General features: G+C 42.7%; 3 protein-coding genes across 8 annotated transcripts; 1 reads left to right on the top strand and 2 right to left on the bottom strand.

Moving 5' to 3' along the window:
- Positions 1-24,522: 24,522 nt before the first annotated feature.
- LOC112264747 (GA-binding protein subunit beta-2) lies at positions 24,523-37,070 on the bottom strand. 5 transcript variants are annotated; one of them, XM_024441540.2, is made up of 8 exons: positions 36,957-37,070; positions 34,554-34,661; positions 34,193-34,360; positions 33,734-33,928; positions 33,396-33,540; positions 28,974-29,147; positions 28,046-28,164; positions 24,523-27,761 (listed from the first exon to the last, which is right to left on the bottom strand). In XM_024441540.2, the coding sequence occupies exons 2-8, from the start codon at positions 34,659-34,661 to the stop codon at positions 27,459-27,461; spliced, it is 1,212 nt and encodes a 403-aa protein (XP_024297308.1). In that variant the 5' UTR covers positions 36,957-37,070; the 3' UTR covers positions 24,523-27,458. The 5 variants fall into 5 exon arrangements, with proteins under 5 accessions (XP_024297308.1, XP_024297307.1, XP_024297311.1 ...); XM_024441539.2 differs by having other exon boundaries at positions 36,873-37,057; XM_024441543.2 differs by having other exon boundaries at positions 28,974-29,144; positions 36,873-37,057.
- Positions 37,071-42,272: 5,202 nt separating this feature from the next.
- Positions 42,273-45,454, bottom strand: LOC112264746 (protein AF1q). Of its 2 annotated transcripts, none has more exons than XM_024441537.2 (2): positions 45,323-45,454; positions 42,273-43,668 (listed from the first exon to the last, which is right to left on the bottom strand). In XM_024441537.2, exon 2 carries the CDS (start codon positions 43,660-43,662, stop codon positions 43,396-43,398), a length of 267 nt encoding a protein of 88 aa, XP_024297305.1. In that variant the 5' UTR covers positions 43,663-43,668; positions 45,323-45,454; the 3' UTR covers positions 42,273-43,395. The 2 variants fall into 2 exon arrangements, with proteins under 2 accessions (XP_024297305.1, XP_024297306.1); XM_024441538.2 differs by lacking the exon at positions 45,323-45,454 and adding an exon at positions 44,563-44,657.
- A 6,830-nt stretch (positions 45,455-52,284) lies between these two features.
- Positions 52,285-70,499, top strand: LOC112232384 (CDC42 small effector protein 1). The gene is made up of 5 exons (XM_024399382.2): positions 52,285-52,455; positions 61,403-61,714; positions 66,508-66,612; positions 68,044-68,115; positions 68,468-70,499. Exons 2-4 carry the CDS (start codon positions 61,532-61,534, stop codon positions 68,110-68,112), a joined length of 357 nt encoding a protein of 118 aa, XP_024255150.1. The 5' UTR covers positions 52,285-52,455; positions 61,403-61,531; the 3' UTR covers positions 68,113-68,115; positions 68,468-70,499.
- Positions 70,500-72,089: the final 1,590 nt, after the last annotated feature.

Below are 72,089 nucleotides of genomic sequence, written 5' to 3'. Positions count from 1 at the left end.
TAATGTAACAGGTTATCCTAGGTTATCCTATTAGTAGACATAGCTGTGAAAAATAAATCAATGCTGTCCTCTAATGGGCTAGAGGTCTTATTGCACCTGGAGGAGGGTTACTTACTGACTCTTGGAAATTCATGTTGCTTCTTTCAAATCTGATGAATATACAATCAGTATCATTACATAGACAACTGTATTAATATTATAGAAGGCTACAATAAAAGTCCTAAAATAATCTACTTCTTGTGTGGTGGGACCCCTACTCATCTTGTACCAGGTAGGACAGAATTATTCTTTCAACATCCATTTGATAGGATGATCATTTAATCCCTCTTGTTTGAATCAAAGCAGAGGCTTATATCTAAACTCAGATGGCCAATGATGATTTGAACCCCATATTTATTCAAAATCTGCATAAGTGAGAGTGGGGTAATTTTAGCCAAAGGGGTAAGTTGAGCCACCTTTATTTTGAGGAAACCATGCACAAAATGAATCATTTGACAAATAATTAGGAAGCGGTCATCCTTTCATGGAGTCTATGAAGAAAGAAACCACATGGAAAAAGAGTTAAGCAAATAAGGTCCAACAACAGATTTTCACCAAGTCAAATTAATTTAATGTGTTAGAGGTTTCATTATGCTTGTCTCTAAACCAAAGAAGATCACTTTAAGATTGTTCTATACATCAGTTGGGATCTCTAGAAACTTTAATATGAGGTCCTAAACCTGTCATGAAAGTGCATCATTGTAGCTGTGTCAGCAAATAAAGTCTAAATGTTTTCCTTGGGGGAAGTTGAACCAATGGCTATGAGACAAGTTGAGCCAATGACTGAGCCAATGGAAAGTTGAGCAAACTGAATAATTTTCTTCTCAGGCGTAATGCAAGGCATTATTGCTTGGGTATGAGGTAACTACAAGGACTGAACTATGTAAAAAGTGCAAAGTGGCCTCCCGAGAGGTGTAGTGGTCTAAGGTTCTAATCACTGCTAAAGGCGTCACTTCAGATCTGGGCTGTGTCGCAGACGGCCTTGACCGGGAGGTCCATGAGGTGGCTCACAATTGGCCCAGTGTCGTCTTGGTTAGGGGAGAGTTTGGCCGGCTGGGATGTCCTTGTCCCATCGCGCTCTAGCGACTCCTTGTGGTGGCCGGGTGCATGCACGCTGGCTTCAGTCGCCAGCTGTACGGTGTTTCCTCCAACATATTGGTGCTGCTGGCTTCCGGTGAAGCGAGCAGTGTGTCAAGAAGCTAGGCGGGTTCGTGTTCAGAGGATGCATGGCTCTCGACCTTCACCTCTCCCGAGTCCGTAGGGGAGTAGCAGCGATGGGACAAGACTGGATATTGGATATCATGAAATTGGGGAGTAAAAGGGGTCACTTCATCTGACCTGACCTCTACCCCATAGTGCTTACTCCTCCCCAACTCAAGGGTGTCATGGTGATTGATACCAGACTGTGTCTTCTCCTCCCAGAGGATCCCTCCCATAAGATCCCTGATGGCTAACAGTAACATATCCTGACATAATGTAATACATTATACATTACCCTCTCTCTGTCAGTGACATTGTTAGGTTCTAAGATCTCCACCCATCTCCCCTACACATTCCAAAGCCATCTGGCTCCTACAGATAACCATTAACAGCTGATTATAACAATGTTCCAAGTTTAACCCAGAATCTAACAGGTTGAGTGTTTGGGTTGAGTTGTTTGGGAAATAAATGTCGACATGGTTTTAAAAAAGTAGTGGTAATACAGTATTTCATTCAGTACAGAAATGTGTAGGTGGCTTAACCCCATGTCAGGTGTAAGTGCCATGATACCTACTTTTTGGGTTTACATGAATTCCGAATTCTGAATTACTACTGCCAATGTCCAGTCTCTTGACAACGAGGTAGACAAAATTCAAGCAAGGGATGCCTTCCCGAGAGACATCTTAGATGGTAACATTCTCTGTTTCACAGAAATATGGCTCACTCGGGGTAGTAATCAGAGTCGGTACAGTCACCCGGTTTCTTCAAACATTGCACCGACAGAAACAAACATCTCTCTGCTAAGAAGAAGGGCGGAGGTGTATGCCTTATGATTAACGAGTTGTGGTGTGTTCATAACAACATACAGGAACTCAAGTCCTTTTGTTCACCTGACCTATAATTCCTTACAATCAAATGCCGATCGCATTATCAACTAAGAGAATTCTCTTTGATAATAATCACAGCATTGTCTATCCCCCCCATGCAGACACCTCGATGACCCTGAAAGAACTTGGAATCTATGTACACTGGAAACCACATATCCTGAGGCTGTATTTATTGCAGCTGGGGATTTTAACAAAGCTAATCTGAAAACAATGCTCCATAAATGTTATCATCGTATCGAATGCGTGACCCGTGACCCCCTATAGGGGAGGAGGGCGTTTGTCCGCGGTGGCGGCTCTGGCGCGGGACGTCGATTAAGGCAGCAGCGGAATGGCGGGAGACTCCGGCAGCGCCGTAGTGAAGGGAGACTCTGACAGCGCCGGAGTGATGGGCGATTCCGGCAGCTCCTGACTGACGGGCGGCTCTGGCAGCTCCTGACTGACGGGCGGCTCTGACAGCTCCTGACTGACGGGCGGCTCTGGCAGATCCTGACTGACGGGCGGCTCTGGCAGCTCAGGACAGACGGGCGGACCTGGAGGGAGGAGACGGAGAGACAGCCTAGTGCGTGGGGCTGCCACAGGACCCACCAGGCTGGGGAGACCTACAGGAGGCCTGGTGCTTGGAGGAGGCACCGGATGGACTAGGCTGTGGAGGAGCACTGGAGCCCTGGTGCGCAGCCTTGGCACCACTCCTCCTGGCTGGATCACCATTTTAGCCCAGACCATCCAGAGTGCAGGCACAGGTTGGACCAGGCTGTGGGTGAGCACTGGAGATCTGGTGCATACCACTCGCACCTCTCCCTTAGGCTCAATAACCACATTCGCCCGGCATGGGCTGAGCGCAGGCATAGGACGCACTGCACCCTCCCAGCGCCTCGGAGACACAGCACGCAGAGCCGGCGCAGGATACCCTGGGCCGAAACGGCGTACTGGAGACCAAACACACTGGGCTGGCACAACACGCCCTGACTGGATGCCCACTCTCGCTTGGCACTTGCGGGGGGCTGGCCTATAGCCCACCGGGCTATGAGCGCATACTGGCGACACCGTGCGCTTGACTGCATAACACGGTGCCTGACCAGTACTGCGCTTCTTACGGTAAGCACGAGGAGTGGGCTCAGGTCTCCAACCTGACTCTGCCACACTCCCCGTGTGCCACCCCGTGTGCCATTTTTGGGGCTGCCTCCCGTGCTTGTCGCGCTGCCGTGCTAACTCCTCATATCGCCGCCACTCAGCTTTCGCTGCCTCCAGCTCTGCCTTGGGGTGGCGATATTCCCCAGCCTGTTTCCAGGGTCCTTTTCCGTCCAAAATCTCCTCCCATGTAAATGAGTCCGGAGATCGCTGCTGCCAGATACCACGCTGCTTGGTCCTTGGTTGGTGGGTGATTCTGTAACGATTGGCCTCGTCATCTGAGGAAGAGTAGTCAATATCGGACCAATGCGCAGCGTGCTATGTGTCCATGTTAACATTTAAAAATCAACTGAACACTGAATAACAAAACAACAAAGTGAATGTACGAAACGACAACGAAACAGTCCTGTCTAGTGAAGACACAAAACAGAAAACAATCACCCACAAAACACAGGTGGGAAAAGGCTACCTAAGTATGATTCTCAATCAGAGACAGCGAACGACACCTGCCTCTGATTGAGAACCATACTAGGCCAAACACATAGAAAAAAGAACATAGACTACCCACCCCAACTCACGCCCTGACCAACCTAAAACAAAGACATAACAAAGGAACTAAGGTCAGAACGTGACACGCCCTCCTTTCAGCAAATCTGTCCACGACTCCATTTTGTTGCTCCCAGCCTATAGACAGAAACTAAAACAGGAAACAGCTGTGCTCAGGTCTGTTCAACGCTGGTCCGACCAATCTGATTCCACGCTTCAAGATTGCTTCAATCACGTGGACTGGGATATGTTCCGGATAGACTCAGTCAACAGCGTTGATGTATACGCTGATTCGGTGAGCGAGTTTAATAGCAAGTGCATCAGTGATGTTGTACCCACGGTGACTATTAAAACCTTCCCCAACCAGAAACCATGGATTGATGGCAGCATTCACGCAAAACTGAATGCGCGAACCATTGCATTTAATCATGGCAAGGCGACCAGAAACATATATGAACAGTGTAGCTATTCCCTCCGTAAGGAAATTAAACAAGCTAAGCTTCAGTATAGAGACAATGTAGAGTTGCAATTCAACGGCTCAGACACAAGTTGTATGTGGCAGGGTCTACAGACAATCACGGATTACAAAAAGAAAACCATCCCCGTCGAGGACACCGATGTATTGCTTGCTCCCAGACAAACGAAAAAACTTCTTTCCTCACTTTGAGGACAATACAATGCCAAAACCTGTGTGCTTTGCTTCACCGCAGCCAACATGAGTAAAACATTTAAATGTGTTAACCCTCGCAAGGCTGCCAGCCCAGACGGCATCCCTAGCCGCATCCTCAGAGCATTCGCAGACCAGCTGGCTGGTGTGTTTACGGACATATTCAATCAATCCCTATCCCAGTCTGCTGTTCCCACATGCTTCAAGAGGGCCACCATTTTTCCTCTTCCCAAGAAAGCTAAGGTAACTGAGCTAATCGACTATCCCCCCGTAGCACTCACTTCCGTCATCATGAAGTGCTTCGAGAAACTAGACAAGGATCATATCACCTCCACCCTACCTGACACCCTCGACCCACTCCAATTTGATTACCGCCCCAGTAGGTCCACAGACGACGCAATCGCAATCACACCCATCTGGACAAGAGGAATACCTATGTAAGAACGCTGTTCATCAATGACAGCTCAGCATTTAACACCATAGTACCCCCTAAACTCGTAATTAAGCTCGAGACCCCGCCCTGTGCAACTGGGTCCTGGACTTTCTGGCGGGCCACCCCCTGGTGGTGACGGTAGGAAACAACATCTCCACCCCGCTGATCCTCAACACTGGGGCCCCAAAAGGGTGCGTTCTCAGACCTCTCCTGTACTCCCTGTTCACCCCTGACTGCGTGGCCATGCACACCTCCAACTCAATCATCAAGTTTGCAGATGACACTACAGTGGAAGGCTTGATTACCAACGAGATGGCCTACAGGGAGGAGGTGAGGGCCCTCGAAGAGTGGTGTCAGGACAATAACCTCACACTCAACTTCAACAAAACAAAGGAGATGATCGTGGACTTCAGAAAACAGCAGAGGGAGCATCCCCCTATCCACATCGACGGGACAGTAGTGGAGAAGGTGGAAAGTTTTATGTTCCTTGGGGTACACATCACTGACAAACTGAAATGATCCACCCACATAGACAGCGTGGTGAAGAAGGCGCAACAGCGCCTCTTCAACCTCAGGAGGTTGAAAACACTCAAAAACCTTTACAGACTCACAATCGAGAGCATCCTGTTGGGCTGTTTCACTGCCTGGTACGTTAACTGCTCCGCATACAACCGTCTGCTCAACGCATCACCGGGGGCAAACTACCTGCCCTCCAGGACACCTACACCACCCGATGTCACAGGAAGGTCAAGAAAATCATCAAGGACAACAACCACCCGAGCCACTGCCTGTTCACCTCGCTGTCATCCAGAAGGCAAGGTCAGTACAGGTGTATCAAAGCTGGGACCGAGAGTCTGAAAAACAGCTTCTGTCTCAAGGCCATCAGACTGTTAAGTAGGTCAGAGACTGTATGTGGGAAATCACTCTGGAAACTCGCATTCGTATTCCTTCAAGTTTGCATATCTGATGGTTACACTTCTGTTTCTGCTTTGCATGGGAAAGGTTACAGACACAGCATCGATTTATTTGCTCCTCTTCTGATTTGAATAGACCCTGATAAAATAAGTAATGTGGATCTCAGGTGTGAGGCTTTGTCTAGTTCAGACACATCCCCAAAGCCAACACCTCATTTGGCCGCCTTTCTTTCCAGTTCTCTGCTGCCAGTGACTGGAACGAATTGCAAAAATTGCTGAAGCTGGAGACTTTTATTTCCCTCACCAACTTTAAACATCAGCTATCTGAGCAGCTAACCGAACGCTGCAGCTGTACATAGTCCATCTGTAAATAGCCCACCCAATCTACCTACCTCATCCCCATACTGTTTTTATTTACTTTTCTGCTCTTTTGCACACCAGTATCTCTACTTGCACAGAGTCTTACTTCCTGTGTGAAACAGCCATAAAAAGGAGACATTATTCAAATGAAATAGAAGAATTTGGCTACCAGTGCTCTGTATGCTGTAACTGTCTTCCCATGGCTCAAAATGGCTTGGCCTCAAACATTCAGATGACACACTCCTTCAAACAGTGAAGGTCAAACTTCCTGGTGGGTCAATGTAAGCTAAAGCTGACAGAGCTAATAGTTAGCTGTCCGAGAAGCTCAAACACGAATTAATTTTGCAACATGACCTTGTGTTGGCATCCTTCTGGAGAAACTTGTTTCAAAGTGTTTGAAGTAGGAATCAAATCTTACATAAAATATATTTGACAATTAAATGTGAAGTAATGCCAAAAACAACAAGCAGTCAATTATTCTTGGACTGTGCTAGAGATGGACATGGGAGATGGTTGGCTGCCTTGATTGGCTGACGCTTAATGATTTTCAACAAGTGACTGGATGAGGCATAGGTTTAGCCAATAGCACATGGGTAGACCATACTTCAGGTCTCAAGAAGGAAACATATTATGCTACACAAACTGTATCTATTACCTTGGGTGAGATCATGCATATGGACACCCAGTTGCATTGTCAATGTTTGGATAAGCCCCAAATGTGTAAACTTGGCTTTTACACAATGACTCAGCCTCTAAATGTAGTTTTTTGCACCTAATTTGTTCTTGGACAGTTCCACAAGTCCATATTTTCGGCTCATCCCCTTTCAACTATCTCTTCTTCATATTCAGATCTACAAAGGCTGATTACCTGTGATATCTGCCACAATCCCCCACCCCTCTACACAGGATGTTTTGATACAGATTTAGGATCTTAATTTTAATTATGTTTTAGTCCCACGCGTGGAAATTGAATGCTTTGACACATCGAATGTGAAAGTGAGAGTGGTTCAGTGAGTGGGCTCGAACTTGAACATGGAGATGATGAATGCAGGAAAGAACAGGAAAAAATTACAAACAGTGAAGGTCAAATTTCCAGGTGGGTCAATGTAAGTTAAAGCTGACAGAGCTAATAGTTAGCTCTCCGAGAAGCTCAAACGCGAAGGCTGACAATTTCAATTTGCAACGTGACCTTCTGTGTTGGCATCTTTCCGGAGAAACGTGTTTCCAAGTGTTCAAAGTAGAAATCAAATCTTAAACAAAATATATTGGACAATTAAATGTGAAGTAATGCCAAAAACAACAAGCAGTCAATTAGTCTTGGACTGTGCTAGACATGGACATGGGAGATGTTTGGCTGCTTGGATTGGCTGATGCTTAATGATTTTCAACATCAAGTGACTGGTTTAGGCATAGGGGTAGACCACACTTCAAGTCTCAAGAAGGCAGTAGCAATGCTAACTTATTCTTTCACTATGCATACTGTATCTATTACCTTGGGTGAGATCATGCCTATGGACACCCAGTTGCATTGTCAATGTTTGGATGAACTTCAAATGAGTAAACTTGGCTTTTACACAATGACTCAGCCTCTAAATGTAGTTTTTGCACCTCATTTTTTCATGGACAGTTCCACAAGTCCATATTTTCGGGTCATCCCCTTTGAACTATCTCTTCTTCATATTCAGACCTACAAAGGCTGATTACCTGTGAAATCTGCCACAATCCCCCTCCCCTCTACACATGATGTTTAGATACAGATTTAGGATCTTAATTTGAATTTGAATTATGTTTTAGTCCCACACGTGGAAGTTGAATGCTTTGACACATTGAATGTGAAAGTGAGAGTGGTTCAGTGAGTGGGCTCGACCTTGAACAGGGAGATGATGAATGCAGGAAAGAACGTTCCTTTTCAGAACCATGGAGAGCGCATTATGTATTGTGGCGCAGCCCCTTTTTCTACTCCGTGTTAGAGACATATGTATTTGTTAAACTGCTCTAATCCCACTGCTCTCTAAACCATGGTTCACAATTTTATAAACTCCCAAATCATCCTCAAAATGCAATTTAATTGATGTAACTGTTGAGTGTTTTTTAATCAGTTTGGTAAACATGTTCCTCCCATTGTGACATTGCCAACCATTCCGAATGGAATAATCTGACGTATTAATAGTTCTCTATAAATCCCTTTAATTCTAAGAAAGTGTCATATGGTCTTGAACTCGGTCAAAACACTGCAGTATGAAGGGCGATAATGAGTAGGCCTACGTTCAGTAGCTTTTTGAAAGCGACCACGCTGAGATTGCTCCGCGAGCGGCCGCTTCTGTGTGCAGCTGGCCTGGTGATCGGGGCGGGTTCGGCAGTCTACTTTTATAACAAATATTACGGCGTCGGTGAGGATGAACCGGTCACCTTGGAGATCGTGGACCGTGTTGTCACGGTTGAAGAGGGTACATTTACATATTTTACAATGTCTAAATAGCAATACTGACTGTATAAACGTGTAGAAAAAAAGGAGGAAGGGAAGCGCTGCTAAGGTACACAATAGTAGCTTTTGGTAGACAGAAGGTGCTCTTTGGTAAAAGGGGTAAATTGGCCGTCAAAAAGAAAGGAGGACCAAGGCACTCTTCATATAGTTAATATAATGCATTTATTTGTATGGAATGTTCAATGGAAAGTTTTTAAACATTGTTTCCCTTGAACATGACATACAAATGAAGGCATTTTAATGAATGATATGAAGAGTTCCGTGGTCCTCCTTACTTTTTGACATGCTGTATATAGTCCGGACTGAAACTTTATTCGTCTAAAATGGCACCCTATACCCTATTCCCAATTTTTTTTTTTTTTACCAGGACCCATAGTTATATGGTCAAAAGGCTCTGGTTAATAGTAGTGCTATAAATAGGGAATAGGGTGCCATTTAGGACTGATTTGATGACATGATGATGGCTAGTAATTCCACTATTAACAACAACAAACGAACATGCTCCTCTGAAACCAAACCTTTTCTTTAGGTTTAATTGAAGATATTGGTACATTACGCAGACACATAAATACAATGTGATATCATACAATATAAACACAATTTGATTATAAGATCAGCCTAACTACATGGACAGATGTTTGCTGTCTTGTAGTATTTCTTCAACTTAGAGAAATTAATTGTTTATTGTTTATTCATTAAGATCATGATCTCACCCTGGACCAGGAGGACCCAGTCCTTGTTCAGGTAAGAATACTGTAGGCCTATCAATAGTCTGGGTACCGGTCGGTTTCTGCTCTCTTGCCAATTCCATCATGGCAAAATGATATTTGCATGACAATCCCATAAGGAGTTGTTAGAGAGCTGAAACCGCCTGGCACCCAGGCTATTACAATACTGCTTCATTATCAGGACTGGTTCAATAACAATCTGACGTTCAAACTGTAATTTTACTGACTTGAAAATGGATCCTGATTTATTCCTTAGTTTGTGGATGAGGAGGTTGGGCAGCGTCCCTGTCTGGCTTTAGTCCCTTGGTCTGGACCTCTGTGGGTTCCCAGCTCTGTAAGTCCAACAGTACTGATACTCTCTTGTCTTCACTCTGGTCTATAGACTGGTTTATGTAACTTAAACACAAACATGACGTTTTCTGAAGAACAATATGGGAATACATTTCTGTAAACATATTCCATATTTTTTACAACTGCAGCTGACTTATTACCTTACCCTTGCTGGGAGGATGATAGTGAGAGAGCTGGCAGTGTTAAACACACAGGTAACCATGCAGATTATTGGACAAAGATCATCTTTTCTAATAGGCATAATTACCTTCAGTATCCACTATGGTCGTGAAATACTTTGTTGTCCTTTCCCTCATTTTCTCACAGATTTTCATGATGGAGCAGCCTATTTTCATCTGTTTCACTCCTGTAGGGAGGTTGGTGTGGGAGGAACTGTCTTCTCAAACTGAACAGGTAGCCATTCATATGCAGGTACCTCAGATGTTTCCTCAACCTTAGAACACAGACCTGTGTAGTTCAACTGCCAAATCTTTTAGCATCTATAATCAGTGGCCACCACTTGCTATCCTCCCTATACGTCTGTCACTCCTATAGGCTACCAGTCTATTGTTCAAACGGACTCTTAAATTGATCCTGTCTTGTTCCTTAGTATGTGGATGAGGAGGTTCAGCAGCAGCCCGGTCTGACTTTAATCTCTTGGTCTGGACCTCAGTGGGTTTCAAGCGCCGTGAGTCCATCCATGCTGATACTCTCTGGTCTTTAGGGGGGCTTAAACATAAACACAACGTTCTCTGAAGAAGAAAAAAACGTATGGAAATGCATTTCTGTAAACATATTCCCTTTTGTTATAGCCTGTCAAACTGCAGCCAACATATTACTTTACCCATGCTGGGAACACGCTGGTGAGAGAGCTGTCAGTATTAAATACACAGGTAACCATGCCGAAAATTAACCAATGCTCATGTGATCTAATAGGGATAATTACCTTCAGTATCCACTATGGTAGATTAATACTTTGACGTCTTTAAAGCTGTTTCTTATTTTCTCACAGATTTTCATGATGGAGCAGCCGATTTTCATCTGTTTCACTCCTGTAGGGAGGATGGTGTGGGAGGAACTGACTTCTCAAACTGAACAGGTAGCCATTCATGTGCAGATACTTCAGATGTTTCCTTAACATTTGAACACAGACCTGTGTAGTTCAACTGCCAACCCTTTTAGAATCTATAATGCAGTGGCCTCCTTTTGAGATCCTCCATATACCAGTCTGTCACTCCTATAGGCTACCAGTCTATCATTCAAACTGACTCATAAATTGATCCTGTCTTGTTCCTTAGTATATGGATGAGGAGGTTGGGCAGCAGCCCTGTCTGGCTTTAATTCCTTGGTCTGTTTATTAATAATCACAGAGAAAGCTATACAGTTAGGGGATGTCTTTGTTTTGCAGCCAAATAGTGAAGACTCTGGTTTTCCCTTTGAGAAGATGCAGATGGTTGGGAACTGGGGTTCGTTTCATTTCCATACCTGGATAATCCGTTATGGACGAGTGCAGGTACTTCAGACATATTCTTAATATTTATGAACACACCTGTGTGTTTTAACTCCCATTTGTCTCTGGGGTTTCTTTTGTATGTCTGGTCCTAATTGAAACCTAGAGGAAAGTTGTTGGACAAACATCATGTGGGCTCTATATCACTGCCAGTGGTGATCACCTGCCAAATGATATAGAAATCTACATCTAAAATATACAGAAAGGTGTGCAGACTGAAGCTGTTTTTCCTTATAGCAAAACGAAGAGGACATGCATCACCTGTGCATTGTGAGGGGAGTGGAGAAACAGCTGTGGTGGAGCAGAGTCATTCAGGAAAAAATCCTGGACCCATGGGTGAGAGATTCTCAACTGATCTTTCATCTCAAAGGCACCTGTTTTGTGTAAAATGATGCATCAAATATAGGGCTACTTATATTTCCTGAATGAAATGTAATTTTTCCATGTGCCTCTTTGAAAGGGTAATGTCCAGGTGGTCCTCACCAACAAGGAGGTGACTGGTATTAAGGTACAGTCAAACACTCATAAAAGAAAATGGATTGTGGCAAATGTCCATTTACCTATTTACATAAATGTTGACAAAATGAAATGATACATTTAAATTTCTATCCTCATTTTTAGTACCTTGGTAGAAGGATCCATGGACTCAGGTCTTGCCTCGTCAAGAGGAGGTCAGAGTTCACCTATTATGAGGACGCCCAGGTATGCCTCGTTGTTTCTCTGTGGTAGGATTTATTTCAGTGTTTGGTTGAGGGGTTTTCAACATTGTGGTTGGGCTGACGGTGTTGTTTGTTAAACAGCAGGTGGATATCTCCACCACAGTGGAGGGGTTCCAGGAGAGGGGGGATGACATGATGACGTATCAGTTCTCTACCTCTGACATTATCACCACCCCTCATGAGCCGTCCTCTGGCTCCTCTCAGCAGTTCCCCCAGGATTCTCCACCTCCCCCTCCGCCTCCCCCGTTCCCTTCACCTCCACCTTACCACTTCACCCAGGACCAGACCCCTGACAGCACTCCTCAGGTAAAACTCTTTCTACAGTCAATACCCCTTTTTATTTGTTTTCCTGACATTTGTACTTGTGTGTACAGGTGTGTGTCTCAGTGTCATTGTGTTCCAAGCACAGTGTTTTGGTTTCAACAGGTTTGTCAAGTTTTTAGGTCAGGATGAAAGTACTGTTATGATGTCACTGAATGTTTTGTCCTCTTCAGTTGCAGGTGAAATGCAGTTTAGTATTTATTTTATTTACTTATCTAGGAACAAATTCTTAACTGACTTGCCTTGGGAGCCCAGAGTTGATGTTAATGTGATGTCTGTTTTAGGAGTTTGTGGAGGAGCAACATAATGTTGCAGATGTGCCCCAGCTGTGGTGAGTTTGCTTTCATGTGTTCATCTATAGTAAAAACATTTGCTTTGAAATAATCTGCCCCTATATTGTAGTTATACAGATGTAGGACCTTAATAACCTTTTACTGCAGTGGGCTAAATCAGGGTCACTGTCAGGATCGTCATAAGAACACTCGGACCAAAGCGCAGCGTGAAATCGGTTCGACATCTTTTATTTGAAGTGAACCTCACAAAAACAATAAAGAATAAACGAAACGTGACGATCTAGTGCTCAAAGGCAACAACACAAAAACAAGATCCCACAAAACACAGAGGGGAAATGGCTGCCTAAATATGATTCCCAATCAGAGACAACGATAAACAGTTGCCTCTGATAGGAAACCATACCAGGCCAACATAGAAAAAAACAACCTAGATTACCCACCCTAGACACACCCCAACCTAACCAAAAAAGAGAATAAAAAGGCTCTCTATGGTCAGGGTGTGACAGTCACACACAGTGTTTCTTAGTAATCTTAAACAAATCTACCTTGAAACAAAAGTATACATCTCACACACATGGATATAGTCTTAAAAAAGAAGACACCATTAGCATTTCAGATATAGAGTTGAAACACTTTATATACACTACCGTTCAAAAGTTTTCAAACACCTACTGATTCAAGGGTTTTCTTTATTTTTACTCTTTTCCACGTTGTAGAATAATAGTGAAGACATCAAAACTATGAAAGAACACATGGAATCAAAGTATATTTTAGGTTTGAGATTCTTTGAATAGTCACCCTTTGCCTTGACAACAGCTTTGCACACTTTTGGCACACTTTTGGCATATTACAGTGCCTTGCGAAAGTATTTGGCCCCCTTGAACTCTGCGACCTTTTGCCACATTTCAGGATTCAAGCATAAAGATATAAAACTGTATTTTTTTGTGAAGAATCAACAACAAATGGGACACAATCATGAAGTGGAACGACATTTATTGGATATTTCAAACTTTTTTAACAAATCAAAAACTGAAAAATTGGGCGTGCAAAATTATTCAGCCCCCTTAAGTTAATACTTTGTAGCGCCACCTTTTGCTGCGATTACAGCTGTAAGTCACTTGGGGTATGTCTCTATCAGTTTTGCACATCGAGAGACTGACATTTTTTCCCATTCCTCCTTGCAAAACAGCTCAAGCTCAGTGAGGTTGGATGGAGAGCATTTGTGAACAGCAGTTTTCAGTTCTTTCCACAGATTCTCGATTGGATTCAGGTCTGGACTTTGACTTGGCCATTCTAACACCTGGATATGTTTATTTTTGAACCATTCCATTGTAGATTTTGCTTTATGTTTTGGATCATTGTCTTGTTGGAAGACAAATCTCCGTCCCAGTCTCAGGTCTTTTGCAGACTCCATCAGGTTTTCTTCCAGAATGGTCCTGTATTTGGCTCCATCCATCTTCCCATCAATTTTAACCATCTTCCCTGTCCCTACTGAAGAAAAGCAGGCCCAAACCATGATGCTGCCACCAACATGTTTGACAGTGGGGATGGTGTGTTCAGGGTGATGGGCTGTGTTGCTTTTACGCCAAACATAACGTTTTGCATTGTTGCCAAAAAGTTCAATTTTGGTTTCATCTGACCAGAGCACCTTCTTCCACATGTTTGGTGTGTCTCCCAGGTGGCTTGTGGCAAACTTTAAACAACACTTTTTATGGATATCTTTAAGAAATTACTTTCTTCTTGCCACTCTTCCATAAAGGCCAGATTTGTGCAATATACGACTGATTGTTGTCCTATGGACAGAGTCTCCCACCTCAGCTGTAGATCTCTGCAGTTCATCCAGAGTGATCATGGGCCTCTTGGCTGCATCTCTGATCAGTCTTCTCCTTGTATGAGCTGAAAGTTTAGAGGGACGGCCAGGTCTTGGTAGATTTGCAGTGGTCTGATACTCCTTCCATTTCAATATTATCGCTTGCACAGTGCTCCTTGGGATGTTTAAAGCTTGGGAAATCTTTTTGTATCCAAATCCGGCTTTAAACTTCTTCACAACAGTATCTCGGACCTGCCTGGTGTGTTCCTTGTTCTTCATGATGCTCTCTACGCTTTTAACGGACCTCTGAGACTATCACAGTGCAGGTGCATTTATACGGAGAATTGATTACACACAGGTGGATTGTATTTATCATCATTAGTCATTTAGGTCAACATTGGATCATTCAGAGATCCTCACTGAACTTCTGGAGAGAGTTTGCTGCACTGAAAGTAAAGGGGCTGAATAATTTTGCACGCCCAATTTTTCAGTTTTTGATTTGTTAAAAAAGTTTGAAATATCCAATAAATGTCGGTCCACTTCATGATTGTGTCCCACTTGTTGTTGATTCTTCACAAAAAAATACAGTTTTATATCTTTATGTTTGAAGCCTGAAATGTGGCAAAAGGTCGCAAAGTTCAAGGGGGCCGAATACTTTCGCAAGGCACTGTAAATATTTGTTATTATGTGGATTATAATTGACATTTTTGTAGGGGTTGATAGATTTTTCGTTAGGGCAAATCAAGTCTGTAATTACAAACTTTAAAAGCCTTTTTAAAACTAAAATACACTACAAGTGTCTCAGCAACAAACGAGTGATCAAATTAAGATCATATATTGGTATGGTTTTTATAAATCCTGCAGTTGTAACATAGGCTAACATAAAAGGATATCTTAATCTCATGGCATTAATGTATGCTTTAGCTTCTTATGTTGCACATTTGCTACTAAACATTTCTATTTACAGGAGTTACTTTGGAAACCAAGGGACAAGCAACTTCTCTCTGAGGTTGGCCGGTATCCGACGTGCTATGGAGGTGAGAAAGTTTACCACCTTTTGAATTTCATTTGATGTACATTTCTGTACCATTTCTAAATGTACTGTCTTGTTCTCACAGGCTCTGACATCCTCAGACAGTACCTCCCTTAATTACCTCACCCACGCTGGGAGGATGGTGTTGAGTGGACTGTCCGAGCTCAACCAGCAGGTAACCGTTCAAATAATTGTACAACATTCATCAGACCAGATATATAGTTCCCACTGGGCACAGATGTCATTTCAGCGTGTCGTTTTTAGTTACATTTGGTTGAGTTGTCAACTAATGTGAATTCAATCAAAACAAATCTACCATGTCATTGGACTTAGGTTAAAAGTTTGGTGAAAAAAATACTTTGATTACTTTTTTCAATTCCAATCCGTTTTCCATGTTTATTCAACATCATCACATTACATTTTTGTTGTTGAAATGACAAGGAAACAATGTTGATTCAACCAGTCTTTGCCCATTGGCTTACATTTAGGCAACAGTGATTCATAAGGTTTAGTTGAAAAGTTCCAATGTCTTACAAGCCAAACAATCAGAGGCCCTCTGAATTACAGACCTGAATCTTTGAGTTTATGATCCAAGTTCTAAGGAATTTTATGATTGTTTTGTTTTGAGGATGTGAGGAAGTTTCAGCAGGCCTACGACATCCTGGTGAACTTCATTAATGAGCCAGCAAACAGGGAGCAACTAGAGCTGGAGATGGCTCTTGTAGGAGTAGGTTTACATGCAAGCTTGAGTGTTAGCTGCAGGCACCGTCTGCTCATCCAACATCTACTCAATGAGACTTTCTGAAGTGCTTGTCAATGAAAAAGATGTAATTATCTTATTTGTTTGACTTCAGATCAACCACATCAATTTCACAGATGTATTTTATGAATTCGTTCTACTGAGCCTTCTTGAAGGAAAAACATCTCTTCCAACATCTGTAAGTGACCCTAATAATGTAAACATCCTGTTGTTTATCTACCCTATCCACACTGTAGCCATACCAGGTCTGTAGACACTCACTCATGTCCCCTGTTCCTACTCCAGAGGCCTGGTACCTTCTTTTATCTGCTCATGGAAGTGATGATGAGGATTCGCCCTCCTGGAGGAGCCTGGACAGAGTCTGCTGGGAACTTCTACCTCCTCATTAAGGTGCATATTTATTTATTTATTTATTCTCCCTCCCTCTCTCTCTCTCTCTCTCTCTCTCTCAAACTGTGTGTGATGGTTTGTCATCCATATCTTTGTAGCTGGTCATTAACTATTTGTTGATGATGTGTCTGTTGTCGTCAGGATCAGATGAAGGCGTGGTTGGACTCCATCTTCAACCTCGATGAGTCCATCTATGAAAGCCCACAGAGGCTCTCGTGGCAGGTGATGGAGAATCTAGAAATGCAGGTTGACTTCCTCCTGTCCAGCCTGGATTAAGGGTCCCAAACTGAGCTGAGGATCCTAAACACAAAATAAAGTATTTTGCATTTAAACATTATCTGTCAAACTAATTTTACATCATGTCAAATCAAATCAAAGCACATTTTATTGGTCACAAACACATGGTTAGCAGATGTTAATGCGAGTGTAGCGAAATGCTTGTGCTTCTAGTTCCGACCGTGCAGTAATATTTTAAAAGTAATCTAACAATTTCAAAACAACTACCTTATACACACACAAGTGTAAAGGAATGAATAAGAATATGTACATATAAATATATTGATGAGCGATGGCCATGCGGCATTGGTAAGATGCAGTAGATGGTATAGTACAGTATATACATATGAGATTAATGTAGGTTAATGTAAATATTATATAAAGTGGCATTGTTTAAAGTGACCAGTGATACATTTATTACATCCATTTTTTTATTATTTAAGTGGCTAGAGATTTGAGTCAATATGTTGGTAGCGGCCACTCAATGTTAGTGATGGCTGCTTAACAGTCTGATAGCCTTGAGATGGAAGCTGTTTTTCAGTCTCTCAGTCCCAGCTTTGATGCACCTGTACTGACCTCACCTTCTGGATGATCTTTTTGGCCTTCCTGTGACATCGGGTGGTGTAGGTGTCCTGGAGGGCAGGTATTTTGCCCCCCGGTAATGCATTAGGCAGACCTCACTACCCTCTGGTGAGCATTACGGTTGTGTGCGGAGCAGTTGCCGTACCAGGCGTGATACAGCCCAACAGGACGCCCTCGATTGAGCATCTGTAAAAGTTTGTGAGTGTTTTTGGTGACATGCCAAATTTCTTCAGCCTCCTGAGGTTGAAGAGGCGCTGTTGCACCTTCTTCACCACACTGTCTGTGTGGACCATTTCAGTTTGTCCGTGATGTGTACGCCGAGGAACATAAAACTTTCCACCATCTCCACTAGTGTCCCGTCGATGTGGATAGGGGGGTGCTCCCTCTGCTGTTTCCTGAAGTCCACGATCATCTCCTTTGTTTTGTTGATGTTGAGTGTGAGGAAATTTTCCTGACACCACTCTCCGAAGGCCCTCACCTCCTCCCTGTAGGCCGTCTCGACGTTGTTGGTAATCAAGCCTACCACTGTAGTGTCGTCTGCAAACTTGATGATTGAGTTGGAGGCGTGCATGGCCACCCAGTCATGGGTGAACAGGGAGTACAAGAGAGGGCTGAGAACGCACCCTTGTGGCAGTGGTGAGGATTAGCGGGGTTGCTTCCTACCCTCACCACCAGGACCTAGTTGCACAGGGCGGGGTCGAGACCCGGGGTCTCGAGCTTGTTTTTCCATATGAAGTTGTACAAAAGCCTATCTAAGGTACAGCAAGTGGATTTGGGAATGTCAATAGATGAAAAAAGATAGGATGCATAAGATAGCCCCACAGCTTTGGATAAAAGCACCCTTCGTTGAAGACTTAAATCCAACCCTAACCACGAGGATAATCTTTATTGACAGATTCAGTTACAGGGTTCAAATTAAGATCATTCACAGGCTTAAGATTTTTGGTGATCTTTACACCGAGGTAGGTTACACTATCTTTTTCAGAGATGTTACAATCTGCTGGATTGACAGCTTCTTTCAAAGCAAACATCTCACATTTGGAAAGATTTAATGCTGAACCTGAGATTTTGGAGAACTGCTTCACGATATCCAATGCTAATCTAGCTTGTGTGTCCCCGTCCCCCCTGGAAATCCCGCCTTGTATGTTCCATATTTAGTGCACTGGGCTAAAGTAGTGTAGTAGGAAATATGGTGTCATTTGGGCCGAATCATCAACATAGTATTAGTATTAATGTCAATATTCCCTGTCCATTGCTGTTCTGGTTAGTGATTATTGTCTTATTTCACTGTAGAGCCTCTAGCCTTGTTCAATATACCTTATCCAACCCTTTAGTTCCATCTCCCACACATGCGATGACATCACCTGGTTTAAATGATGTTTCTAGAGACAGTATCTCTCATCATCACTCAAGGCCTAGGTTTGCCTCCACTGTATCCACATCCTACCATACCTTTGTCTGTACATTATCCCTTGAATCTATTCTATCGCGCTCAGAAACCTGCTCCTTTTACTCTCTGTTCCGGACGTACTCAACGACCAGTTCTTATAGCTTTTAGCCGTACCCTTATCCTACTCCTCCTCTGTTCCTCTGGTGATGTAGAGGTTAATCCAGGCCCTGCAGTGCCCAGCTCCACTCCTATTCCCCAGGTGCTCTCATTTGACTTCTGTAACTGTAAAAGCCTTGGTTTCATGCATGCTAACATTAGAAGCCTCCTCCCTAAGTTTGTTTTATTCACAGCTTTAGCACACTCTGCCAACCCGGATGTCCTAGCCGTGTCTGAATCCTGGCTTAGGAAGACCACCAAAACCCCTAAAATTTGGCATCCCTAACTATAACTGTTTCCGACAAGATAGAACTGCCAAAGGGGGCGGTGTTAGCCTGCAGAGTTCTGTCTTACTATCCAGGTCTGTACCCAAACAATTCGAGCTTCTACCTTTAAAAATCCACCTTTCCAGAAACAAGTCTCTCACCGTTGCCGCTTGCTATAGACCACCCTCTGCCCCCAGCTGTGCTCTGGACACCATTTCTGAACTGATTGCCCCCCATCTATCTTCAGAGCTCATGCTGCTAGGTGACCTAAACTGGGACATGCTTAACACCCCAGCCATTCTACAATCTAAGCTTGATGCCCTCAATCTCACACAAATGATCAATGAACCTACCAGGTACAACCCAAAAGCTGTAAACACGGGCACCCTCATAGATAACATCCTAACTAACTTGTCCTCCAAATACACCTCTGCTGTTTTCAACCAAGATCTCAACGATCACTGCCTCATTGCCTGCATCCGTAATGGGTCTGCGGTCAAACGACCACCCCTCATCAATGTCAAACGATCCCTAAAATACTTGAGCGAGCAGGCCTTTTTAATCGACCTGGCCCGGGTGTCCTGGAAGGATATTGACCTCATCCCGTCAGTAGAGGATGCCTAGTTATTCTTTAAAAGTACCTTCCTCACCATCTTAAATAAGCATGCCCCATTCAAAAAAATTTAACCAGGAACAGATATAGCCCTTGGTTCTCTCCAGACCTGACTGCCCTTGACCATTATCATCAAATAGCCCCTGCGCTATGCAACTTTTCAGGGAAGTTAGGAACCATTATGCACAGGCAGTTAGGAAAACTAAGGCTAGATTTTTCAAGCAGAAATTTGCATCCTGTAACACAAACTCAAAGTTCTGGGACACTGTAAAGTCCATGGAGAATAAGAGTACCTCCTCCCAGCTGTCCACTGCACTGAGGCTACGAAACGCTGTTACCACCAATAATTCCACTATAATTGAGAATTTCAATAAGCATTTTTCTACGACTGGACATGCTTTCCACCTGGCTACCCCTACCTCGGTCAACAGCCCTGCACCCCCCACAGCAACTTGCCCAAGCCTCCCCCATTTCTCCTTCACCCAAATCCAGATAGTTGATGTCCTGAAGGAGCTGCAAAATCGGGACCCCTGCAAATCAGCCGGGCTAGACAATCTGGACCCTCTCTTTCTAAAAATGATCTGCCGAAATTGATGCAACCCCTATTACTAGCCTGATCAACCTCTCTTTCGTATCGTCTGAGATTCCCAACGATTGGAAAGCAGCCGCGGTCATCCCCCTCTTCAAAGGGGGAGACACTCTAGACCCTAACTGCTACAGACCTATATCTATCCTACCCTGCCTTTCTAAGGTCTTCGAAAGCCAAGTTAACAGATTACCGACCATTTCGAATCCCACCGTACCTTCTCCGCTATGCAATCTGGTTTCAGAGCTGGTCATGGGTGCACCTCAACCACGCTCAAGGTCCTAAACGATATCATAACCTCCATCGATAAGAGACAATACTGTGTAGCCGTGCTCATCGACCTGGCCAAGGCTTTCGACTCTGTCAATCACCACATTCTTATCGGCAGACTCAATAGCCTTGGTTTCTCAAATGATTGCCTCGCCTGGTTCACCAACTACTTCTCTGATAGAGTTCAATGTGTCAAATCGGAGGGGCTGTTGTCCGGACCTCTGGCAGTCTCTATGGGGGTGCCACAGGGTTCAATTCTTGGGCTGACTCTCTTCTCTGTATACATCAATGAGGTCGCTCTTGCTGATGGTGATTCTCTGATCTACCTCTATGCAGAAGACACCATTCTGTATACTTCTGGCCCTTCTTTGGACACTGTGTTAACTAACCTCCAGACGAGCTTCAATGCCATACAACTCTCCTTCCGTGGCCAACTGCTCTTAAATGCAAGTACAACTAAATGCATGTTCTTCAACCGATTGCTGCCCACACCTGCCCGCCCGTCCAACATCACTACTCTGGACGGTTCTGACATATATGTGGACAACTACAAATACCTACTGTAGGTGTCTGGTTAGACTGTAAACTCTCCTTCCAGACTCACATTAAGCATCTCCAATCCAAAATTAAATCTAGAATCGGCTTCCTATTTCACAACAAAGCATCCTTCACTCATGCTGCTAAACATACCCTCGTAAAACTGACCATACTACTGATCCTCGACTAAGGCGATGTCATTTATAAAATAGCCTCCAACACTCTACTCAACAAATTGGATGCAGTCTATCACTGTGCCATCCATTTTGTCACCAAAGCCCCATATACTACCCACTACTGCGACCTGTACGCTCTCGTTGGCTGGCCCTCGCTTCATACTCGTCGCCAAACCCACTGGCTCCAGATCATCTACAAATATTTGCTAGGTAAAGCCCCGCCTTATCACAGCTCACTGGTCACCATAGCAGCACCCACCCGTAGCACGCGCTCCAGCAGGTATATCTCACTGGTCACCCCCAATGCCAATTCCTCCTTTGGCTGCTTTTCCTTCCAGTTCTCTGCTGCCAATGACTGGAACGAACTGCAAAAATCACTGAAGCTGGAGACACATCTCCCTCACTAGCTTTAAGCACCAGCTGTCAGAGCAGCTCACAGATCACTGCACCTGTACATAGTCCATCTATAAATAGCCCATCCAACTACCCCTTCTTCATTCTGTATTTATTTATCTTGCTCATTTGCACCCCAGTATCTCTACTTGCACATTCATCTTCTGCACAACTACCATTCCAGTGTTTTAATTGCTATATTGTAATTACTTTGCCACTATGGCATATTTATTACCTTACCTCCCTTATCTTATCTCATTTGCACACAATGTATATAGACTTTTTTTTCCTACTGTATTATTGACTGTATGTTTGTTTATTCCATGTATAACTCTATGTTGTATGTTTTTCTTTATCTTGGCCAGGTCTCAGTTGTAAATTAGAACTTGTTCTCAACTAGCCTACCTGGTTAAATAAAGGTGAAATAAAAAAAATATATATTTTAATGTTTTGGTGCCTTTTGACTTAAGGCAATTCAGAAAGCTGATTGAGGACCTTATTACTGACTAATGTGTCTGTTTATGACTGCAACATTGAGTCACATTAAATCTCTCACGTAGTCTCCTTGTGTACGATATGAACATGTTCAAATCAATTTAAACTTCATGTGCAGACAAAAGGGGAATGAGCAATGCACAAGAGGAACACAATTATTTTCTCCTCTTTGTTATCAAATGATGCTATTTTCTGTGCTGTAGCCCCTTGGGAGAACATTTACATGCAGCCTAAGAGCCATAGAGGGAATTAAGCATTTAACTCCTTCACAGGGGATTAGTTCAATTAAGATTTTGAAGTGAGGGTGAAATAGGGAAAACAGTAATGTGGAGTTCTGTAGAGTTATGGAGGAGCTCTGCAAACCAACATTCAATGGAGGTCCTGAAGAAAGCTTCCTTTCTTGCTAATGTGGTCCGTGGCATGGTCACATTAGCCATCACTTGTTGTGTAACTATTTAATCCTAGTAAAAATTCCCTGTCTTAGGTTAGTTAGGATCACCACTTGATTTTAAGAATGTGAAATGGCAGAATAATAGTAGAGAATGATTTACTTAAGCTTGTATTTCTTTCATCACATTCCCAGTGGGTCAGAAGTTTACATACACTCAATTAGTATTTGGTAGCATTGCCTTTAAATGGTTTAACTTTGGTCAAATGTTTCGGGTAGCCTTCCACAAGCTTCCCACAATAAGTTGGGTGAATTTTGGCCCATTCCTCCTGACAGAGCTGGTATAACGGAGTCAGGTTGTCACGTTCGTTATAATGATTGGACCAAGGTGCAGCGTGCGTAGAGTTCCACATAATTTTAATAAATCGAAACTCACCAAACAAAAACAATAAAGCACAACCGAACCGTGATGCTACTGGTGTGCACACAGGCAACTAACTATCGACAAGATCCCACAAATCACAATGGGAAAAATGGCTACCTAAATATGATCCCCAATCAGAGACAATGATAAACAGCTGTCTCTGATTGGGAACCATAGTAGGCCAACATAAACCATTAATCACCTAGATGACCCACCCTAGTCACTATCACGCACCAACCAACATAGAAAATAAACAGCACTCTATGGTCAGGGCGTGACACCGGTTGTAAGGTCTCCTTGCTCACACACGCTTTTTCAGTTCTGCCCACACATTTTCTGTGGGATTGAGGTCAGGGTTTTATGATGGCCACTCTGAAGTGCACCAGTCCCTCCTGCAGCAAAGCACACCCACAACATGATGCTGTCACCCCTTTGCTTCACGGCTGTAATGGTGTTCTTCTGCTTGTAAGCCTCCCAATTTTACCTCAAAACATAACGATGGTCATTATGGCCAAACAGTTCTGTTTCATCAGACCAGAGGACATTTCTCCAAAAAGTACGATCTGTGTCCCCTTTTTCAGTTGCAAACCGTAGTCTGGCATTTGTTATGGCGGTTTTGGAGCAGCGGCTTCTTCCTTGCCGAACGGCCTTTCAGGTTATGTCGACATAGGACTCGTTTTACTGTGGATATAGATACTTCTGTACCCGTTTCCTCCAGCATCTTCACAAGGTCCTTTGCTGTTCTGGGGTTGATTTGCACTTTTCGCACCAAAGTACATTCATCTCTAGGAGACAGAATGCATCTCCTTCCTGGAGTGTATGACGGCTGCGTGGTCCCATGATGTTTATTCTTGCGTACTATTGTTTGTAGATGAACGTAGTACCTTCAGGCGTTTGGAAATTGCTCCCAAGGATGAACCAGACTTGTGGAGCTCTGCAATTTTTTTTCGTTTGATTTTCCCATGATGTCAAGCAAAGAGGCACTGAGTTTGAAGGTAGGCCTTGAAATACAGCCACAGGTACACCTCCAATTGACTCAAATTATGTCAATTAGCCTATCAGAAGCTTCTAAAGCCATGACATAATTTTCTATAATTTTCCAAGCTGTTTAAAGCCAGTCTTACTGTATGTAAACTTCTGACCCACTGGAATTGTGATACAGTGAATTGTAAGTGAAGTAATGTCTGTAAACAATTACTTGTCATGCACAAAGTAGATGTCCTAACCGACTTGACAAAACTATAGTTTGTTAACAAGAAATTTGTGGAGTGGTTGAAAAACTAGTTTTAATGACTCCAACCGTATGCAAACGGGGATTACAGCAACAGGCAGAAATGACATACTAGAAGCATCTATTACACAGGTTATTGTCAGGTAACCCAAATATTGCTACAAAAAAAAGCAGTTCTCCCTCGCATAAGAGTTTGCATTTATTTGATTCTTAAAAATAGTCAATAAACTTCTTGAAAAAAACAATACAAAACTATCCTACATTATTTGTCACACTCATTCTTGTGGCAAGACCATCGTTCCTTATCTTCTCAAAACTGTCAAGAGGAAAGTCCCTGATAGTGTTCTGTCTCGTGTATCCCATTAGAGATAGAATTATAATTCTGGATCTGGTCTATTCCATTATAGTCTTTGTATCAGAACGTTTTCAGATGCTTTGGTGAGATGCTTTATGGTAAAAGTCTGATCAGACAATCCAAAGCTTCACAACACATGTAACTTCACTGCAGTGCCAGGCATAGCTGTGTGACAATGCAAATCCCAAACAGTTGGTGAACTTGGCCTGCATGCATCAAATGAGGGAAGTTAAAAGAAACTCTGCCCAAAACAAATATATTGGTATTTGTTTCATCAGTCCATTGTTGATGGAAATACCATAAAGAGTTTTGGGGTGTAGTTTTCCTTTCAAATGTGGCTGAGGGACACTAGTGAGTGAAGGATCTTGACTACAGTGAGGATATAGAATTAAAAACGGTCTTTGAACCCAAGATCCACATTTACAGGTACGAGCTTGTATTTTATTTTCAATTATGTTATCCTGGTAGGCAGTACAAGTGAAATATCACCTTACATAAGAGTTAGAAAATGGAATGCATTTAATAAAAGCTTCAACGTTACCGTGCGACACTCTACAGTCGTTTCACTTTCTGTATTAGCAGCAAATCGACTCATTTGAGGGTAAGAAATATAGATATGATCCCTGCTCAATTTCATTTCACAGACCAGATCAGTCCGTTAAAGTGTAGTGCCACCTGCTGGTCAATATGTAACAATGTCTAAAACAAAAAAAATGGAGGAAATGGTCCAGCGCCACCAGTTCTCAATCTCTGAGAAGACCGAAGTTATTGAGCAAACAATTCAAAGCATGTTCCAGATACCAGTTGTAACATTTTAAAAAGGCCGTTTCATACTTTTTAATCAAAGCAAGCAAAGTCCACACAAAGTCATTCGTGGCTCGGTCAAGTGCCCTTAACTGTGAGAGCAGTAGCGAAACAGGTAGATCTATAAACCCGTCAAATCATGGTACATGGAATTATTTAATCATTTGGTGCATACATGTTCGCCTGTACAATCTGGCAAAGATATGCTAAACTAAGAAAGGGACGATGTGCTTAGAAATCATATATAAGCAATCTACATTCCAAAGCATTCAGATACACTTAAAAATACAATTTTATATGTACATAATAAAAATGCTTGCTGAGAGCTTATAAAAAAATATCATACTTGTGGAGAACGTCGACTTCTCAAAGGAAGAGAGCGGTCTAAGTTTACAATGGGTGAGTGGAGACCGCCATAGGAACAGTATTCCAGCAAAACAGCAGACCTCTTCCGCCAAGTAAAGAGGTGGTCTGAGGGGGGGGGGTTCAATTCTGAAACTCAAAAACTGTGGTGTATTTCATCCACCCAATTAGCCATGGTGGGAAATTAATTATACAAGATGTACTCCTCTCAAACTGACCATGGTTCAGTGTACAGAAACATTATTTTAAATATTCAAATTGGTGTGTGTGTATTTATATCTGTCGCTCAACATGGTTCAACTCAAATTGCAGTTAGACCCACTAAAGTCATTTTAAACCTGGGCAAGAGCATCCGATAAATCTGAACTCTAATTTCAGTGGAAATCCCCCATTGACGTCAATGCAACATGTAGGCACAACTTAAACCAGTTTTGGCATCTCAAGTTTAGATCGGGCCCTTACTGAATAGCAGGCAGAGATTACTTTCCTTTAACACCCTTCAACCCTGAGAGATGAATGTTAACCCAGACGTTGTTCACGTTCTCATTCAGGGTTGGAGAAGACAAAACGGCACAGTAACTGTAGCAGAAACAAGTGACGGGACATAGTCATTGTCAGAAGGACACAGCAATCTGAAAGCCTTATTCCTGACCGTCTCCGGCTTTGGGGAGTGGGACTACTAGTGATTAAAGCCACAGGGGCCTTGAAACGGGAGGACGTTATTCTTTGTATTGACATCAGCAGGGAGAGGGTGGGGTGGGGGGGGTTGTGGCTTTTGCAACAGTAAACCTATAATCACCGCTGCACTCGAAGTGGCACGGACCATAACACCCACAGAGGACAAAGCTAACGTGGTGCCATGAAAGTCAAAACAATTCCCGACTTTGAAACAATTCATTACTACATTGTGAATGCGGAGTCCAATAAATGCTGGGAATGACTGTTGCCAACTGCATGCCCTGTCATTTGTCCTGTAAGACGGTTATTTTCAAATAGGTATTCTTAAATACAATTCCCATTGCAGTGGAGTCCATGATGGTGGGGGTGGTAGAATGGAGGAGTGAGGGAGAGGGCGACTTCTGAGACCTGAAAGAACTGAACAAAAACAAACAAAAGTGTTCTCTCCACAGACTGGTCCTCTGGCACCACGGATGGACTCATCTTGGACATCTTATGATATGTAGTTGGCAACGTGAAAATGTATTTCCCACACCACTGACATGTCTCAGACGCCACAGACAGAGACCGAGTGACCCGTTTCTCTTCGATAGCATACATGTTTTTCAGGCAGGAAACCTTATCCACAGGCTGAGCAGGTCCCATTCCGGCTCCTCAACCAACCTGTGATGCACCTCCTGCTATTCAGCTCCTCACTTCGCTAGTTGTTTAAAAAAAAAAAAAAAACATGATTGAGGGAGAGAGAAAAAAACTACTGAAACGGCAGAAAGAGTAAGTAAATATAGTACAAACAAAACAAAACATTAAAAAACTCAGATGGGGGGAAAAACTTAAAAGAGCTATGGGAAAAGCTGATAGCCTGCCCCGTCGCCTGAGTTCGTGTCCATTTCTCCTTCCATCAGTGACATCAGTCTGTCTGGTGTTATGAGATGACCTCGGTGTGGGAGGGCACCGAATCCACCAGCGTCACCTGCTCCTCGGCCGAGTCCAGCTCCTCCGTCTTAATGATGATGTCTCCCTCCTGGAGCACCACCACCTCCTCCTCCTCCTCCTCCTCCTCCTCTTCAACCACTTCCTCCTGCTCAGAGGTGCCATTGGTATGGCTGTGCGACATGGCCTCCAGCTTCATACGGTACTGCTCTGCTTCCTGCTCTTTGCACATCAGCTGCTGCCGGTACTCCTGGGCCTTCCGGTTGGCTTCCTGCAGCTGCCTCTGTAACTGCTCCTGGACAGATGGATGGAGAAGAGGAGAAAGGGACAGAAAGGTCAGACCAAAGTTCACACACTTGCACTTCACTTGTGCCAATTGCACAGTATCAAAGTACCAAAATAATCTAAAAGAGTTTGTTTTCCTAACTTAAGCCCCCAAAACATTTCACAGCAGCATCTAGAATCGAGAAATATGCAATACAAAATCAAATAAAACATTTTGCTTGAGTCAGAAACCAGTTAAATGGCAGAAGCATATCAGTTCAATGTGTTGCACAAGAGAAAATGTGCCCCCCCGACCGTGTCTCCAGACTCCATGTGGTTGGCAGAGGCCTCTAGTTTCCTCTTGCGGGCAGGCGGGGGCTGGGGTTCCTCCTCAACCACCTCCTCTGTCACTTGATTGGCTGGCATCGCCAACACTGCAAATCAACAGACAACAGCTCAGAGCCTGAAGGAACATAGTATCGAACGGGACCATTAGGTTAATTAATAAACTAAATTAATGACGAAGTAGTACACAATGTCCGACAAAGGAACTAGAACAAAACAATCTGCCAGAAAGCTAGAAACTGTTGCCTACAAATACAAGGTCCACACTGTCACAACAATAAGGTTGCTTGTAGGTTAAGTGGACATTCCACTGTGTGGCTGAAGTTACCTACCGCTTTAATGCTGCGTTCATAAAGTGAGAAGGTGGTAATTACCAGTTGTGAAGTCACAAATACCAGTTGGATGCAGTCACGTTCTTTAAAGTCATTGAGAAAGGCCAAGAATGTGCCAACCATATTAACAGATTTATAAAAAAACAATGTTTTGTTGTTGCATTTAATTGATGAAAATGCTGTTAGAGGTAATTTCCTTATTAGATGACGTCAGAGGTAAGCATGTGGGAGAGGTCAGAGCTGAGCGATGACAGACGGGTTTCCTACTAGTAATTACCAGTTGGAGGGGTGATAGTGGATTTTCCCAGTCGTACAGTATGTGGTAAGACCACCTTCCCACTTGGTTATGAATGCAGCATTAGAACACCAAGTGCTGGTTTCCCAGACCCAGATAAAGTCTACTCCGAGACTCAAAACAGCTATCAATTGAGATTCTCCACTGAGCATGCCTTTTCAGTCCGAGAGTAGGGTCCAAGAAACTGTTCCCAAATGGATAGAGGCTATGGGAAGTGGCTACAGGCTGAAATGAGCACCGTTATGTGACCAAAAGTGAGACGTTCTCTTACTCTGTTGTCCATGCTGCATGGTGACAAAGAATGGCTGACCAAGCCCTCCAGTCTGTAGGTTACCGTGTTGGTCGGTCACTATGGTGATAACCCTTTGACCTTGCTCATTCACCATGTGCTGGATGCTGCCGGGGTCCAAAGAATTGGCTGCTATGGCTTCCTCCGAGTCACCTGCTGTCAGACAAGGGGTAAAACAGAGGGAGAGCGGAAAAGGTTCACTTTTAGTGTCGACCGTCGTTTTTGTATTAGGAAATAGTTCATGTTTAAGCCTATATACAGTACCAGTCAAATGTTTGGACACCTACCTACCTACCTATTCAAGTGTTTTTCCTGTATTTGTACTACTTTTATGTAGAATAATAGTGAAGACATCAAAAATATGAAATAACCCATATCAAATAATGTAGTAACCAAAAAAAAAAGTGTTTAAACAAATTAAAATATATTTTAGATTCTTCAAAGTAGCCACCATTTGCCTTGACAGCTTTGCACACTCTTGGCATTCTCTAAACCAGCTTCAATTGGAATGCTTTTCCAACAGTCTTGAAAGAGTTCCCACATATGCTGAGCACTTTTTGGTTGCTTTTCCGTCACTCTGCGGTGAAACTCATCCCACACCACCTCAATTGGGTTGAGGTCAGGTGATTGTGGAGGCCAGGTAATCTGATGCAGTACTCCATCACTCTCCTTCTTGGTCAAATAGCCCTTACACAGCCTGGAGGTGTGTTGGGTCATTGTCCTGTTGAAAAACAAATAATCCCACTAAGCGCAAACCAGATCAGATGGCGTGTCGCTGCAGAATGCTGTGGTAGTAATGCAGCTTAAGTGTGCCTTGATTTCTAAATAAATCACTGACAGTGTCACCAGCAAAGCACCCCCACACCTCCTCCATTCTTCCCAGTAGGAACCAGACATGCGTAAATCATGTGTTCACTTACTCTGCGTCTCACAAAGACGCTGAGATTTTTGGTTGGAACCAAAAATCTCACATTTGGACTCGGACCAAAAGGACAGATTTCAGTTTCTTGGCCCAAGCAATTATTTTCTTCTTATTGGTGGCCTTAAGTAGTGGTTTCCATGCAGCAATTTGACCATGAAGGCTTGACTCACAGTCTCCTCTAAACAGTTTATGTTGATATGTGTCTGTTACTTGTCTGTTACTGTAAAGCATTTATTTGGGCTGTAATCTGAGGCTAGTAACTCTAATGAACTTATCCTCTGCAGCAGAGGTAACTCGGGGTCTTCCTTTCCTATGGCGGTCATCATGAGAGCCAGTTTCATCATAGCGCTTGATGTTTTTGCGACTGCACTTGAAGTTCATTAAATTCTCCGGATTGACTTGACCTTCATGTCTTTAAGTAATGGACTGTAGTATTTCTTTGCTTATTTGAGCCGTTCGTGCCATAATATGGAATTGGTATTTTACTAAATAGGGCCATCTTCTGTATACCTCCCCTACCATGTCACATCGCAAGGAAAGAAATTCCACAAATTAACTTTTAACAAGGCACAACTGGTAATTCAAATGGATTCCAGGTGACTCCCTCATGAAGGTGGTTGAGAGAATGCCAAGTGTGTAAAGCTGTCATCAAGGCAAAGGGTGGCTACTTTGAAGAATCTCAAATATATTTTGATTTGTTTAACACTTTTTTGGTTACTACATGATTCCATGTGTTATTTCATAGTTTTGATGTCTTTACTATTATTCTACAATGTAGAAAATAGTAAAAAAATTAAGAAAAACTGGAATATGGAGCGTGAGGATTGCAAACCCTTCTCTATTGGCGCAGCGATTTTGTCCCCAGTGAATTTGGAGAAGTCACTTTACAGTAACAATCCTATTATACATAGCACAGTCTGCATCTAGAAGCAAAGAAAGGTCAATTTTGACCTTAAACCAATATCATTCCTGCTTCCAATTGCCAGGAATCCCTCCTTTGCCCCCTCTAACCTTGACAACCCCTTTAAGCGATGTGGAGAGCTCAGGATAGATATAGATATAGATATAGATATATATATATATATATATATATATATATATATATGCCTCCTTGCCTCCTTTGATTTTATATATAATATATATATATATATAGAGAGAGAAGGGAACGTTGCCTCCTTTGATTTTATATATATATATATATATATATATAGATATATAGATATATAGATATATATATATATCTATATATCTATATATATATATATATATATAAAATCAAAGGAGGCAACGTTCCCTTCTCTCTCTATATATATATATTATATATAAGAGGCAACGTTCCCTTCTCTCTCTCTCATATATATATATATATAGAGAGAGAAGGGAACGTTGCCTCCTTTGATTTGCTGAGGGAAACCTATAATCTTCCCAGTAACTTTTTCCCCCAGATACTTACAGATTAGAGACAGTTAGAAAACATCTTCCGACATTTGGAAACGCTAAACCTTCCATGTTTGACGGATGCATACAAATGTGTCCCACCCTCAGGCAAACTGATCTCTCGTCTATATGACGCTTTTCAATCTGTTAGCGCACCTTCTACAGATGCCATTAAGGCAAAATGGGAGGAAGAGCTATGGACTGAAATTTCTGTGGCAGACTGGGAAGATCGCTTGGAGTATATACACGAGGTCGACCGATTAATCGGAATAGCCGATTAATTAGGGCCGATTTCATGATTTTGTAATCGGAAATCAGTATTTTTGGACACCGATTAAAAAATAAATAATATATATATATTTTTTTTAACACCTTTATTTAATCTTTATTTAACTAGGCAAGTCAGTTAAGAACGCATTCTTATTTTCAATGACAGCCTAGGAACAGTGGGTAACTGCCTTGTTCAGGGGCAGAATGACAGATTCTTACCTTGTCAGCTCAGGGATTCAATCTTGCAACCTTAGTTAACTAGTCCAACGCTCTAACCACCTGATTACATTGCACTCCACGAGGAGCCTGCCTGTTACGCGAATGCAGTAAGCCAAGGTAAGTTGCTAGCTAGCATTAAACTTAACAATCAAAATCACTAGTTACACTAGTAATATCATCAACCGTGTGTAGTTATCTAACGTGCCCTGTGTTGCATATAATCGATGCGGTGCGTGTCGTTGCTCCAATGTGTACCTAACCATAAACATCAATGCCTTTCTTAAAATCACACAGAAGTATATATTTTTAAACCTGCATAGTTAGCTAAAAGAAATCCAGGTTAGCAGGCAATATTAACCAGGTGAATTTGTGTCATTTCTCTTGCGTTCATTGCACGCAGAGTCAGTGTATATGCAACAGTTTGGGCCACCTAATTTGCCAGAATTCGACATAATTATGGATGGAAGTTCCCTCTGCCAAATTATTGGCTCAGCGATTTGGCAAACACTACACTACAGATATATTCTGAGCAATAAATTAACATTTGATCAAATCTGGCAGTCTCTCTTCTCTTATTTGGACCATTTGGCACTGCGAATGTGTACATTTTAATGCACTCTCACTTGTGATGTTTTAATCTACCCTTGGGCAGCATGTGCTTGCCCAAGGGGTGGGGGGGTATCCTCTTTCTGTATGTTTTATTTTGTATTATTTAGTTTGTACCTATAACTCTGGGTCTTTTCGAATCAGTCTGCTCTTATGTTTATATAAGAATTGCATACTTGTCTTTTCTATAAAATACCTATACACCATTTGTGTGTGTGTGTAAAAGAAAACCAAGGAATTAGTAGTTGTGTTCAAACTTTTGACTGGTACTGTACATTCTGGACTGTACTTTGTGGCAGTCAACGTGTGGGCTCAATCTTCTCATTTAAATAAGCATTACATACAGAGGTAACAAGGTAAAGCGCAAAGGAACTCAAGCTGTGAGAAAGTATTTCCATCTGATCGGTGAGAATCAATGTTTCTTTTCTGCATGACCTTTGATTCCCACATATCTCACATTGTGGTCACTACCTCATTGTGTGGGACCACAAAGCATCAACAGACCCTATCAGTTTATGAGATCAGAGTGATAAAGGCCAGGGACTAGGCACTAGACTAGAGGAAACAACGAAGCGTGGGGCACTTTTCTCTGAGGCGGGGGGATACTTGAAAAGATGTAGCCGTTAACTGGAGAAACCAGGTCATTTTTACTTGACTGGCTGGCCTTTTCTTTCCATAACCAGCGGAGGATACTGAGGGTAGGACGGCTCATAATGGCTGGAGCAAATGGAATGGTATTAAACACATGGATTTATTTGATACCATTCCACGCCAGTCATTCCACACCAGTCATTACCGAGAGCCCGTCCGGCACAATTAAGTGCCACCAACCTCCTGTGTTTTTAACATCCACAAACCCTTCGTCAGAAGACCAGTCATTTCAAATAGTATGAACCCTAGCCTAACTGAAGGAGGTTTGGTGTCTGTGTGTGTAAAAACCCAGTAGCTACCCGAGTTGATGTTGTTGAGGAGGTCCGCCAGGTTGACCACACCCCCCGGGAGCCCTGGGATGCCCTGGATGATAAACTGAGGCTGGGCCGAGCTCCCCGTCATGCCAGCCTCTGCGTTCATGTTCACCTGGTTCTGCATTCCCTCCTATAGACAAACATTGTCAACAACACTATCAGAGAGACAGACCGATAGATAGACACACACACACACACACACACACACACACACACGGGAGACTGCCAGGAGCAAGTCCTTAGGTACATTTGTCCTTTTTGGTCTAGAATAGTGCGCGGAAACCTTCTCTCAACTAGACTCTACATGCAACTTAAGGTCTCACCTGTAGTAGGAGCATAAGGTCGGCATTCTGAATGTCTCCTGCGATGTCAAACGGCGTCTTATCAAATTTACTGAGAGCGTGAACATCGGCGCCATGTTTCACGAGCGTCTCCGCTACCCTTTGGTGGCCATTCTGGGCGGCCCAGTGGAGAGCAGTCATCTTCAGCATGTCCTTGGCATTAATGTCTGCGCCACTCTGTAGAGTGTGACCCAGGAGAAATGACAGGGACAGGATAAGACAGCTGGCAGACTTGGCAGTTTCACTGCTTTCTTCACACATGTATCCACTTTTTCTAGTGTACTTAAATTTAAGAAATGTTGGTCAGAGAAAGAGCAGGACTCTGCATCTGAAAATGGCCCCTGGTCAAAAGCAGTGCACTATATTAGGAATTGGCCAGGTCAGACCCTAAACACACACAATAAACAGCTAAAACCTTAGAAAAGAAAGAGACACGTGTACCCTGACTAATAGATCCACGATGACATTGTGGCCCTCTGAAGCAGCCATGTGCAGAGGGGTCCTGTCCACTTTGGTTCGGGCATCCCTGCTGACGCCTGCCCTGAGCAGCACCTCGGCAGTGGAATAGTGCCCGTGTTGGGCGGCCAGGTGCAACGGAGATGTGCCGAGCTGCTCAGAGTGCCAAAGAGAAAGAGGGATAAAGAGTCAAAACACCATACAGTTGAACCAGACTGGCACTTCAGACAATGTTTTACATTTAAACCACACAAACCAGACAAAACCCTGGGGTGGGTAAAACTAGTTAAACTGAAGCAGATAATGAAAATTGCCCAGATAGAGACGGTAAGACAGGAATCATTACCCAGTCTGTGGTGAAGGGAGCCCCATTGGCCATGAGTGTCCTGACTTCATCGTCCTGGCCTTTCCGTGCAGCCTCAAGGAGCCGCTTCCCCAAATCCACCAGCGACATCTGAGACAACACAATTACAAAGGTTGCAGTATTTGGCCCTGTGACTGTACATGTATGCAACTTTTGCAGTATGTTTTCACTGAGGTGGTAGCCTGACTTAGGTCTGCTGTTAAACAGTATTAGGCGGTTGTGAAGTTACCCGTTCACACAATGTAGGCCTGCCTACCTGTTACAGCTCATGTAGTGTACACATAAATAGGGTCCTGTATTTTGGTTAATTGTGTCACATTAACTGGATTTGAACCTTTTATCATAAAACTGTCCCCTTTTCTTTTTATGTCAGATGGTCCAGCACCATCCTCAGAGAATTGCTTTCATTTTTGGCCCAAATCTAATTTCTGAAAAAAGACTTCAAATAAAAATGGTTAAAATCCAGGTCATATGACATGATTTACCAAAACACAGGGCCCTACTTAATAAAAGTATGTACTTTTAAGCCAACTTTTGAAACTCAATAATGGGTTAGGGTACTAGTGCATTTTTGGCTAACTTAATCAAATGAGAGGACTCTGCCCTGAGCATATATTTACAATTTAACATAGCTATAAGTGTGTTAATCCCATTTCAGATATTACAGACAAAGTTGTGTTATTAGCTATGCTAGATCAATTTTGTTAAACAGAAATCACCATGGAAGTATTATAGTCGTAATGGAGCTTACAACTTTGACTCATCACATATGCTGCGGCTACTGTTTAGCGTCTATCCTGTTTCCTAGTCACTTTACCCCTACCTATATGTAACATATCTACCTCGTACCTCTGCACATGGATTCGGTACTGGTACCACATGTATATAGCCAAGTGATCTCGTTACTCATTGTGCATTTATTCATCGTGTTACTATTTTTCTCTCTGCGTTGTTGGGGAAGGGCCCTAATCATCTCACTGTTTGTCTACACCGGTTGTTAACAAAGCATGTGACAAATAACATGTGGTTTGATTAAGAACTTGGCGTTAGTAATGCAAGATATCGACCGTGAAATAGACCAACAACAAAAGACACGGCAGCAAAGGGGCGCGCTTTCGTTCTGTGGAGTGTCTAGGCTACACATCTCTGGAGAAGAAACGGGCTTTTGTTGTTGCTGCAGACTCGTGCTATTTAGACGAATGAGTCGAGCCAATCCCGGATATATGCTTATCAGATGTCCCATTTGAGCACAACACAATTATTGTTGTAAAGTAACGAAGTTAGTGGTTATGCTACAGATCTAACGTGCATCACTCGAAACCCTTTGGTATCGCTCAATGCTGCTATGAGTGATGGTAGTTTTTCATAACAGGGAAGAATAGGCTAGTTATACTGTTGAAAATCGCGTTGATCGGAGGTATGCATCCGTAAACAATCACGCAGTGTGTTGTTGGACACAAAGTAAAATGTGAATAGCGTGATGTGCACTTTTTTGGTTGTCGTTACATTGTAGCTAGCTGGTTGGTTTACTATTACTACATCATGAAAGCCCACTATAACAGGAGGCTCTCTTCATAGCAAAAGCGTGGAGATGGAGACGATGAGTAGCCATCTTATACGCCTCGGTGGTGAAAACGAACAAGAGGCGGCCATGTGTTACATTATCCGTTAAATCATTCACCTACATTATTTAACAACCACGAACAACGACATTTAAATACATGACAGGAAACTCTTTGATATTAAGTTGTTGGTTTTCCGGGGGAAGTCAAGAGAAATTCCTATTTTACACGAAGAGAAAAAACTACTTCCACATCCGGTTAACAGCATTCTTTCTCGCACGCTTCATCAAATGGTTTCGCGCAATTTTTCTGATTTTAAACGATCGATTAATTCATAATTGCTTTTTATCAAAGAGATGCCACCACCTTTACCGTGCGAGTATTTATACAATATCATATGAGCCTGATGGCGCCAGGTTTGTTATCTAACCAACCATGTAGCTAGTTAGCTAAGGTTCGCAAGCAATAACTTCACATACTAGCTACGTTAACGACACTTAAAGTATGAACACACTTAAGAAATGGGAAAGTTCCACAAACTGTTTAGTGCGCGTGATTAATGTGGACTTTCGCACAATGTCCCAGCTTCGAAACTACCACCTTGCTGTGTTACTCGGTCTCGTAACTAGCCAGATCTAAGATAGTTAGCTAATGCCTGGCTAACTTTAATAACAGCTAACGCTAGCTAGCTGGAGGCGGAATCCCGAATGGACGCAAGCTAACGTTGTGTAGTTCTTACCTCAATACGGCTTCAAATGAATGCTCTTAGGCTGCAGACATAAGTTCCTTGACTTTACCCAATTATTTTAAATGTTCTCCTCACCTTAGATAATGAAAATAAATTATATTTTTGTATTAAAACGGATACAAAGATGGCGGCAACTCGACACCGGAGGTGGAAATCGAGCTTTTTGAACCCTCTTGTGGGCGGGCGAATGAAAAAGTAGCAAGCCCTTCAATGGCCAATTAACCCATTACGGTAAAAAGGCGATACTGAATTTAAGCTGTAAAAAAAATATGAACGCAACTTGTGAAGTGTTTGTCCCTTGTTTCATGAGCTGAAATAAAAGACCCCAGACATTTTCCATGTGCACAAACAGCTTATTTCTCTAAAATGTTGTGCACAAATGTGTTTACATCCTTGTTAGTGAGCCTTTCTCCTTTGCCATGATAATCCATCCATCTGACAAGTGTGGTATATCAACAAGCTGATTAAACAGCATGATCATTACACATGTGCACCTTGTGCCTGGGACAATAAAAGGCCACTCTAAAATGTGTCGTTTTGTCACACAAAACAATACCACAATGTCTCAATTTTTGAAGGAGCGTGCAATTGGCATGCTGACTGCAGAAATGTCAGCCAGAACTGTTGCCAGATAATTTAATGTTAATTTCTCTACCATAAGCCACCTCCATCGTTTCAGAGAATTTGTCAGTATGTCCAACCGTTCTCACAACTGCGGACCACGTGTTTTTTGATGTCAACCTTGTGAACAGAGTGCCCCATGCTGGCGGTGGGGTTATTTTTTTTATATTTTTTTCACCTTTATTTAACCAGGTAGGCTAGTTGAGAAATTCTCGTTTACAACTGCGACCTGGCCAAGATAAAGCAAAGCAGTGCAATACAAACAACAATACAGAGTTACACATGGAATAAACAAACATACAGTCAATAATACAATAGAAAAAGTATATATACAGTGTGTGCAAATGAGGTAGGATAATGGAGGTAAGACAATAAATAAGCCATAGTGGCAAAATAATTACAAAATAGCAATTAAACACTGGAGTGATAGATGTGCAGAAGATGAGTGCAAGTAGAGATACTGTGACGCTACGGTCACAAGACACAGGCCTCCTAATTGTCCCTAGAATTTCTAAGCAAACAGCTGGAGGCAGGGCTTTCTCCTATATAGCTCCATTTTTATGGAATGGTCTGCCTACCCATGTGAGAGACGCAAACTTGGTCTCAACCTTTAAGTCTTTACTGAAGACTCATCTCTTCAGTGGCGCATATGATTTTTTTTACCTTTATTTTACTAGGCAAGTCAGTTAAGAGTTAACTGTCTGTTCAGGGGCAGAATGACAGATTTGTACCTTGTCAGCTCGGGGGTTTGAACTTGCAACCTTCCGGTTACTAGTCCAACGCTCTAACCACTAGGCTACCCTGCCGCCTCTGGCCCAGGAGTGTGAAGGTGAACAGAAAGGCTCTGGAGCAACGAACCGCCCTTGCTGTCTCTGCCTGGCCGGTTCCCCTCTTTCCACTGGGATTCTCTGCCTCTAACCCTATTACAGGGGCTGAGTCACTGGCTTACTAGGGCTCTTTCATACCGTCCCTAGGAGGGGTGCGTCACTTGAGTGGGTTGAGTCACTGATGTGATATTCCTGTCTGGGTTTGCGTCCCCCCTTGGGTTGTGCCGTGGCGGAGATCTTTGTGGGCTATACTCGGCCTTGTCTCAGGATGGTAAGTTGGTGGTTGAAGATATCCCTCTAGTGGTGTGGGGGCTGTGCTTTGGCAAAGTGGGTGGGGTTATATCCTTCCTGTTTGGCCCTGTCCGGGGGTATCATCGGATGGGGCCACAGTGTCTCCTGACCCCTCCTGTCTCAGCCTCCAGTATTTATACTGCAGTAGTTTATGTGTTGGGGGGCTAGGGTCAGTTTGTTATATTTGGAGTACTTCTCCTGTCTTATCTGGTGTCCTGTGTGAATTTAAGTATGCTCTCTCTAATTCTTTCTCTCTCTCAGAGGACCTGAGCCCTAGGATCATGCCTCAGGAATACCTGGCATGATGACTCCTTGCTGTCCCCAGTACACCTGGCCGTGCTGCTGCTCCAGTTTCAACTGTTCTGCCTGTGATTATTATTATTTGACCATGCTGGTAATTTATGAACATTTGAACATCTTGGCCATGTTCTGTTATAATCTTCACCTGGCACAGCCAGAAGAGGACTGGCCACCCCTCATAGCCTGGTTCCTCTCTAGGTTTCTTCCTAAGTTTTGGCCTTTCTAGGGAGTTTTTCCTAGCCACCGTGCTTCTACACCTGCATTGCTTGCTGTTTGGGGTTTTAGGCTGGGTTTCTGTACAGCACTTTGAGATATAAGCTGATGTACGAAGGGCTATATGAATACATTTGATTTGATTTGATACTGGGGTGCAAAGGAGCAAAATAACAGTATGGGGATGAGGTAGTTGGATGGACTATGTACAGGTGCAGTGAACAGTGAGCTGCTCTGACAGCTGGTGCTTAAAGCTAGTGAGGGAGATGTGTCTCCAGCTTCAGTGATTTTTACAGTTCGTTTCAGTCATTGGCAGCAGAGAACTGGAAGGAAAAGCGGCCAAAAGAGGAATTGGCATTGGGGGTGACCAGCAAGATATACCTGCTGGAGTGCGTGCTACGGGTGGGTGCTGCTATGGTGACCATTAAGCTGAGATAAGGCGGGGCTTTACCTAGCAAAAACGAATAGATGACCTGGAGCCAAGTGGGTTTGAAGCGAGGCACAGCCAACGAGAGCATACAGGTCGCAGTGGTGGGTAGTATAAGGGGCTTTGGTGACAAAATGGATGGCACTGTGATAGACTGCATCCAATTTGCTGAGTAGAGTGTTGGAGGCTATTTTGTAAATGACATCGCAGAAGTCAAGGATCGATAGGATAGTAAGTTTTGCGAGGGTATGTTTGGCAGCATGAGTGAAGGATCCTTTGTTGCGAAATAGGAAGCCGATTCTAGATTTAATTTTGGATTGGAGATGCTTAATGTGAGTCTGGAAGGAGAGTTTACAGTCTAACCAGACACCTAGGTATTTGTAGTTGTCCACATATTCTAAGTCAGAACCGTCCAGAGTTGCTGGACGGGCGGGCATGTGTGGGCAGCGATCGGTTAAAGAGCATGCATTTAGTTTTTCTTGCATTTAAGAGCTGTTGGAGGCCTCGGAAGGATAGTTGTATGGAATTGAAGCTTGTCTGGAGGTTAGTTAACACAGTGTCCAAAGAAGGGCCAGAAGTATACAGAATGGTGTCGTCTGCGTAGAGGTGGATCAGAGAATCACCAGCAGCAAGAGCGACATCATTGATGTATACAGAGAAAAGAATCGTCCCGAGGATTAAACCCTGTGGCACCCCCATAGTGACTGCCAGAGGTCTGGACAACAGGCCCTCTGATTTGACACATTGAACTCTGTCATTTGAGAAACCAAGACTGTTGAGTCTGCTGATAAGAATGTGGTGATTGACAGAGTCGAAAGCCTTGGCCAGGTCGATGAATACAGCTGCATAGTATTGTCTCTTATCGATGGCAGTTATGATATCATTTAGGAACTTGAGCGTAGCTGAGGTGCACCCATGACCAGCTCTGAAACCAGATTGCATAGCGGAGAAGGTACGGTGGGATTCAAAATGGTCGGTGATCTGTTTGTTAACTTAGCTTTCGAAGACCTTAGAAAGGCAGGGTAGGATAGATATAGGTCTGTACCAGTTTGGGTTAAATTAGGGCCTTATTTAAAAAAAATTCAATTGACTGATTTCCTCATATGAACTGTAACTCGGTAAAATCTTTGAAATTGTTGCATGTTGCGTTTATGTTTGTTCAGTATATATCAGCGCTCATGATGAGACCTGCATCCCTTCACCAAGCTATAATACATAGTGTTCTAAAGTATGTTTGCGAGGGAAAATTCGGTCCTGTGCACTTTGAGCAGCTCTCTTTATTCGCAGGCCTATTTCAAATGGATTTCTCTTTTATTTGCCAGGATACTTACTCAGATGTTTGGCATAGTTTCTGTCTGATTAATATCCCCATTTTTGTGATCTAATAGGCTGTTTTTATACTAGCTGCTAGTAGCCTAGGTCAGTGGTCCCCAAACTGTGGGGTGTGCCCCCCATGGCGATGTTGGCTAGCAAAGCTCATGCGTAGAAACACGTCATCAGGTCGAATGGTCGTCTCGCGCTGAACTGCACATGTGCAGGCCGTCAAATCAAGGGCACTCCTTTGATATAAAGTTGTTTAAAAAAACAAGTGTCACCTTCACGAGGTTGGAGTAATAACATGTTCAACTACTTAAGACATTGGCTTGAATCTAGGTTCTGCCTTTAGATTTTGAGAAAGAATACTTTTCCACTTCTCTCATTAACTTCTCAAACCAGGGTCCGGTCTGTTTCGCAAGCGTTCCCAGAAGTCTCTAGATGTTGTGCATCTGGGTTTGGAAACTCTGTGGTGTAATGACACTTGCCTAGGTAGGCCTTTTAAGATCCCCCAACATGGTTAACCCTTATTGGAGAGGGGTTAGCAGGTCTGGTCTGTCTACTGGCTGGGAAACCTGGACTCGAGACATGCAAGTGATGTTCCAATGTCACTGTTCGCAATAATCACTACTGTGAAATAGCTGTCGGCTATTCCTTTATGATTCATTGTGCAAATGCAGTAAACCAATGCAATTAACTAAATACTAGTATGTCAATATCTACGCTTATACAGTATCTACTGTGAAACTGAACAATGTAAATCCAATTAATAAAAACCTTAAATATTTGACCAATTTCTGTCCGATATGTCAGTGTAAGTAAATAGGCTACAATGAATACTAATGTGCAATGCACCTAGGTATTTTAATCAAAGTGTAATGGTCCCAGAGTAATGTACTGTCATAGGCAGATCTTTTCATTCACAGAGGCTACTAATTGTATGAAACCTGTAGCATTGTTGTATACCAAATCCCCCAAAGGAAGCTGTTGGAAGGATTAGTCCAATAAGAATCCTGGAAAAGCTATTAGTTTTGGATAAGTAAACAATATATTTTATTGGGTGTTGAAGGACAAAACAGGAGTCCATAGCCTACTCTGACTGTTGGTGTTTATAAGAAACTTCTAGAAGATTGACCTCACTTAATTTTTTTAACAACACCTCCCGTTCACATAAACGACATTTTATGGCTACAAGGTGCATGGCCGTTTCTACACTGAAACCAGTTTGACGAGACATCTCGAACCTACGACATGTTTTGTAAGTGAAATGTGACGTTCATTTCTCCATTTATTTCAAAAGAAGCTAATAGTGATTCATGGCGAGATATCGCTTCAAAACAAATGCTGCATGTTTAAGCCCTTCAGTTTGAGATGATTTCTCACAGTAAACAAAGTGGATTGAATGCACAGGATATCTTCCTTTATTTCAGAAAAGTCAAGACAAAGTATGATGAGTCACATTTGGGAATTTACTGCTCGTTGTACAATCTCACAAAAAGTTAGCTTTATGATTACAAGTATCCAGTTAGAACTACCATATTTCAGGAACACTTGCAGCATCCGTCTTGACAATTAAAAACATGTATTTCCCTATTTTCATTCAACATTTCCATCCATTCTTTCCTTGACATTCAAACTAAACATCAGGACAGTGCAGTAGTCTATGCAGAAAATAAAGAAAACAGTTGGCCAGCTCTGCATTTGCACAACTTGCATTGTGGAATCTAACATTTACCCTCAGTCATTGCACTCAGTTGAGGCCTACTCAGGGCAGCCTGAAAGCAGCATACTTAATAAATAAAATTCATTGGGTGGGTTTGAGCCAGTCAGTTCAGTGTCTGAAACAAATCATAAGGCAACCAATACAAAGCGCAAAAGACAGTCATGTTTGTGGCTCCCTAAGTGCTTGTACAATATCTGTTCTGTGTGGAGGTGCTTTGCTTCACGTTCTCCTACTTATACATACTACACGCAAACACTCCCAAGGCTCAGGTTGGCACTACCCTTCAAGGATGTATTAGGTCAAGGGAAAGAATTTTCACTAAGTTCAAATGAGGCAGCACTTTGCATTTGTTAGTGTTCAAAAATATGATGTTGCATACTCAAGTTACCTCACAAATTATGAATGTGTAAGTCCTTAATGTGAGACAGAAGCCTTGCAGTCAGTATGCAATGGAGCTATTTATATTCATTTAAAGGCTGACCTTGTTGCCATTTCTACCTAGTTATGTTCGTTGACATTAGCCAAACGAGTCATGTAGCCCGCATGTGGAGTAAACCTAAGCAGAAGTGCCTATACTGTCATTCACAGTGCCAGTCACCTGCAAGCTAAAACATCTACCCCTAATCCTGTCAGTATTATTAACAGGTTATACACAAAAAAACACAGTACAGACTAATACAGATTCAGTACTTCTTCTTGGGTGGACCAGAAACTTGACAAAAAGCCATGGTTATTCAGATAAGGTGAGTGTGAGGAGAGGGAGGTTCTTATGACTGGGAGGCTGAGATGGGATGGTCCTCACAGAAGCAGGTTGAAGTCGAGGAGGTCGATGCTGGGGATAGGCTCTCTCCAGTAGTTGAAGGTGGTGTACTCTAACAATTCGGCCTCTTGCTGCTTCCTTTGCTTGGCTAGGGCGGCATTCTGTTTCTTGGTGGCCTTCTTGCTCTTCTTGGTTGGCTTGCTTTTGGTCACACCCAGGTCTTCCAACTCGGACAGGTCCGGGGCGGAGATGGGCTGTCTCCAGTAGAGGAAGGAGTCATACTCGCTGTTTGATTTCACCAGCATTTTTATCTGAATGTAAAAGAGGAATGAGGCCAAATTAAAATGTGATTTTGGGTCATAGCTTGAAATAGATTAGACATACATACTGCTCTCATCTTAGTCTCTACACATATTTCAACTCCACTTAGTAACCCAGTACTATGTCCCTATAATTTTGAATGGCTCCCTGATATTTTTTCATTAATCCCAAAGGGACCCTATACTGTAGACGCCATGGGTAGAAGATAACCTGAACGTTTTGGCTTGACTGGCTAAGATAAGTCTATGCCATTACATAAGAACAAATGGGCACAGGATTTAAGTAGATTTTTCTTGAGATGCAGATTTAGGTCAATCCTTGTTGCTCATTTGGACCTAAGTGTTGGCAAACTGAAGCAAACTACGTTACATAAGCTTTCTGGTGATTGTGTTCTTTGTTCTAAAACCTGACATGGAAATGCTAGGCCTAGAGTGCAATACCGTGGAGTCGCATATTTGTGAACATAACCTGATTAGGGATTCCTCGGAATCGGCTCTAATCTTGAAATGTGTGTGTGATATATATGAGTAATACTTTTTTGAACATTACTAAGTTAATTGTGACCACATAATTATAGGTTCCCCATGTGTGAATGTGAATTTCCTAAAACAAATGATAATAACACGGCCACACACTTCTCTCACAAGTCTGGCTGTGGTTAAAAAATTTTGGAACACTCAAAATGATGTAAATTGCACATAGTGAAAATGGACAAGATTCTGTTGTTAAAATGCAATTACTGTAGCATGAAATCAACATTTAGGGTACAAATGACCCCACCCTGTCAGTAGGTTATGACATATTAAATGGGGTAAGAATGATTGTCTATCAGTGGATAAAGGTCACAGTATCAAGATGCTCTACAAAACTGATTTAAAAATTCCCTTTGAACCAATCGTTCTTATCCATTAGGTCATGCTTTTGTGTAGATCTGTCGAATACTGATTTAGAGCATCAACGGTTTTCAGTGGATAAAGGTCACAGTATCAATATGCTCTACAAAACTGATTTAAAAATTACCTTTGAACCAATCGTTCTTATCCATTAGGTCATGCTTTTGTGTAGATCTGTCGAATACTGATTAAGAGCATCAACGGTCTTCAATACCACACCCATTCGGCTACAGAGAAAATTCACCATACGACGTAGACATATAAAAGCATCATTGATGCCTATGATGGTGCAGTGGTTGACGCCCATTGGGGCTTGAGAAATGACTGGCGATTTCGATTCGGACATCTATCTATTCTTTAATCGTGTAAATATAGAATCTCTAATGACATCCCCTTTTTTGGACGGCATGTCATCTGTGCGAACGATTGAGACTATTCCAGAAACTGGGTCATGCAGTCCTAAATATATCTGAGATGATGTGCCAAGGATTTACATACAATAAAACATGGCAAAACATTATATAGACAGCATTGACATTCAATTCGGAAGTTACCCGTTTTTTAATTGTGTGCATAGTATGTTGTTTCTTTCTTATGTCTATTGGGAAATTGTTAAAAGGGTTAATGCTAACATTACTATTACAGGCTATAAAAAAAAATACATCAACGTTCAGTATTGTTAGTTTAAGCTACATGTAATTCTGGATCCACTATCCAGCAAAGGTGCTCTGAAAATAAAATATTATCTTACGTCTTGAGAAATAGTTCTTGGCTGACACTGTCCTCTGTTTGTCGCAGGATCGGCTCCACTGAGGTATAATAACAATGGCACGCTCTTGCTATGTGGCGATGCTGTAAAATCCTCGCGCACATGCCAGTTTTTTCAGCACCAGGGACAACCACTCCCACACTCTGTGACGAAATTCTGCGCCTGCGTTGGGTTTTTGTCATGTAAAATCAAATAGGCCTATTGTTTTATTAACTAATTATTGTGCATAAAAAAATGTAGTTTCTATTCAATTATGCGAAAGGTCTGTACATTTTGCAATAATCTACCAATACAGATCAAGGCTATAACGACAATTGTACTAATAACATTGTGATGTGATATAATGATAGGCTAATAAAGTTCGACAATCGACTGAACACGTTGGGCTATATCATCATCTGATAATATGAATAGCCCAAATAGCCACAACTTGGATCCATGTTCAGTCCAATACATATGGCTGTTTCATTAGAAAATGCATCGGTGACGTTTTTCCCACGGTGAGGTTTCTCTGCTTCCCCAATCAAAAACCCTGCGCTAAACTAAAGAGCAGGGCTACCGCACACAAAGCTATCATAGACAACCTTGATGCTACGGTCGAAGACAGGAATAAGTACAGGAATGCCAGCTATGACCTCCGCAGAGTCAAACGAGAAAAAGGACAATATACAGTGCCTTGCGAAAGTATTCGGCCCCCTTGAACTTTGCGACCTTTTGCCACATTTCAGGCTTCAAACATAAAGATATAAAACTGTATTTTTTGTGAAGAATCAACAACAAGTGGGACACAATCATGAAGTGGAACGATATTTATTAGATATTTCAAACTTTTTTAACAAATCAAAAACTGAAAAATTGGGGGTGCAAAATTATTCAGCCCCTTTACTTTCAGTGCAGCAAACTCTCTCCAGAAGTTCAGCGAGGATCTCTGAATGATCCAATGTTGACCTAAATGACTAATGATGATAAATACAATCCACCTGTGTGTAATCAAGGCTCTGTATAAATGCACCTGCACTGTGATAGTCTCAGAGGTCCGTTAAAAGCGCAGAGAGCATCATGAAGAACAAGGAACACACCAGGCAGGTCCGAGATACTGTTGTGAAGAAGTTTAAAGCCGGATTTGGATACAAAAAGATTTCCCAAGCTTTAAACATCCCAAGGAGCACTGTGCAAGCGATAATATTGAAATGGAAGGAGTATCAGACCACTGCAAATCTACCAAGACCTGGCCGTCCCTCTAAACTTTCAGCTCATACAAGGAGAAGACTGATCAGAGATGCAGCCAAGAGGCCCATGATCACTCTGGATGAACTGCAGAGATCTACAGCTGAGGTGGGAGACTCTGTCCATAGGACAACAATCAGTCGTATATTGCACAAATCTGGCCTTTATGGAAGAGTGGCAAGAAGAAAGCCATTTCTTAAAGATATCCATAAAAAGTGCTGTTTAAAGTTTGCCACAAGCCACCTGGGAGACACACCAAACATGTGGAAGAAGGTGCTCTGGTCAGATGAAACCAAAATTGAACTTTTTGGCAACAATGCAAAATGTTATGTTTGGCGTAAAAGCAACACAGCCCATCACCCTGAACACACCATCCCCACTGTCAAACATGGTGGTGGCAGCATGGTTTGGGCCTGCTTTTCTTCAGCAGGGACAGGGAAGATGGTTAAAATTGATGGGAAGATGGGTGGAGCCAAATACAGGACCATTCTGGAAGAAAACCTGATGGAGTCTGCAAAAGACCTGAGACTGGGACGGAGATTTGTCTTCCAACAAGACAATGTTCCAAAACATAAAGCAAAATCTACAATGGAATGGTTCAAAAATAAACATATCCAGGTGTTAGAATGGCCAAGTCAAAGTCCAGACCTGAATCCAATCGAGAATCTGTGGAAAGAACTGAAAACTGCTGTTCACAAATGCTCTCCATCCAACCTCACTGAGCTCGAGCTGTTTTGCAAGGAGGAATGGGAAAAAATTTCAGTCTCTCGATGTGCAAAACTGATAGACATACCCCAAGCGACTTACAGCTGTAATCGCAGCAAAAGGTGGCGCTACAAAGTATTAACTTAAGGGGGCTGAATAATTTTGCACGCCCAATTTTTCAGTTTTTGATTTGTTAAAAAAGTTTGAAATATCCAATAAATGTCGTTCCACTTCATGATTGTGTCCCACTTGTTGTTGATTCTTCACAAAAAAATACCGCTTTATATCTTTATGTTTGAAGCCTGAAATGTGGCAAAAGATCGCAAAGTTCAAGGGGGCCGAATACTTTCGCAAGGCACTGTAGGAATAAAGTGGAATCATATTAAACAGGCTCCGACACCCACCGCATGTGATGTGGCAGAGGCTACAGTCCATGACGGATTACAAATGAAGACCAGTGGCGACCCGTTTTTCAGGGCAGGTGGGGCTAGCTAAATATATATATACAGTACCAGTCAAACATTTGGACACACCTACTCATTCCTGGGTTTTTCTTTATTTATACTATTTTCTACATCGTAGAAAATCATCAGAACTATGAAATAACACATATGGAATCATGTAGTAACCAAAAAAGTGTTAATCAAATCAAAATATATTTTATATTTGAGATTCTTCAAAGTAGCAACACTTTGTCTTGATGACAGCTTTGCACACTCTTGGCATTAGAAACCAGCTTCATGAGGTAGTCACCTGGAATGCATTTCAATTAACAGGTATGCCTTGTTAAAAGTACATTTGTGGAATTTCTTTCCTTCTTAATGCCTTTGAGCCAATCAGTTGTGTTGTGACAAGGTATGGGTGGCATACAGAATATAGCCCTATTTGGTAAAAGACCAAGTCCATGTTATGGCAAGAACAGTTCAAATAAGCAAAGAGAAATGACAGTCTATCATTACTTTAAGACATGAAGGTCAGTTGATCCGTAAAATTTCAAGAACTTTTAAAGTTTCTTCAAGCGCAGTCGCCAAAACCATCAAGCGCTATGATGAAACTGGCTTTCATGAGGACCGCCACAGAAAAGTAAGATTCAGAGTTACCTCTGCTGCAGATGATCATTAGAGTTACCAGCTTCAGAAATTGCAGCCCAAATAGTTCAAGTAACAGACACATCTCAACATCAACTGTTCAGAGGAGACTGCGGGAATCAGGCCTTCAGGGTCGATTTGCTGCAAAGAAACAAATACTAAAGGACACCAATGATAAGAAGAGACTTTCTTGGGCCAAGAAACATGAGCAATGGACATTAGACCAGTGGAAATCTGTCTTTTGGTCTGATTAGTCCAAATGTGAGATTTTTGGTTCCGACCACCATGTCTTTGTGAGACGCAGAGTAGGTGAACGGATGATCTCCACATGTGTGGTTCCAACTGTGAAGCATGGAGGAAGAGGTGTGATGTGTGGGGGTGCTTTGTTAGTGACACTGTCAGTGGTTAATTTAGAATTCAAGGCACACTTAAGCAGCAGGACTAGCACAGCATTCTGCACTTAGTGGTACTATAATTTGTTTTTCAACAGGACAATGACCCAACACACCACCAGGCTGTGTAAGGAATATTTGACCAAGAAGGAGAGTGGTGGAGTGCTGCATCAGATGACTTGTCCTCCACAATTACCCGACCTCAACCCAATTGAGATGGTTTGGGATGAGTTGGACTGCAGAGTGAATGAAAATCAGCCAACAAGTGCTCTGCATATGTGGGAACTCCTTTACCTGGAAAAGCATTCCAGGTAAAGCTGGTTGAGAGAATGCCAAGAATGTGTAAAGCTGTCATCAAGGTAAAGGGTGGCTACTTTGAAAGTATATGTTGATTAGTTTAACACTTTTTTTGTTACTACGTGATTCCATGTGTTATTTCATAGTTTTGATGTCTTTACTATTATTGTACAATGTAGAAAATAGTAAAAAATAAAGAAAAACTAGGTGTAGGTGTGTCCAGAATTTTAACTGGTACTGCATATATTTATTTTTTGCCTGTTTTGCATGTTCTTTTGGTATTAAAACGTGTCACATATCAGTTTGCAAACAATGTTAATATATATATATATATATATGTATAAATTTTTTAAAAACAATATATATATATATATATATATATATATATATATTGCTTTTTGAGTAAGACGGCTCCAAAATACAGGTGTTTAAGCCTAGCTCAGTGCTTTCTGTGGTGGTGGGGCAGCCAGTGGAAAATACAGAGCGTAGGTGTTGGTAATGTTCTCTAGATGCACCGTGATTGGCTAAGTGTTCTGTTATTCATGGGGACACTATGTCAACTCAAAATCTACAAGGAGTTTGTTAACCAAGTTGTTTTTTAAAATTTATACATTTTTCAAGCCCCCTGGGTAAAACATTTCTCCCCAATTTCGTGGTATCCAATTGGTAGTTACAGTCTTGTCTCATCGCTGCAACTCCCGCACGGACTCGGGAGAGATGAAGGTCAAGAGCCGTGCTTCCTCCGAAACACAACCCAACCAAGCCGCACTGCTTCTTGACACAATGCCCACTTAACATGGAAGCCAGCTGCACCAATGTGTCGGAGGAAACACCGTACACCTGGCGACTGTGTCAGCGTGCACTGCGCCCGGCTTGACACAGGAGTCACTAGTGAGCAATGGGAAAAGGACATCCCTGCCGGCCAAACCCTCCCCTAACCCAGACGATGCTGGGCCAATTGTGCGCCGCCCTGTGGGTGTCCCGGTCGCGGCCGGCTACGAGACAGAGCCTGGACTCGAACCCAGAGTCTCTAGTGGCACAGCTAGCACTGTGATGCAGTGCCTTAGACCACTGCGTCACTCGGGAGGCCTTGTTGACAAAGTTTGATGACAAAATGTGCCCATGAAGGACTGCCGCGCCTCCTTCCTGTTCAAGTGAGCCCAGCACAACAAGGTGGGTCCAAAAATGTTTTTTATGCTGCTGCATAAATGATGTCATATGCCTAGGAGATATGTCCGCTCGTCGTCCCCTTATGTCATAGTTTGCACATCTCAATTGTCAGTAGAAACCACATTTGTTTCAGCAAGTTAGCCATATCAGCTATGTTTTTTTAAAGGCAGTAAATGAGGCTGAATTAACTGTTTCTCTACCAGACAAGGTTCTGTTGATAGCCAGGTGTAGCAGTGGTAAAGTGTTGGGACTGTTGTTGGGACTCTGCTGTTGGGACAGCTTTATGTAGCCTCTTAACAGTTTGTGGGCACTATTTGTCACCGTTATAGTCCAATTAATGTATTGTTTAGTATTATGTTGTGTAGTGGCTTGCTGGCATGGATCAAAAAATTGGGGGGAGTTTGCCCCACCGCAGAACGGCTGACAGGCATATTCACAGTAATGTTCAACCTCTCCTTGTCCCAGTCTGTAATCCCCACATGTTTTAAGATGACCACAATCATTCCTGTTCCTAAGAACTTCAAGGTTTCTTGCCACAATGACTACCGCCCTGTAGCATTCACTTCTGTAATCATGAAGTGCTTTGAGAGGCTGGTTATGGCACACATGAACTCCACCATCCCAGCCACCCTAGACCCACTCTAATTTGCAGACTTCCCCAGCAGATCCATAGACGATGCAATCTCAATTGTTCTCCACACTGCCCTTGCACACCTAGATAGGAGGAATGCCTATTGTGAGAATGCTGTTTATTGACTACAGCTCAGTATTCAACACCATTATCCCCTCCAAGCTCGTCACCAAGTTTAGGACTGGTTCCTGACAGGTCAACCCCAGGTGGTGAGGGTAGGCAACATCACCTCCAGCACGCTGACGCTTAACACAGGTGCCACACAGGGGTGTGTGCTTAGTCCCCTCATGTACTCCCTATTCATCCACGACTGTGTGGCCATGTACGACTCCAACACCATTATCAAGCTCGCAGTGGAGCAGGTAGACAGCTTCAAGTTCCTCTGTGTCCAAATCACAAAAGACTTCAAATTGTCCAAACACACGTGTAAAGTCGTGAAGAAGGTGCAACAGTGCCTCTTCCCCCTATGTAGGTTGAAAAGGTATAGCATGGACCCTCAAATCCTGAAAAGGTTCTACAGCTGTACCATTGAGAGCATATTGACTGGCTGCATTACTGCTTGGTATGGCAATAGCACCGCCTTCGATCGCATTGCGCTACAGAGGGTTGTGCGGACAGCCCAGTACATCACTGGGGCCGAGCTCCCTGCCATCCAAGACCTCTATATCAGGCGGTATGAAAAGAAGGCCTGGAAAATCGCCCCCCAACCACCCAAGCCATAGACAATTTTCTCTGCTACCACACAACAAAAGGTACCAGTGCATCAAGTCTGACACCAAGAGGCTCTTGAACAGCTTCCACCCCCAAGCAATGCGGTTGATAAAGAGCTACACGGACTGTGTTTACCTTGTATCCTTATTGACATTTTATTTCAATGTTTGCACTGTCTATGCACACTCACAGGGCCCTAGACACACATATACTCACTCCATTTGCTTATTCACACATAATATGCACATACATTTATACTGACTCTACACACCCACTCACATGCAAGCTGCTGCTACTCTGTTTATCTTATATCCAGTTGCCTAGTCCCCTTACCTCTATACATATCTACATCCATCACTCCAGTATCCCTGTACATGGCAATATGGTATTGGAACTGACTTTAAAAAAAAAAAAATCCTATATATAGTATTCTTACTTATGTAATTGTGTATTTCATATTTCATGTTCTTATTTCTCGTGTTTTTATTCTTCTAGTAATACACTGCTATTGCATTGTTGGGTTTTGAGTTTGCAAGAAAGGCATTTCACTGTGCATGTGACATTTAAATTTGAAACTTGGATTGTGTACTAAGATTATGTCTATATCTGCAATTTCCCTGTAGGTGGCAGTGTTGACCTTATGATGACGCGAAGTCAAATGGTGTCTATGTCCATAAGGGGTGCTGTTTGACTTTACCGGCAAAAAAAATAAGCTTGTGAAAAAAAACATTTTAAACATTTCAATTTCCTGATTGAACAACTTAGAACCACACCTCAAAAAACCGAGAATCAGCATAAGTGTGGTTGGTGCTAAACGTTGGTGTTTGAAAGGGCATTCAGCGAATACTTTAGCTACTGGATATCGACATTGTTTGGTTACATTTAAGAACGGAGGTAAGTCAACGCCGCTATTGAGACTTTTTTCTTCATGTAGGCTAGCCTACTAGCTAATTCTGGAAATGAAAGGGGGTACGTGGTCATTGTTACAATGTTTCTCTTACTGAGAAGGCTTAGAGTTGGCCAAACCCAGAGACAATGGCGTTACGTTGCCTAGAATCTAAATATCCTTGTACTTTCAACATTGATTCATTTGAACGTTTTATGCTTTTAAAGTAAACGACCAGATTCGGTCAAACTCGAAGTCATTACTATTTGGTTAAATAATGCTTAGCCCATCGAGCTACATAAAGGTTGGCTATGTAGTGTATTTTGTGGCTATTCCCTTGGAAATGGCTTGGCCGGAGTGTGATCTGTCAGGTGTAAATCAAACACTTGTTCGAGTAGTTCTAGCCCAAGATTAGCGGACTAAACTCCGTGTTGAAGTCCAGACACTTCATAAACCGGAGTTTAGTCCGCTAGCCCAAGTGTCTACCGTTACTCCTTAAGGTCGAAAGGATATGAATTTATTTTGAGCTAGACCGGCTCTAGCAGCGAAACTCCATCTAAAGTGAATCTATTTTAAACTGTGATACGGTTCTAGAAACATGAAGCCCTTTATTTTCACATAACGTCAAGATAATTTCACAAATGCAACATAGTGTTTTTAACCGGCTTTAATACAGTTTCAACAGGCAGTTTTTGTCAAGAGTTACACCAGCGTTTCGCAAACTCTGTGCTCGTTTTGGTTTTTGCTGTAACACTACACAGCTGACTCAAAAGCGTGTTGATATTTGAATCAGCTGTATAGTCCTAGGGCAAAAACCAAAACGTGCACTATGGGGGCCCCACAGGGACCAAGTTTGGGGAAAAACCCGGCGTTACAAACAGGGGTTCAGAGCATGCTAGATAGTTAGCACAGGTGGTTCCTCTATCTGTCTTCTGTAAACACGCGCATGGGCAAACCCTGTAAAGTGTTCTCAATTGAACATGTCGTTTTTAAAGTTTTTTTTTTTTTTTTACAAATGATTTATAGCCGATATGAAAGTTGAAGTCATTATCCTTCTAAAATAGTAACGCAAGGGATGCGTGATACTGTTCATACCCAGCGTCAGGACTCTTAACAAAACTCCCCCATACAGAAGATGTCTTCATCAGTTTTCATTGAAATGTTATGTTGTGTATTGTTTTAACTTACACTGAACAAAAATATAAACGCAACATGCAACAATTTCAAAGATTTGACTGAGTTACAGTTCATATAAGGATTTCGGTCACTTGAAATAAACTCATTAGGCCCAAATCTATGGATTTCACATGACTGGGAATGCAGTTCGGTGTCTGTCGGTTACAGATGCCAAAAGGAAAAAAAAGTAGGCGAGTAGAACCAGTCAGTATCGGGTGAAACCACCTCATGCGGCACCACATATCTCCTTCGCATAGACTTGATCAGGCTCTTGATTGCGGCCTGTGGAAGGTTGTCCCACTCATCTACAAACATGCTTAATGGGTGATATGTCTGGTGTGTATGCAGGCCACTGGGACTTTTTCAGCTTCCAGGAGTTGTGTACAGATGCTTGCAACATGGGGCTGTGCATTATCATGCTGAAACATGAGGGGATGGTGGCGGATGAAAGGCACGACAATGGGCCTCAGGATCTCGCCGTGGTATCGCTGTGCATTCAAATTGCCATCAATAAAATGCCATTGTGTTCGTTTTCCGTATCTTATGCCTGCACATACCATAACCCCACCGCCACCTGGGGCACACTGTTCACAACGTTGATATCAGCGAACCGCTCTGGTGAACATTCCTGCAGTCAGCATGCCAATTGCATGCTCCCTCAACATCTGTGCCGTTGTGTGACAAAACTGCACATTTTAGAGTGGCCTTTTATTGTCCCCTGCACAAGGTGCACCTGTGTAATGATCATGCTGTTTAATCAGCTTCTTGATATGCCACACCTTTTAGGTGGATTGACTATCTTGGCATAGGATAAATGCTCACAAACAGGGATGTGCACAACATTTTAGAGAAATACAATTTTTTTGCGTATGGTACATTTCGGAGTTCTTTTATTTCCGTTCAAGAAACATGGGCCAAACACTTTACATGTGCTTATTTTTTAAGTGTACATTTTTTTTTTTACATTAAAGTAGTCACAATGTTCCCTCAAGACACTGAGTATTCATTTCCTCTAAGAGATGAGAGAGCTAGACAAATTACATAGCCTGTTTATGACAAGATTTCTTATTTTTTGTCAGTTCCAAATTAGAGGTCTAAAACATTCAGGGAAGTCAGGCTGGCGACAGTGGCTCAGTCAGTTGACTGCATTGGGTAAAGTAAGCCATTGTGGTCTATTTTCAGGAGGGCATAGTTTTGGGATGAGACTGTAAATGGTCTCATATACTCCCTCACTGTTGCTTCTCCTCTATGGGAAAGCCCATTGGTCAGGGATGGGTTTGGCTCTTCTTCAATACTGTGTGCTCCAACCTCACTGTTGAGGTCTTCAGCTGGATAATATTGTAGCCAACCCTGGTCTCTGGCATGAAAACAAAACCCCATACACCACTGCCCGGCCCGCTCATTACCTATATTGGCAGATTGATAAGGGTGGCATTTTCTGCGCTAAACTGACCAAGGCGCACCACCACCAACAACAACACATGCAACTTCACATAATTCTGCCCTGAAACAGTGGCAATTTCCCTCAACCAGTAGCATAAGAGCTTTTTAGGTGAGCGTTGATGCCGCCATGTGATAAGCAGTGCCCACTTTGTCAAAGGCAAGGGCACAAAATATTTTGCTTGTCCATTCCCAGCGTGCCTCTTCAGGGTGCTGTTTTAGAGACTCATCCCTGTGGCGTTCCACCAATGTCCCATCAAAAAAATGTATTTGTCATAAATCATGTAGCAGAATTAGGATATGTCATAAATCTAAATATATCTGTGCTGTATAGAAACCCTGTATTCAGTACTTGAATAGCTAAATTGATTAGTCACAGGAATCAGGACTAATAAAGCCAATGCAACGGCCTGTTTCACAAATGGTGGACCTACCACATGGATGGGCATTCATAAAATTCCATTGCCAGCGACATGGTAGGCTACACCCCAGTAAGCACTAGCCGACATATTTTGGATGGCTATTCTCGGTTCTGTCCAGACCGGAAGTCTTTTTGTGTATTACAAATGTTAGGCTTACCACAGATGGGCATTCATAACATTTCAGGCAACACCCCCCGTGCTTCAAATACTCACAAGTCTGGGCCGTGCGTTCTCATGGCCTCACAGCCGCCATCCCATTTCTGACACCAGTGTAGCAACGCCTGCGCAAGGAAGCCAACCTGGGTTGCTGGAGTGAAAGGTAAACACCCTACGCATCGTGCCAATATGAGAAACCCATCCCATCCTGTAAAATCTCGCTGTTTGACTATTTCTCAGATCTCTAGTTTACCTTAGGGTTGGGTGGTAAATTAGATTAATTTGATTTCTGCAGTGGCGTGAGCATTGTAGGCCAAGGGTTAAACAAAAAAATAAATTAATAATAATTGAATTGAGGCAGCAGGGACTTTGATACAGGAGGGGGTTGAATATCAAATTTTATCGGTCACATACACATATTTAGCACATGTTATCGCGGGTGTAGCGAAATGCTTGTGTTCCTAGCTTCAACAGTGAAGTTATCTAACTATATCACAAATTTGAACAATTTTTTTGGGTTGCTACATGATTCCATAAATGTTATTTCATAGTTTTAAAGAAAAAACCTTGAGTGGGTGTGTCCAAACTTTTGACTGGTACTGTATGTGTGCAGGGCCAGGGGAATTCTATCTTTTAGTTTGTTAGTGTTTTCAGTTCATGTCTGAGGTGGTTAGAACAGCCACTCAGCAGCTGAGCCTGGCATATGGTGACTGTACTTTACCCCCTGCTAGTGTGGAACTCTGTGGAGTAACCTATGACCTGTGACACGCAGGGGGGGGTTGATAATTCCGATAAAGATAGCAGGAAATGTCAAACTAGCTGTATTGAGTCATGGAAGTGTCGAATCCCATTGTGACATTAACTGCGTCCTTTCCTGTACGTTTGACTTTGTACTTGTTGCAGATAGGAGCAACTTTAATCTTTATTCATTCCTTTCTTTAAAAGGACACCCCAGTGTACACTGCCACATTAGTGACCTAAGGAGTGGGGGTAAAGGGAAGTTCCTATACTGTAAGCAATAGGTGTATGTATACATTGACCATACTTAATCTTTCATGAGAAGAGTCACTTTGGAGACATATTTCATTAAGCCTACCAGTAAGTCATTCTGGGAGGACAGGCCTTTATGTATACTCCTGTTATGGGCTAATGGTTCTCTTCCCCATTTTAATTTGGGATTGATGCGTAGTTGCGCACAACAGATGATGTGGAAAATGGACACTAGACCTCTTTCAGACCTGAATAACTTGATTTTGAAGAGACCTATCTTCACCAACTATATCGATGTAGCTGCTACCTGCTTTTCATCTAGTGCCAGGCAGGAATCACTACACTGATGCTTTTCTCGATTTAAAGCAACTGTTCTAAAGACCTCAGTTCAAATACAATTCTAAACACCTGAACCAGTCATCAGATCGTGGATGGCAGTGCATTGGATTCCGTGAAAGATCCATGTTGTCCTCAAGCTGTTGCTTGAAAACTGATGTCTGCAATTTTTAAATGTGCCATTAACCAGTTGTAAAGTATATATATTTTTTTAACCAGATCCCATGAAAAGGCCTCATTGTAATTCCTCCGTTAGAGACCACTCCCCTCCTTTTTCCTCTCGCCTTTTGACAGTGAGCCACTGACCCACATCCAAGATTTCACCCAGTTGGTAGGTAGGTAGCTTGCAGGTCTCTATTGCATTTGCAAACGCTTATAGGATAGGTGGTGTAACTATTGAGCATGTCATTGAATAACTGTGACCATTGAGGGGGGCATTCTGCAGTTGCTACATACATTTTTGGATATGTACCCATTTGATTCTTGAGGAATATAACTTCTAAATATCTCATGAGCTTAGTTCAACTATTGTACCGCATTAGAACCCAACATTTAAGCTTGTTTTACTAAAATGCTGTATTGCATTTTTTTTTTTTTTTTTACAGCTAAAACTATAATGTTGATGTCATGGATGCTCCGCGTATGAATTTGAGTGGTTACACTTCTTCAGCCCCATCCCTCCGCCTTTTACAGAAACCGTGGCGGTGAAACGCTTCGTTTGTTGTTTCGACTGCAGATTGCCTCGTTAAAACATCCAACATACCCAAAAGGGTATCAGAACATCTTAATCTCAACATTGTTGTTGCTGAAAGATCTCATTGAATGATTTTGAGATGCGAGGATCACAACCAGTGTACGAATCCTAAGGTTCCAATTGTATCTTTTCCAGCTCACATATAATGCTGTTAGATCTGGCTCTATTAATTGGTCATCACGCTAGGTTACTCCCTACTCGTCTAGGCCAGAGGCGTTGTCTTTAATGTCTATAGTGTGACCTGGCACCTTATCCTTTTTGAGGGAACAGAGCTTGGCATTATGAGCCCATGTCAACAGGGAGACTTCTGTGGAAAGTTGTTTTTTTTGTGTGTGTTTTTTTTGTTGCCTTTGGTGTGTTGTATGAGCATCTGTGAGCTTGTCTTTAGTCCGGGTCGAATGTCATTTTCATCAATATCTCTGCTCACATTACCTCTTGTCTGTGTTGCTTCTCAATTCATAAATCCCAGTAAGTTGTAGCCATTATCTCTTTCAAATACAAGCTCTATGATCGTAGCCGTTGATGTTTTTATATACACATGCTGTTCATTCTGTCTATTTGGAAAAGAGAGCTGCGATGAAATGTGTTTTGCCACACACCTTACAGAGATGTCTGTTAGCATGTCTATGGAATTTTTTAGCCACGTCAGTGTTTGGTGAGTTAGCAGGAAGTATCGTCACTGTCAGCCTACCCACGGGGATATGAAATGAACAAACCCACGTTGAGACAATAAGTCTTGCTAGCTGCTTTAGACTGGTCAAGTTGATGCCTTGTATTAAAACACTTTTTTTTTTTTTGAAGATATATTTTAATAAGCCCCCCCCCCAAGACAAAAAAGCTGGGCTAGGTGACATACTCGGCAATTGGACTCATGCATCACATGCTGTCTGCTACTGTAGCTACATTGTGGTGTTTGCTGTGTCATTTTAATAAGGTTAGTCTCACATTGACAAAGAAGCAATCTTCTTGTTTTGGCTTTTCTGCCCGTTCAGCACAGATAACAGGGAAGCCTCAACACTTCTGAGTTCTCACTCTGTCGATGCAAAGATACACATGCATCCATAGAAGGTTGCTGGATGGTTTTGGCACAAAGACGTGATGTTGTCTCAAGGGATCCTGTCAGGGTTGAGGAACTATTAAACTGTCAACCATTTTAGTACCGTCTGAGGAACCACCTTGCCCATTTAATGATGAGACAAAGTTGGGTGAGGGAAAAATCCCTGTTGGGAAACCAGAACTATTCTTCCCTGTTCCCACAGGGTAGCCTGTAGTAGTTGAACAAATAAACAGCTGTGGCCTAAGAAGATATGCAAAATATAGCACCATCTTATCAAGGTCTCTCCAGTAGTAATTCAACAGAACTGGACTGTCACTCTTCTGAAGAGGGTTTGTTTTTGCTCATCGTTCGTTGCTCTTCAGAGGAAACCTCAAATTAGAGAGAGACTGCCCCAGGTCTCTGGAAAGCCGGTTTATTTATACAAGATGATGAGCATGCCGTCAGAGACCAGATGAGCCCAAAGCGAGAGTTTCCGTTAATCCTTACCTCACCAGACAAGTATTTCAACTGCCCCAAGTCTGTCCCTACCCCCACCCTCTGTTCTTCTTTTGGTGCTATGAATCATGGGAAACTTGGTCATGAGGTTACACTCCTCCTAAATAGTGTACCATAGGAGATATTCTGAGCCCCAGTGCTGTCCTATAGACAGTTCACAGTTCTATCCCTCTTTCTGAGTACTGTGTTCTCACCATGCTGTGTGTCCTCACTATAATCCCTTTTTTTAAGTGTACCTGCTCTGGGGTGAAACCGTAAGAGGTCAACGCGGAGAGAAATTAGACCCAGACTTTGCCCGTGCAAGGCTGGCTCGGCCAGTGGCTCAACTCTACAGACGCCTGTGTCCTATTTGACTTGTGCCAGCCTGCCTGCCTTGCCGTCCATCCACACCCTTTATGTCGTCATAAGTCTGTGTACAGACTTCACACTTCATCCCAATAAGCCATGGGGCCTGAGAACCGTCTCTACACCCACTGACCAGCCCGTCTTACAACCCTGATGCCTTTACCGTGCACCAGTCAGACTGGCTTTCTGACTGCCCGGATGACTGTTAAGTAAAAAGCCTATAAGTGAACTATACAGTGAGTGTGTCAGGCTAGTAGCGTACCTGTTAAAACCGCTGTGATGCCCAAATGGCAGCAATGTGCTTGTGCTATCAAGTGACCCACTCTGTGTGGTGCCTTAGGTTTACTCTTACTTAGTTCTGGAAAACAACAGCTTTGTGCTAATTTTTCCAGAACTGTGCTAATTCTAATGTCTTAAGGAGGTTATTGCTACAGTATTTTTGTATCGGGTTTGAGAGAGCATAGGCTTGACCTTGTTCTTGTGAAAAGGTGTGTGAGAGAGACTCTCCACCACACACGCATTCCTAAACAGTTTCCTCACACAGCCTCTGGGCACGATAAAGCGGAGCTGGAGGAGAGCCATGTCATTATGAAAAGTTTAATCAAACGATCAGCAGCGGGCCCAAAGTAAACTAAAGTCCAAGCACAGTAGTGGAAAACAACCTGTAGAAGCAGAGTCCTTGGAGCAGGCGGTAACCATGGCGCCGCTACTCTCCCCTATTTGACCTAGATTTTTTTTTAATGTGTTGATGTAGGCTGTGTGCTGTTTATAAAAAAAAAATTAAAAAGTTTTATTTGTAGTTCTGTTCTAGTCTATTAATGTTCTGTATTATGTTTTGTGTGGACCTTTTAGGAAGAGTAGCTGCTGCTTTCGCAACAGATAATGGGGATCCTAATAAAAATGCCAGAAAGCCGCAGCTCTAATTGCCTTAACGGCTCATCAGTGACCACCTTAAGCATGGCGATAAACCAAAGACGACACTAAGTAGTATAAACCAAACTTTTATGAAGGCAATAATGGTCTTGGCAGAACTTTCTTTCACACTGCAAAAGAGGTCATATAAATGGCTTCGGAGATGGTGCTCCACAGTGTTTATCATTTAGGCTTCCTCATGTGACTTAGCAAGGCTGGAACTGGGACGAGATGGGAACAACCTAGAGGCGAAAGGCGGATGCTTAGGTCCTTACAAGGACAACTGGTCCTTACTGTTTGCAGATGTTTTTTTTTCACCCTTGTTATGTCTTTCTCATGTCTAATGTGCTTGTCACCTTGTTTTGTAAAACTGTATGTTTAGATGTGTTATACATGTTTGTGTGGCCATCCGTCTCTGATCAAACCTTCCGTTATGTCGGAACTTGGAACAGAAGACGGGGGGGGGTCTGTGGTCAGACCACAAACCCTTGAGTCTTAGAACTGGGGGACGGGGCAATGTGAGTCAATGTGTCGTCATCGGCACTCATGAAGCAGACTTACTCACAAAGAATTGCATCATTTTAAAATGGTTTAAACACTGTTCTAGACCAGATGCTGGTTTGGGTCGAATGCAGTAAGAAGTACGCTGCCTACACCTGCATTGCTTGCTGTTTGGGGTTTTAGGCTGGGTTTCTGTACAGCACTTTGTGACATCAGCTGATGTAAGAAGGGCTTTATAAAGACATTTGATTTGCTACCACCTTAGGAGGTTAGGCTTGCAGTGATATGTTGGCTAAAAATAAAATTAACTAGTAGGACCATGTTCACATTACATTGGCTATTATTCTTTTAATAAACTCATGTCTCAACAGATTAAACCCTGCGGACTTTAATCTGACTGGATACCCGAAGAAGGATCAAGACGCCGGGAGGCTTGAGCGAATCAGGACCTGACCTTTTGAGGGCGGTGGGTTTGGGGATTGACCAACTTTGGCTATCTGATGCAAGGGATCTGGATGCATCAGGACTATCCCAAGAGTGAGGGTCACAGAGGCTACCTGTCTTCACCAGCCTGCAGGGCGGCGACAGAGAGCAGGGCGCTGCACCGACAGAACCGGCGGAGCCCAGGAATGAGCGAGTTCTGGCACAAGATGGGCTGCTGCGTGGTGGCCAAACCCCCACCGGTGAGTCTGGGCCAGCTGCCCTTTTATTTACTCATGTAGAGGTATAAAATGCCCACTACTCTAACGTTCTTTGTCAGGTTTCACAAAATTCCTCATCTAATAGATGTATTTGACTATGAAGTTTACTCCCCAAGCTTGCGCTATATTAGATCCTGGCCAATTCTATTCAACCCTCTCTTGCCAAGTTCCACAGAGGTTGTTAGAGGTCCCTGGCTAATCTTGTAGCCAAAGGCAAGGTTTGGGCATCCCAGGCAGCCAAGCATGCTTACTCTGACCACACACAAGAACTTAGTGTTTTTGGCTGTTGCATTCAACACAAAGTTATCAGATTTGTATTGGTATGTACAGAGGCCCAATCAAGGGAGTCCTAAATGCATGCTTAGAACAGCCAAAAGTGAAACACTCCCCAACGATCTATCTACCCATTATTTATTTTTTACGCCAAGATGTTATGGGGGACCCTTTTTTTAAATGCATCAAAGTTCAATAAATCTGTTGGCAAAGGCCGACGTATTTATGGTGTTTTTCAGACTCCATCTGCATTCACTTACAGGCTGATATCTTTAAACGGGGGTTTTATAGCTTGCCGTTTAGAGGCATCCACATCATGAGCGATATCTTGAGTGCCATCTTTTGATTTGTTATTTCACGTGTACTATACTTAGGGTGAATGCCAGTCATTAATATTCACTGACCATGTGACCCACATTTATAACTTTGACCGTGCATATTTGTATCCATCAGTAATGTAGGCATCACAATATTGGGACGGACTGTATTGAAAACATGTCCTTACTATCTTTACATTCTAGTCTGTTGATTTAATGACGCTAACGATTGAATCGATCTGTCCAGGGAACTATAATGACTGGACCTAGAGTAGCTTAGCGTCATCAGGTGTTTCAAAGCATTTCATGGAATCCTGGCCAGCATTACAGGGGTGAATAGAGGTCCTTTTTGATGACCGAACATATCAGTGTGTCGCCGGAGAGTGGAAGAACTTCCCTTTAGCGCTCCAGAAGCGACCGCTGACCCTTGACCTCAGGGCGGCACCCTTTCCTGGCCCGGGTTTTGCAGGGAGAGTTGCGTAACGGCGGGTTGTGTTCATCCGTTCCCACTCGTCAACAATGAACCCGGGGGCCCAGGAGAGAGGAAGGGGACTGGGCCCAGGAGAGAGGAAGGGGACTGGGCCCAGGAGAGAGGAAGGGGACTGGGGCACTGTCCCGTGGGATGGCTTTTTCCCTTCCTCTTTTCTTATTTATTTTTAGGGCCTGTGTTTGTTCTATTGTTGAGGGAGGACTGTACAGTTATGCCACTTTATATGAATACATGCAGGGGTTTACATGGTGGAACTGTTTAGAGAGGAAAGGGGCTTGTGTGGCATGTCTTTTTTTAAATTTTATATTACTGCATTGACTCTTCTTACTGATGCTCTCATGAGATGTTGGTAGTTTGGGTCTGCCTAACTTCCTGTATGTCAGTCATGTAATTGCTACCCACTTTTCTAAGCACAGGCTATGCCAAAGGGTTTCTGACACAAATGGTTGCTATTACACATACTGAAGGTCTCTCCTAAAATAAGTTGCTAAGCGACGGTTTCTCTTTTGCAACACACGCAGCTGACCAATTAGCTAGACCTTCCATCAATCAGCCACTGGATAGCCTACCTCCCGTTATGCAACGTTGTAGTGTGGATTTATTTCTGAGTTTGGTATGACTCATGGCTGCCACTTGAGTGGATGCCAACCAGCTGTGCATTTGGTTAGGTTTGGTATGCCTTTTTAATGTTTTCAAGGGCTGTTTGGACTAAAGTACCAAACGGCAAAGTGTTTTAAGTTTTAATCGATTGCCGTTATTGATACTCGGAAGTTGGTCTACACAGAGGCTCCTACTTGATCGTCGAAGAATGTCAATCGAGCCAAGAAAAGTATAGGGGTTACCTTATTTGGTCGCATGTGTTGTTTGAGTTCAATTCCTGGCATCTTACGTTGCTAGGTGTTCACTGATTCAATATGCCTGCTGAAATGGTTGTGAGGTTGTCTTTCTGAGTCTGTGGGAATGACTGCTTTCCTCTGTCATGCTAATGTAGCAACAAGAATTGTCGGTAAGATGCCTGATTCGTTGGGTATGTAGGCATGCTCCAACAGATCCTCCGAAGTCAAGATGATGTCAAGAAGAAAAGACACACACAGTGGTCTACCTTGTTTTTGTTACATGACTAGCTCATATGACACAGGGTTCAACGTTTGGTCAGCAGCACATTTGTAAACATCGGTCAAGGTTGCTTATGTAACACTTAAAATGGCTAAAGGTCTATATCCTGGTCAAATCAAATGTATTTATATAGCCCTTTGTACATCAGCTGATATCGCAATGTGCTGTACAGAAACCCAGCCTAAAACCCCAAACAGCAAGCAATGCAGGTGTAGAAGCACGGTGGCTAGGAAAAACTCCCTAGAAAGGCCAAAACCTAGGAAGAAACCTAGAGAGGAACCAGGCTATGTGGTGGCCAGTCCTCTTCTGGCTGTGCCGGGTGGAGATTATAACAGAACATGGCCAACATGTTCAAATGTTCATAAATGACCATCATGGTCAAATAATAATAATCACAGTAGTTGTCGAGGGTGTAGCAAGTCAGCACCTCAGGAGTAAATGTCAGTTGGCTTTTCATAGCTGATCATTAAGAGTATCTCTACCACTCCTGCTATCTAGAGAGTTGAAAACAGCAGGTCTGGGACAGGTAGCACGTCCGGTGAACATGTCAGGATTCCATAGCCGCAGGCAGAACAGTTGAACCTGGAGCAGCAGCATGGCCAGGTGGACTGGGGACAGCAAGGAGTCATCATGCCAGGTAGTCCTGAGGCATGGTCCTAGGGCTCAGGTCCTCCAAGAGAGAAAGAATTAGAGAGAGCATACTTAAATTCACACAGGACACCGGATAAGACAGGAGAAGTACTCCAGATATAACAAACTGACCCTAGCCCCCCAACACATAAACTACTGCAGTATTTATGCTGGAGGCTGAGACAGGAGGGGTCAGGAGACACTGTGGCCCCATCCGATGATACCCCCGGATAGGGCCAAACAGGAAGGATATAACCCCACCCACTTTGCCAAAGCACAGCCCCCACACCACTAGAGGGATATCTTCAACCACCAACTTACCATCCTGAGACAAGGCCGAGTATAGCCCACAAAGATCTCCGCCACGGCACAACCCAAGGGGGGACGCAAACCCAGACAGGAATATCACATCAGTGACTCAACCCACTCAAGTGACGCACCCCTCCTAGGGATGGTATGAAAGAGCCCTAGTAAGCCAGTGACTCAGCCCCTGTAATAGGGTTAGAGGCAGAGAATCCCAGTGGAAAGAGGGGAACCGGCCAGGCAGAGACAGCAAGGGCGGTTCGTTGCTCCAGAGCCTTTCCGTTCACCTTCACACTCCTGGGCCAGACTACACTCAATCATATGAAGAGATGAGTCTTCAGTAAAGACTTAAAGGTTGAGACCGAGTCTGCATCTCTCACATGGGTAGGCAGATCATTCCATAAAAATGGAGCTCTATAGGAGAAAGCCCTGCCTCCAGCTGTTTGCTTAGAAATTCTAGGGACAATTAGGAGGCCTGCGTCTTGTGACCGTAGCGTATGTGTAGGTATGTACGGCAGGACCAAATCAGAGAGATGGGTAGGAGCAAGCCCATGTAATGCTTTGTAGGTTAGCAGTAAAACCTTAATCAGCCCTTGCCTTAACAGGAAGCCAGTCTAGGGAGGCTAGCACTGGAGTAATATGATTTAAAAAATGTGGTTCTAGTCAGGATTCTAGCAGCTGTATTTAGCACTAACTGAAGTTTATTTAGTGCTTTATCCGGGTAGCTGGAAAGTAGAGCAGTGCAGCAGTCTAACCTAGAAGTTTTTTAAAAAATTCTGCATTTTTGGACAAAGTTTCTGATTTTTGCAATGTTACGTAGATGGAAAAAAGCTGTCCTTGAAACAGTCTTGATATGTTCGTCAAAAGAGAGATCAGGGTCCAGAGTAACGCCGAGGTCCTTCAGTTTTATTTGAGACGACTGTAATAACCATTAAGATGAATTGTCAGATTCAACAGAAGATCTCTTTGTTTCTTGGGACCTAGAACAAGCATCTCTGTTTTGCCCGAGTTTAAAATTAGAACATTTGCAGCCATCCACTTCCTTATGTCTGAAACACAGGCTTCTAGTGAGGGCAATTTTGGGGCTTCACCATGTTTCATTGAAATGGTCAATGGCTATGGCATCTGCTAGCCTGCATCAGGAGATGTCCACTATATTGTTAGTTTATCAATTAAAAAGCCTTCGTTTTTTTTATGGCTTATGCATAGCAAGAACAATATATTTAATATTCTAAGCAATCACATAAAAAAAAAAATTAAAAAAAAATGTAAAAATCCACTACTTGACTACTTCTGCAAGTTTTTTGCATAGAGGCTTTTTTGACATTGTTTACTATCCGGCATCAACTTCTGTTTGTTCTATAGTATTTCATCCCATGAACAATAGACCACCTCATGGTTTACACCTATAACCAAATAAGTGTTCCTATCCTGTGTCTCTAATAAAATAAGCTGCTTATTTGGGGACAAAATGTTGATCATTGTTCGATTAAGTGCATGTTTATGTTGTAATTTTAGAGTATCTTCTGAATTAAAATCTAATTTCGCTTTCATTTTTGGTTGCACAGCCGCTGTGCTATGCAGTTGCCTAGCCATATTTGAATTACTATAGGTCACTGACCTCTGGCGTTTTGCATTTGTTTCAGAAGAAGAAGAGGAGGAAGATTGACTGCAGCATGATCGGAGAGCCCACAAACTTTATGCACCTCACACACATTGGCTCTGGGGAGATGGCGGAAGGTTTGCCGCCGGTATGTATAAAGTTTTGGCTACTTTCATGAAGACCATCCTTTTTACACATTTTGTAATCAGTGTTTTTGAAGAATGATAGGTTTATCTGTCAAGATTACAGACTGACCTAACAATTGCTGTTGGGCTGCTCATAGTGAGTAATATTATTTGGTCTTTGCGTTATAATTTCATTGCATGTCAAATTAATTAAAAAAATATATATTTCAACACTTGGATCAAGTCTGGAAGATATTGCTTAAAACATCTCAGTGCACCATGGTACAAACCAGGGAATTAGTATTGTCCAGAGGTTTTCTTTGGACAAAAATGAATACAAAAACACTGCTTTCATACATGAACTGCTACACTTGTCCCACACCCATTCATTGGCTAATTGGCCCATCTCCAGCCAGCCACCTGCAGCCTCACTTTTGAACAAGGCTCAGCCTGTGCAAGAGGTGGAAGTGGTCCTGTGAAACACAGGCCCTGAAATGGACCCCCTCCCTACCACTTCATGCCCATGATGTTCCCTACACCCTATTACTCAGTCCCTCTTCCCTCCCTGGGAGTGATTCCAGAGGGCACACAGAGAAGGGACAGTGACAGGGGACACAGCTGGAAGGCCTTGGCTGCTAAATGAAAGGCCCCCTCTGTGTCCTGCAACGCTGGTTGAAGATTCCCCCAATCATCTAGCACAGCAACCTAAAACAAAAGCTCCTTTCTGTGCCTGTTAAAGGGGAACTCAGACATCCCACTGAAAACCAAGTCAACTCACCAGTGATCAAGTCTTGTATACTTAGCATTGACAACCTTAATGAGCTTTAATGCCGAATGAGAGGCACATACGTTTTGTGTTTCCACTAAGCCGTTGACTCCATTGCGAACCATGACTAACCCTTATAATGATGCAAAGCCCATTAATGGGCTGGAACAGTGTAAATAGGTGTGGTAGACAAACACTGCTGCCTTTTTTGTTGAAGCAGAATTATTACATAACACCATTACGAAACGTCTGTCTGTGTAATCTTGACACTGTCTCCTTCAGCGCTGTCAGTATTCCGACTACAGGTTATTTTTTAGTTTTCATGCACGGTGTTCTAATGTTGCAAAGTTAGTTAGCATTTTCACATAAACTAGAGGTGGGTATCCATTAACCGCTCGGGATTGTAGGACTACAGTGTGTTTCCATTCGGCATATGAAATATCAACATATCACACCATTTGTGAGTGAGCGAAGGGCACTTACTTAGCAACCACAGTTTTCGTTGTGTAATCCAGCTGCAGGTGGAATGACTCAAGGTTAATAACACCGACTGTTGCATAATACCAGAAAACAGGTCATATTGTCAATGTCCTCTGTTCTTGCTGGTTGACGCTCCACTGAATTTGACATGACTCTACCAGGGAGTGATGTTCGTATGACTGCCATGTTGCTCTTGTCCCTCATGCAGTCAGGGTCAGTCCAGGAACAGATGAGGTCCAAAGGACCCAGCACCAATGGCAGAAGCAGCCTCTTATAGCCAGTAAGTACCGTCTATATACTCCAGTGCGCACACATACTCACTCTTTAGATCATACTGTTTTAGGGGTTAAATAAATATGTCCAGCTGAAAGTGTTCATCTTAATTAGTTTTTTTTAGACTGGGGAATTGTTTGTCAAGCGGTATGAGTGGGATATTAATGGATGGCTCTCCTTATCTTTTGTTCTTCCAAATGACGACGATGAACTACTAGCCTAAGTTCTTGGAAAACTTTTTTTAAACGCCTTACTGTGGTTTTTTTATTATTTTTTTGTATCTGAAGATATTCTTCAATGTTTAACTTTTTATTCAGAAACGACTGCTCTCCAATGACATGTTTTGTTTGCGGTTTCAGACATATGGACCAATCCAAGGACTCGACGTGAGCTCATTTCCCCCTTCCTCGGACCCAGCCTCAAGCCAACCTTCATGGACCAACTCTGCATATTGCACTTAGGCCCACAATGACCACCGCAAATGGCACACAAAAAAAAAGAAAAAAGATGACTTCATTTCCCAGAATCCCTTTCGTCCCCCATCATCCAGTTTCAAATGGAACATGACTTTTGCCTTGAAGCGGGAAAGTACCCTGGATTCTCACTCAGCACTGGGGACTGGACGGGATTGTGTGTGGGCTTTTAGGAGGTATTTGTTACACTTCAGGCTGCTGGCGGATACAGATTTTCCCATTTGCCTCTGTCTCAAGCAAGGGATTGTCCGAACATTTCATATTTCACCAACAAGACCGTCTCACGTGTGATACTACTCTTTCAATAACGCAAACAAGTTTTCTTTGTTCTTGACACGAAGTGGCGTGCATTTGTGCCCTTTTAAAAGTGTTGTCTGTAATGATTATAATGCCTTTATAAGTAGTAAATGGTGGAAACTGAGCCCATATGTTTCCTATAGTGCCATGACAAGCAGGCACTTTTCATATGTATTGCTAAAGTGCAGTGGTCAAATTGTTATTTAGGTTTTGGAAGCAAAGTTGCTCAATTGACAAGCAGGATGTGGCATCACCCCTGGCTCTACCCGCTACTTGTCTGGAGCAGTTTGAGATCCAGTCTTAGCAGCACTGTAGCCTACTTTGCTAATGTTTTGGCACTTTGCCCGTTTCACGTGGATGATTCTTAGAAGTTTTCTAGTCTTTCCCACACACATTCCAACATTAGTCACTCAGTCTTCCTTACAAACGCACGCCACGTTTTTCATAGACAACCCTCTCATATATACTTCTACCTTAAGTGTTATTGCCAAAGTTATGCCTTTATATATTAGTTTATTTTTTACCATGCCTGCTTTAACACCAGCACATCTGAACACTGGATAGCACTGGCAGGAAGCCAGCGGCGGTTAAAGCGTTGGGGCAAGTAACCGAAAGGTCGCTGGTTCAAATACCCGAGCAGGCGAGGTGAAAAATGTATCGATGTGCCTTGCTCATAGGCACTGTACGATGGCTGACCTTGTAAAACACTGCACCTATCTGGTGTACGTGACACAAAAAAGAAGAAATTCATTACCTTCTGTCATGTCCCATAGACTCCCTTTTTGGGGTTTTAAACAAGTTTGTATGTGGTAGTAGTCTTCTTGCGCAATCCACTTGTAAGCGCTTGAAAGCTGAATGTAGATGCCGTAACTAATCTTAATCGTTTGCCTTTATCTAAAAACTAATCTAGTTGGACTGTTAGTTCAGCAGGTTTATGACGTCAACATCTCAAATGTATCATAAACTATGGCAACTTGGCCTTGGTTCTCCTGTTGCACAGTGTTCCTCTTAGAATTGGCCCCTGCCTGTCTAAGCTGAGACATGCTCATTCACTTTTTAGCTATTCTGAAAGGTGACTTTATGGGCTTTCTGTTTCAATGGCAATCTACAGTTCAGGTTAGAGGAAACGGCAAAGCCTATAATACTACGGTGAGAAAGTGATGGCTGATTTTGCTTTCTGTTATTTTTCAATTTATCAAGTTATTTTGCCTCATTACTGGTAAATAGCCCCGCTGTTGTCATTGTATTCAATATTACATTTAGATGCATGCCTACTACAGTTCAGGTAAACACTTGCCGTATGAGAGTAATTTTTATTGTTTGTTTTACGACTGCCCTCCATATTTTTGTCAGCTGTGGAGCTGGGTTTTTAAGTTTTGTTTTAAGATTTCTCTGACTGAAGAGATTCCAGGATGCAATGTACGTGCTTTCTTTTTCAGTTGCACTGTTTTCCTGGGTCTCCCTCTTTAGTTTGAATTGCACATGTGTTCCACAGTCATCCTATGTGGACGTTGGTGAACAGATGTGTGATAGTAGAGGAAGTATTTCAACTGCTGCAAATCTGTGTGTTTTCTCTGCTTCTGGGCTTTTTCCCTCCTGAAAATACAGTCTATTTTATGTATCCATGTGTGTTTCTTGTGTTTGTTTACTTGAAAGTGCCATTTACTTTGAAGGGGCACATCCTCCAGAGGTTTATTTTAATTATTTTTTACCTTTTTTATTTAACTAGGTAAGTCAGTTAAGAACAAATTCTTATTTATACACAAGTGCATATGAAAAATAAATGTTCCCCAATTCTGAAAGAGGGTAGCCCCAAGTTTGGGAACCCCTGATTTAGGGAATAATATGCGGACAAATTATACCCAGTTTAACAGTTTGGTGATAAATCAGCAATACTTTCAGAGTTCAGGGAAATCAAACATTTCAAGTGTTTAATTAGTCTTCAGACCCAGATTGACAGCAAAAATCTGTAAACTAATCACTGATATTACATTTGCTGCGATGAACACGGCTCAAATTGTAGTTCCCCTGTTTCCAACAGCCAGAGCAAATCACACTGCAACGTTGCAGGAAGAGACTTACTATTATGAGAGGTTTCATCCAGCCTTCGCACATCTCATCCTCCAACATCTTGTGTTTTTATTACAAGCAGCTGTCTGAGACCACAGTAATCTCAACAACAACATAATAATGATTTTAATCTGTGTGAGCAGCCCAGAGTCAAACCATGGAGCAGAGCGCAGGATAACGCATTCATTACCTACTTCACTGGGGAAGGGGGGAAAAGTGCCCATGGAAAAACTGAAAATGTGGTAGGTGTAGTTCAGTGTAAACAATGTGGGAAAAGACTGAAGCTACAGTCTTTAGCACTGACTGTAGCGTAAACTTGACACAGGGCAAGGATGACCCGATAAACTACTGGTTGGCTGTCGTTAGCTATTTGTAATTTATCTCCACAGACTAGAAATATATTTAACTTGATGCTGCCCACTAATTTACTTTCAAGTATCATCACTTACTATTTCCAGTTCGTCTAATAAAGACGGACAAAATAGGGTTAGAAATGTTCGTTAAAGGTTTAATGTTGACAATTCTAAACCTGAGACTAAATTTAAAAAGTAGACCGCATATGTCCCTTTGCTCAGTGTGCTTACTTTCCCCGGAATTACATCATATTTATTTGCTCCTTTTACAGTGGGGCAAAAAAGTATTGTCAGCCACCAATTGTGCAAGTTCTCCTACTTAAAAATATGAGAGGCCTGTAATTTTCATCATAGGTACACTTCAACTATGACAGACAAAATCAGAAAAAAAAATCACGTAACATTTTTTATGAATTTATTTGCAAATTACGGTGGAAAATGGGTATTTTGGTCAATAACAAAAGTTTATCTCAATACTTATATATATATATCCTTTGTTGGCAATGACAGAGGTCAAACGTTTCCTGTAAGTCTTCAAGGTTTTCACACACTGTTGCTGGTATTTTGGCCCATTCCTCCATGCAGATCTCCTCTAGAGCAGTGATGTTTTGGGACTGTTGCTGGGCAACACGGACTTTCAACGCCCTCCAAAGATTTTCTATGGGGTTGAGATCTGGAGGCTGGCTAGGCCACTCCAGGACCTTGAAATGCTTCTTACGAAGCCACTCCTTCATTGCCCGGGCGGTGTGTTTGGGATCATTGTCATGCTGAAAGACCCAGCCACGTTT

Source organism: Oncorhynchus tshawytscha, linkage group LG13, assembly GCF_018296145.1.
Source record: "Oncorhynchus tshawytscha isolate Ot180627B linkage group LG13, Otsh_v2.0, whole genome shotgun sequence".
NCBI classification, from domain to species: domain Eukaryota; kingdom Metazoa; phylum Chordata; class Actinopteri; order Salmoniformes; family Salmonidae; genus Oncorhynchus; species Oncorhynchus tshawytscha.
The sequence above is the reverse complement of the archived record's forward strand: the minus strand, read 5'-3'. Positions and strand labels throughout refer to the sequence as shown.

Excerpts from the sequence above, each read along its gene's own strand:
- LOC112264747 (XM_024441540.2), bottom strand. The coding sequence starts at position 34,661 with ATGTCGCTGGTGGATTTGGGGAAGCGGCTCCTTGAGGCTGCACGGAAA. Across the intron at positions 33,929-34,192 it reads TCGTGGATCTATTAGTCAGG|AGTGGCGCAGACATTAATGC; the intron begins GTACACGTGTCT and ends CACACTCTACAG. Across the intron at positions 28,165-28,973 it reads CATGCAGCATGGACAACAGA|TGTTGGCGATGCCAGCCAAT; the intron begins GTAAGAGAACGT and ends GTTGATTTGCAG.
- LOC112264746 (XM_024441537.2), bottom strand. The coding sequence starts at position 43,662 with ATGCTGGTGAAATCAAACAGCGAGTATGACTCCTTCCTCTACTGGAGA.
- LOC112232384 (XM_024399382.2), top strand. The coding sequence starts at position 61,532 with ATGCAAGGGATCTGGATGCATCAGGACTATCCCAAGAGTGAGGGTCAC. Across the intron at positions 61,715-66,507 it reads TGGTGGCCAAACCCCCACCG|AAGAAGAAGAGGAGGAAGAT; the intron begins GTGAGTCTGGGC and ends CATTTGTTTCAG. Across the intron at positions 66,613-68,043 it reads TGGCGGAAGGTTTGCCGCCG|TCAGGGTCAGTCCAGGAACA; the intron begins GTATGTATAAAG and ends TCCCTCATGCAG.